This window comes from Euphorbia lathyris, chromosome 8 (genome assembly GCF_963576675.1).
Source record: "Euphorbia lathyris chromosome 8, ddEupLath1.1, whole genome shotgun sequence".
Lineage (NCBI taxonomy): Eukaryota > Viridiplantae > Streptophyta > Magnoliopsida > Malpighiales > Euphorbiaceae > Euphorbia > Euphorbia lathyris.
In genome coordinates, this window is record NC_088917.1 from 5594145 (window position 1) to 5666233 (window position 72089).

General features: G+C 33.9%; 5 non-coding genes across 5 annotated transcripts; all 5 read left to right on the forward strand.

The window, feature by feature from the left end:
• The first annotated feature begins 17265 nt into the window (after nucleotides 1-17265).
• On the forward strand, nucleotides 17266-17339 carry TRNAV-AAC (transfer RNA valine (anticodon AAC)). Its single transcript has one exon. It is a non-coding gene; the product is annotated as a tRNA-Val (tRNA).
• An 8654-nt stretch (nucleotides 17340-25993) lies between these two features.
• TRNAV-AAC (transfer RNA valine (anticodon AAC)) lies at nucleotides 25994-26067 on the forward strand. The gene has a single exon. It is a non-coding gene; the product is annotated as a tRNA-Val (tRNA).
• Nucleotides 26068-27861: 1794 nt separating this feature from the next.
• TRNAV-AAC (transfer RNA valine (anticodon AAC)) lies at nucleotides 27862-27935 on the forward strand. Its single transcript has one exon. It is a non-coding gene; the product is annotated as a tRNA-Val (tRNA).
• Nucleotides 27936-49789: 21854 nt separating this feature from the next.
• On the forward strand, nucleotides 49790-49863 carry TRNAV-AAC (transfer RNA valine (anticodon AAC)). Its single transcript has one exon. It is a non-coding gene; the product is annotated as a tRNA-Val (tRNA).
• Nucleotides 49864-52305: 2442 nt separating this feature from the next.
• Nucleotides 52306-52379, forward strand: TRNAV-AAC (transfer RNA valine (anticodon AAC)). The gene has a single exon. It is a non-coding gene; the product is annotated as a tRNA-Val (tRNA).
• The last annotated feature ends 19710 nt before the right edge of the window (nucleotides 52380-72089 follow it).

Sequence of the window (72089 nt, forward strand, 5' to 3'; positions counted from 1 at the left end):
CAAGTAATCCAGTCACTGACCAGGGTACTCCTTTCCCTCCACTTTCCTCTGGTCATACTGATGTACATCGGGATGCCACTGAGTCCGGAAAAATGCTCATTAACTCAGTGCAAGCACTCATCCATGATCTTCAACATTCCGCTTCGCCTGCTGCTGGATCTTCAATTCCTGAGACAACTCAGCTCTCCCAGGTCACTCTACTTCTCAACGAAGTCAAGGGACTCAAGGATCTGATGAATGTAGTCTTGTCATTCCAAGCCCAGCAAGCTAAGCAGGATTCACTTGCCAAGTTGGCAGAGATACAGCTGTCAACAATTCAACATCTGAACTCTCTCCATCAGCAAGTTCAGAAGTTATCTGATGTGAACACTGACTACGCCACTTCCTCAGAACTCAAGATGCTTTTTGCTCAGCTTCATACTGAGCAACTTAAGACAAATGAGCAAATGGTGTCCTATAGTCAGTGCTCAGTCGAGCAAATTGGTGAGGCCATCAGGCTACTAAACCTCAACAAACAAGAGATGGATACTGACGCGTTGAAACAGAATGAATTGCTATCTCTCGCACAACAATCTTTCAATCACATCCGTCATAATAATATCCAGCGTCATCATTATGACTCAGCTCTCTTGAAAACTTTCCACCAAGTCTTTGATGGCCTCTCTGAAGCTCTCATATGGCAAGCCAAAGCTCAAGCTTTCAGTGTAAATATGCTCAGTGTTGCTGATCTTCATATACCAGTAGAAGTATCAGCTGATGGAGTTTCCATTTTTGATGGCGTAAACGAAAGTGCTGACAAACTAAAAGAGCTTTCCCAAGAACTTTCTCGTGCTGTCTTAACCGATGCGTTCAAGCTCCCTGAAGTTGACAAAACGGGGGAGAAAGCGCAAGCTGCCAGAGCTCAGCATGAGCGAAGTCAGTCACAGGGCAAGAAAAAGAAATAGATAGGCTAGGTCTTAACATTTGTAATCTATGTTGTTTATTTATTTTTCCGTGTAACTGCTGACTTCTTTCAACTTATATATCATACTTACTTTTCCTATTCAAATACTGAGTTATGATATATGCTAATAAGTACTGAGTTATTATGTATCTTCATTTATATCAGCCTTGTTTAACACTTACAATATTTGACTAAAAGATATGCTGATAACATGTTTGACATGAACCTATACACTTATGAAATATTCTGATAAGAACTCATTGAACAACAAATTACTCAGCGCGCTCTATATGTCTAAAAACTTCCGGCTAACACTGAGTAAATAGAATATGTGATATAGCTGACCTATACCTAAAAACTGACCTTAGACTCACTCATTTAAATTCTTAAATGTTTCAATTAAAACTAAGTCAGTAGTGCAACCCTTACGGGGGAGTTTGCTAAATGATATAAGGTCAACTATCATGGGGGAGCTCATACTGAGTTCCTTGCTGAATAGTTTTGCCAACATCAAAATGGGGGAGTTTGTTGAAACACCTTTCCACATAATTTTGATTTGACAAAATTGTTTAAGTATAAATTATAACACATATTCTAAACACACTAAGTTTAAATGCTTTGATTTATTCTACTAATGTGTTTGTTCAATGTTGAGTATAAATGTTATAAGTCATAAGGATTGGAAGGCCCAAGCCCAATACGGAAGCCAAGGCCCAAGTCAAACAACTCAGTACACTCGGCCCGCGTATGTCAAGACGTTGCCGTTTTGTTCAAAACGCAACTCAGCAATCGGAAGGATCTAGAAGACCTTCAGGAACAACTTCAAGATGAAGCTGCTAAGTAGTCTCGACAAAGCGTACAAGACAGCAGCTGGCAAAGGAAAACTTCCAGACAAAGTGTTTCCTCTTTTGGCAAAGTTCAGATGACACAGTATGCTGTCCAGTTGACTTTACCATAAAAGGAGAGACCATCTGCTGTGCTGACCGAGGACAGAAGATACACAATTGTGATTGGCCGAGAGCTCTGTGCAAGTCAGGATGACAACGACACATAGCCGTTTCCCTCTAACGGTTATTTCGAAATTCGAAATGACCGAATGACCAGACGTCTCTATAAATAGTGCCATCACAAGCTTCACAACACACAGAACTTGATTAAGCCATTACGCTGACCAAATCTCTACAAGTTCTGCAAGCAAGAAGCAAAGCAAAATTCTTACACTACATTTTCATATCTGTGTAAAAGTCTAGAGTGATTGTAAATCGTCTAAAGTGTCTTAGCACATCTTTGTATTAGGACAAAAACACTTATCATTTCTAGAGATAGAAAGGAGAGGCTGAGTACTCGGTTTTAAGTACTCAGCGGAGAGATTAGGATTGAGTAGAAGTATAGAGGAAGGTACTCTTGTCATACTCAATTGCTGATATTGTAAAAGGTTTGAGGCTCTACCTTTAAAGATCTCAGTAGAGGATTTGAAATCTCGGACGTGTTCCGGGGACAGGACGTAGGCTTAGAAGAAGCCGAACCTGGATAAATCTGCTGAGTGAAGTATTTCTAAACCTTTGACTCCTTATTTATATTGCTTGCTGAAACAATCAAAACTGACCAAGTCAAGAGGTCAAGTTGAGTTGTGCGCATTAAAACGTAAGAGCTCAGGAATAGACTCTAAGTGCTATCTCCTGACTCAAGCTAAGAAACTGACCTAGTCACCTGTTGACTAAGCCAGTATCTTGCTGTTTACTCAGCGCCGCTGTTCAAACCTTTTCTTTAGTAAAAGAAGTCTGCCTAAGTTTGGAAAAAGTTTAAATAGTTCCTAACCCCCCCCCTTTGGAACTATACTTGCAACTAAATAAGGGACCAACATCCTCAGTATCAAACTGACCACCCAATTCTTGTTCATGTTCAACTGGTGGTTGCTCAATATCAATGCCAAGACTTCTCACATAATGTGAGTCTTCAGAGATTAAGACGTCAAGTGGAGGTGTATTGATAGGACTTGACCCAGAAGAGATCTTCTTCTTCTTCCTTAGTGGTTTCTCAGGGGTGTCCTCTTTTTCTTCTTACTCAGGCTCAGCTTGCCTTTTGAGGTTTTCTGTTGACTTAGGTCCGACCTGACCTTGTTGAACTTGAGGCTTAGTTCCTTTCGACACAAACCAAATCTTTTTCGGTGGAGCGTCAGCGTCTTTGGAAGAGCTTTGAACAACTTTCCTTTTTCTGTCCTGCTTGTCAGCTTGAGCTTTACTTACTTGCTTTCCTTTTCTGTCAGCATCCCCTCTGTTTCCTGAACAGTGGCCCCTTTTCCTTTCTTGGGCACAATTGGTTGATCATAGAATAAGCCAAACAATGCAGCTGCAGTAATTTATGTACCCCAGGTGTGGATTTCCTCCACCAAACTCACTCGGTGATCTTTGAGGATTCTGGTAATGATGGAGCCTAACCTAAGGGTTCCAGTACTTCTTTGAAAACCACTGATTATAAAGACTGGCATGTTGATCGGCTTATAGGTCAGCATGTGCCAGATGAAGCACTGCTCGAAGTTTGACGCTGAGGAAGTAGCGTTCATCTTGGGGAAGAGGAAATTGGTCAGTATGTAGTGGGCCATCTTTTGATGTTGACCCATGGAGGTACTCGAGATTTCCCCGACATGACCGGTAGGTTTACAAAACTTAGCGGGATACTCAGTTTTATCTTGGTCACCTGATTTTCTAAGTTTAGCTCCTTCGGTTTTCAGCTTTAGCAGTGAGGCAAGGTAAGGAGGGTTGATGAAGATATCTTTCCCTTGAACCTTGGTGACCATATAGTCACGGTCATCATCAGCGGCTCTTAAGTTAGCGTAGAACTCCTTTACTAACTCAGGGTAGGTGGCTTCTCGAGTTGAGAATAGCTCGGTCCAGCCATTCTTTGAGATCCACTCACAGAAGGGTTTCTCAGCTTCCACAAAACCCTTCGAGAACCAGCGTGAGTGGTCAACCTTATAACCCCTTACGCTGTTATAAACTAGGGAGTAGGTACGTGGTGTCTTTCCCTTATCCTACTTCTGTTTCCCTTTCGAAGAGGTAGCTTGGTCAGCATTGGTTTTCTTGCTCGGTGTAGTGACCTTAGAGTGGTCACACTGACTGGTTTCTTGAGACTTGGTGGGAGTCTCGCTATATTCCTGCTGAGCAGGAGATGGAGGATTTTCATCGGAGCGGTTGTCGTCGTAACCGGCACCGGAGACATTCTGAGAATCGTTAGACATGATTCTTAGAGAAGTTTGAGAAGTTTGGGAATTTTTAGAGAAGAGAGCACCGGAGACATTCTGAGAATCGTTAGACATGATTCTTAGAGAAGTTTGAGAAGTTTGGGAATTTTTAGAGAAGAGAGTATTTGAATACCAGAAGTTTCTAAGCGTAAAGAGGTAAAAGTGGGAATTCGTCCACTATTTATAGAGGTGTCGAGTTGATCTGAAGCGTTGAGGTGGCCGTTTGACCTCGAGATACTCAATCGACAAAGATTCTGGCATTTATGACACATTCGGCGCATGTATTTTCTAATTATTGCGCATACGTCATCCTAGGTGGCTATTTAATTCGCGTGTTTTAGCATTAATTTGTGCAACGGATCTTTTACTCAGTGTTAAGAATTCTAAACGTTTAATGTTCTGAGTAGTCAGTTCTACGCAAAGGAATAATTCGTGTGATTAGTCACTCAGTTTAAGATAACCACTCAGCGTGTATATCTACTCAGCATGTAGTAGATATTGATTTAGCATAAATCACTCAGCATGGTAATCAACTCAGCATGCATATATCACATATTATACTTGGAATTTTATCGAAGAGGATTAAACATACCAATGGCTTCTCTAAGTATGTTGAATTTCTCACGAGCCAGTGGCTTTGTGAAGATATCAACAAGCTGCTCATCCGTTGGGACATAGGTCAGCTTGATCTCTCCCTTGAGTACATGATCTCAGATGAAGTGATGTCTTATGCTGACGTGCTTCATCCTGTTGTGCTGGATTGGGTTCTTTGATATGTCAATGGCACTTTTGTTGTCACATTTGACTTCAATTGTTTTAGTCTGAACACCATAATCTTCTAGCTGTTGCTTAATCCAGAGGACTTGAGCAACACAGCTTCCAGCAGCAATGTACTCACCTTCAGTGGTTGACAGGGCTACTGACGACTGCTTCTTACTGAACCAAGATACAAGACAGCTCCCAAGAAAATGACATCCTCATGAGGTGATTTTTCGTTCAAGTTTGTCTCGTCCGTAGTCAGCGTCAATGTATCCAATAAGTGTGAAATCATAAGTATTGGGATACCATAAACCTGCATTCACTGAGCCTTGCAAATATTTAAGGATTCTTTTTACAGTTATGTAGTGAGATTCCTTAGGGTTAGATTGATATCTAGCACAATAACATACTGAGAACTGAATGTCCGGCCTACTAGCAGTTAAGTAGAGTAGAGAGCCAATCATACCTCGTTACAATTTGATGTCTACTGACTTACCATTCTCGTCAGCGTAGAGGACAGTGTCAGTGCCCATAGGGGTAGATATTGGCTTGCAATTATCAAGTTCATACTTCTTCAATATCTCCTTAGCATATTTAGTTTGACTGATGAAGATGCCATTTTTCCCTTGTTTGATTTGAAGTCCAAGGAAGAAGTTGAGTTCTTCCATCATTGACATTTCAAACTCAGTCTGCATCTGCTTGCTAAATTCCTTGCACATTGACTTGTTAGTGGCACCAAAAATAATGTCATCCACATATATCTGAGCCAGTAGGGTATCTGTACCCTTCCTCTTAATGAATAAGGTTGTATCAGCTTTACCTCTGACATAATTTCTAGTCAGCAGGAAACTGGTCAGCCTCTCATACCAATCACGTGGTGCTTGCTTGAGACCATACAGAGCCTTTTTGAGTTTATAAACGTGGTTTGGGAACTTGGGATCCTCAAACCCTGGAGGCTGATTAACATAAACTTCCTCGTTTATAACTCCATTAAGGAATTCACTCTTAACATCCATTTGAAATAATTTAAAGTTCATATAACTTGCATATGCACATAAAATTCTTATAGCCTCTAGCCTTGCCACTGGGGCAAAGGTCTCACCGTAGTCAATACCTTCTTGCTGACTATAGCCCTGAGCTACAAGTCTTGCTTTGTTCCTAACCACGTTCCCTTGTTCATCCAGCTTGTTGCGGAAGACCCATCTTGTTCCTATGGTCTTCTGACTTCTTGGATTTGGCACTAAGTCCCATACTTCATTTCTTCTGAATTGATCAAGTTCTTCTTGCATTGCATTCATCCAGAACTCATCGTGCTCAGCTTCAGTGAAGTTCTTTGGTTCCTGAACTGAGACGAATGCTACGTTGCTGAGGTATCTCCTGAGTTGATTTCTTGTCATCAGGGTGTTTTCAGCAGCATCAAGAATGGCACTCTCTGAGTGACCTCTTGGTATTCTGATCTCTTTTGGTAGAGTGATGTCTTGAGCTGGTTGTGTTTCAACAATCTCTGCAGGTATAGATTGGTCAGTGAAAACAATTTAAGTTTCGCTTTTACCTTTGGTCAGCCCTTGAGGTAGTGACTCAGCGGCTGTTTCTTGGTCAGCGGGTGCTGAGTATGGATCATCCTCAGTCAGCTGCTTGTCTTTTCCTGCAGGGTTAGTTTCATCGAACTCAACGTGTACTGACTCTTCTAAGACCTGAGTTCGTTTATTGAAAACTCTATATGCTTTGCTGTTTGTTGAGTAGCCTAAAAAGATAGCTTCATCAGCTTTTGAATCAAACTTAGCAAAGCTGTCTTTAGTATTTAGAATAAAACATTTACAGCCAAAGGCACGAAAGTATCCAATGTTGGGTTTTCGTCCTTTCAAAAGTTCGTAGGGAGTCTTCTTTAATATGGGTCTGACTACAGCCCTATTAAGTATGTAGCAAGCTGTGTTGACAGCTTCCCCCCAAAAGTACTTTGGAAGCCTATGCTCACTCAGCATTGTCCTGGCTATTTCAACCAAGGTTCTGTTTTTCCTTTCAACAACCCCATTCTGTTGAGGCGTTCTAGGAGCAGAAAAATTATGGTCAATGTCGCTGGCTTCACAGAATTCAACAAACTGTTGGTTTTTGAATTCTCCACCATTATCACTTCGGATGTGAGCTAGCTTTAGGTCTTTATCATTTTCAAGTTTTCTTACTAATGTTGAAAATGTCTCAAAGGTCTCATTCTTGCTACTCAGCAAGATGATCCAAGTGTACTGAGAAAAGTCATCTACAATGACCAAGGAAAATCTCCTACCACCCAAGCTCAGCGGTTGGACTGGTCCGAAGAGATCCAAGTGTAGCAACTCGAGTGGACGCTTGGTTGAGACAATGTTTTTACTATGAAAAGATGTTTTAGTTTGTTTTCCAGCCTGATAAGCATTGCATAATTGATCCTTTTCGAACTTAAGTTCTGGCAGTCCCTCAACTAATTGCTTTCTTGCTAATTTGGCCAGGAGGTCCATGCTTACATGACCAAGTCTCCTGTGCCATAGCCAGGAATGTGGTATGCTTTTTTTTACAAAACAAAGTATTTAAAATTATATTCTTAAGTTCTGATTACAATCAAGAGTATTTAAAAAAAATAAATAAATTACATTTATATATTGACAAAACACAAACCCGAAAATCAAATTGCAACTGTATAAAATGAACTTAAATATCAATTTACTTCATAAACTGTCAAATTAGTAAAAAACGTAAAATGTCCACCATATGATTTATTGTGTCGATTTAGAGTGTTATTCTTTAGGGAGTTATATTTTGTTGATATGTAAGAATGATTTTTTAAAGATAAAAATGTTTTCGGTTGTAATTAGAACTTAATTGTGAAATTGAAATACTTTTTTTTGGTAAATAAAACATACCACATATCTCTATTTGCAAACTTTTACATTACGGGCTTCTGTATGTAAATTGTACAAACCACGGACATTTTATTTGTTCTTTTCCCTAAAATAAATATATAACTATTTAAATATTAAAAAAAAATATTCAACATCAAATTTAATTAATAAAACCGCAAAAACATTAAATTATAAGTTATTTTAATCTTTTTAACTATTAAATTAAATATAGTATATTTATATATTGATAATTAACTTTCTATATATAATTTATACTAGTTTTATGTGTATCAATGCATAATCGGTTTATTTTTCGGTTTCGGTTAACCATCGGTTTATAAATAAAAAACCGTCACCTAGTTCATCGGTTACTGTGAACCTATTTTTCGGTTCGGTTTCGGTTTCGGAAAACGGTTTTTCGGTTAGTTTTGTAAGGCCCTAGGCCATGGCAGTACATTTGAAGCTGAACTCTGGGGCATCCTCTCTAGTCCCCGTTTATCTATCAAGAGAAATTTGAAAAGGATTACGGTGGAGTCTGATTGTGTAGAAGGAGTCACTATGATTAATTCGAGTTGTTTAGTTCATCATCATGTCAGATCCTTGATAGGAAATATTCATTTTCTTAGAAGTAAGTTTGAATTTATCACGTTCCTCATATCTATTGGGAAGGTAATAGGTGTGCTGATTATTTAGCATCGAAAGCCCAATCTATCCAACTAGGCTGCCATGTTATTTCCTCCCCTGGTGGTGTTCTTACCGGTCTCCTTGAAGCTGATTTTCTGGGTTCTTCCATGTCTAGCGCAGTTGCTACTTGATGTAGTTTTTTTTTTGTTGTTGTGGTTGTTTTCTGTCACTATTTTCATATCCTACAAAAAAATCTAATTAAAACATCAAATTTCATATAAAATACATTTTATTTCGCTTTAAGTACCAAGTTGCTCATGCAAAATATTATCTACCGGCATTTCCAGATGCAAACGTACACACGGTCCAGTAAGGGTTGAGCTACTGAAAAATAATTTTACTTTGGCAGAAAATAATCGTTAGACATTTTAAAGTTCAATAGTAAGAATTAAGTTCAGAGTCAGAAGCATGTTTGATCAGAGTTAAACATATGAAAGAATGATGCTGATACTTAGATATAATCTACATGAACAATAACTTAAGTCAAAACAATGTTGAGTCTTGTTGTTGACGTCCTTGGATTGATTCAGTATCAGAATTTTATGTAAATGATTCTCATAGACAGTGGACGCTTGGTTGAGACAATGTTTTTACTATGAAAAGATGTTTTAGTTTGTTTTCCAGCCTGACAAGCATTGCATAATTGATCCTTTTCGAACTTAAGTTCTGGCAGTCCCTCAACTAATTGCTTTCTTGCTAATTTGGCCAAGAGGTCCATGCTTACATGACCAAGTCTCCTGTGCCATAGCCAGGAATTTTCTTCCTTTGACACTAAGCATACGTTTTTTGAAAATTTCTTTTCCAAATTCAGCATAAAGACATTATCAATACGAGGGGCAGTTAAAATCAATTCATTTGTTTTTCCCTCGAGTATTTTACATCCAGTGTCATCAAATATAACTTTTCTCCCATTATCACATAGCTGAGCTACGCTGAGTAAGTTATATTTAAGTCCACTGACTAGGGAGACTGACTCAATAGCAGGATTACCACCAACGGTTCCTGCCCCTACTATCTTACCCTTTTTGTTGTCTCCGAAACTTACACTTCCACCTCGTTTACGCACAAGTGTGATGAACTGAGTTTTATCACCAGTCATATGCCTCGAGCATGCGCTGTGAATGTACCACATCTTTGACTTCTCAGCACATCTCAGGCTTACCTGCAATATAGCTAGTTATCTTTAGGTACCCAAGTCTTTTTAGGTCCTTGTTTGTTAGGCTCAGCAGGTAAAGCATCATATTTAATCTTATGACGACACACTTGGGCAGTGTGTCCATTTTTCCCACAAAAGTCACAGCTGACCTTCCGTTTGGGATATCTCACTGACTGGTCAGCACCCCAGTGCTGAGCATGCCAGCACACCTTTGTGGTGTGTCCCTTCTTCCCACAGAAGTCACACTAGACATTCCGCTGAGGATTCCATCTCTGCTGACTAGTACTTCGGTACTGAGTGCTCAGAAGAATATTTCTTTTATTCGGAACCTTGAATTGATTCTGAATAGATGTGACATCCTTTCTCAGTTTCTTAGAATCTGATTGGACCTCAGAGACAAACTTATGCATAGTTTCTACGTTGCTATGCAAAGTTGAGTTGTATTGGAGAAGATATCGAAGGTCACTGAGTTTGACCTCTTCAATCTCGTCACATCGCCTGCTGAGTGCTCTAACCTTCTTGTTACACTTTTTGATAAGTGTGTAGAGGTCACTCAGGGCATTTATCATTTCATTTCTGAGCAGGGGTAGTGATATTACCTCAGTTGAGTGTGCCTCATCGTCAGATGCAATGGATGGGTCAACATGCTCAGAAACACAAGGCTCAGCAAGCTCATCTGCCATGAAGCAGATCTTTGCTGACTCATCACTATCACTCCAGGTTGCCACCATTGCCTTCTTGCTGTTCTTCTTTTCCTTCCTCAAGGTGGGACAACTTGATTTGATATGGCCAGTTTGATGATATTCAAAGCATGTGATGGGCTTTGAGCTGTCCTTCTTGTACTTGCTGTCGCTGGAATCGGCTTTGTACTTGTCAAACTTATTGTAAGGCTTCTTGGAATATTTATCATTCTCTCTGAACATCCTTTTCATTTTTCTAGTGAACATTGCCATTTCTTCATCGTCTGTTGAGCTCCCATCAGTGGAGTCAGCTTTCATGACAAGAGACTTTTGCTTCTTGTCCTCGGACTTCTCCTTCACCTCAAAGTTCTTCATTGAGATCTCATGGGTCAGTAGCGATCCAATGAGTTTATCATACTTGTAGATGGTCAAGTCTTGAGCTTCCTCAACAACAGTTTTCTTGGCTTGCCAGCTTTTAGGAAGACTCCTCAGTATCTTCTTAACTTGCTCTTCCTCAGTAAAGATCTTGCCAAGTCTTTTGAGCTGGTTGATTATGTTTGTGAACCTTGAGTTCATGTCAGAGATTCCTTCATCATCATTCATTTCAAACAGCTCGTACAACCTCATGTGCTAGTTCACCTGGGACTCCTTAACTTTGTTGGTCCCTTCGTAGGTGACCTCCAGTTTCTTCCAGATCTCCTGCGCTGACTCACAACCTGAAATCTTGTTGTACTCTGCAGCATCTAACGCACAGTGAAGCATGTTTATAGCCGAAGCATTATTTTGTAGCTTCTTGAGATCATCCTCTGTCCACTTAGTCTCAGCTTTAACAACCGTTTAGCCGTCAATAGTTTCAACAGGAACAAATGGGCCTTGGACTATAGAAAGCCATGCACTCATATTTGTTGCCTGAATGAAATTTTTCATTCTGTTCTTCCAAAAGGTGTAGTTAGACCCGAAGAACAGAGGAGGCCGAGTAATGGACAGTCCCTCAGGAAGAATCTGAGTTGTCTGATTTCCTGGGAGGAAACGAGTGCTGTTCTCAGCCATCATGGGGATCAGCTCAAGATAGTTATATCTTGCTCAGTGAGCTTTTAAGCTCTGATACCACTTGTTGGTCCCGTATAACGTGACAAGGTTAGTTCCAAGGGGGGGGGATATGAACTATTTAAAATTTTGTCTGTTAAGGCTGACTTCTTTTCTTAAGAAAATGTTTACACAGCGGCGCTAAGTAGTTTTAAGACACAAGCTTAGTTAACTGGTGACTAAGTCTGTTTCTTTCCTTGAGTCATGAAATAGCACTTTGAGTCTATTCCTGAACTCAGCTTCTTAGTGCACTCAACTCAGCGTGAGTTCGTTACTTAGTCAGTTTTATAGCAAGCAATATATAAAGGAGTTTAAGGGTTAGAAATATGTTACTCAGCAGACATATCCTGTCACATCTGTGTCCCTAATTTTAATTATTATACCCTAATATTATGTTACACTATATTTATTTATTGATTGAAGAGTTAATTGGGTATTATGGATATAGTTTATAGGCCAATTTCATGATTTTCGAAGAAATTAAAAGTTTAGGGTAAGTTTTAAAGGAGACTAGAGTTTAGAGTGACTAAAATGGATATTATCCACTATTGGGAACATAAATCCCAATCTTCAATACCTACATTTCGTATATCAAAGATGTAGAAAATCAAAAACTCATTTCATATTTTATTTCCTTCTCCATCTTTTCCTTTGTTCCTTCAAATTCTTAAACATACCCAACAACAATGATTTCTTGATATCTAGAGATTGAACCGTTGGATCGAGCTGATTTTTTTACAGTAGCTTCTAGACATCCTAATACATGTTGTGGTCGGTGTGATTTTGATTTGGAGCTCTCTAGATGTGATTCGTCCTAAGCAGATTTGAGGGGAAGAATTGAGGTTTAATGTGCTAATTTTCACAATTAGTGCTAAAGTAAGTAATTATCAACTACCATTTTGAGTTTTTATGTATATATATGTATATATAACTCTATATTTTTCAGAAAATTTATTGTTTGTGGTGATTTTTGACATGCATTTGATTAATTGGAGTTTATATGGATTAATTTTTAACATGAGCTTAAAGTTAAGTTCAAAGGAATTATATATGTATTTGCATGTTAATTTTAACCTATAATATATATTAATTTATACATGATTTGGGTTTTGTTTTGATGAACTTTGTATATTTGATTAATATTTGTGTAAGATTTGATATTTTGAAGAGTAAATGAGTGGTTTTCTATAAGTTTATCTCTTAAAGTTTATTTTAGTTTTAATTAAAAATTGTTAAAGTAGTAATTTTGATGAATTTGTGATTTATTGAAATAAAGTATTTATATATGATGATTTATGTGTTTATATTTTTAAGAAATTGAAGTTAGTCTTGATAAGTATACTTTTAAATTATTTATTGGTGATTTTAGCTAATAATGATTTATGACTTAATATTTTGGAGAGTGAAATTGAAGGAAAGTACTTGAAAATTTTATGATGTTGATTTATATATTTCTGATTTTAATTATATTAAAAGAGTATTTGATTGTAAATGATTTTGTATTTTGAGCAATTTTTAGAGAATATTTGAATAATTGTGGCTCTTTTGCGGAAGCCAAATAGTTTATGGTTGTGAAAAGAGATTTGAATATATTATAATTTTATGATATAAGATTATGAAATAATTATGAAATTTGATTGTGAAAAGTGATTTGAGTTATAAAATTTTTCCATCAAGAGTAATCCGGATAGGTGGATTTAATTAAAGTCCGTATTTAGTGAGAAATACGGCCTGTGTACACAGTTGAAAGACCTATCGGGTATGGCAAAGAAGTGTTGAGTAAGACCATGCGGGTTAGGCAAAATTATGAGATATCTCGATTCTATTATATTGTGGGGGTTGATACATACGGGGATTATCTCTCGGATGGATACAATGTGCAAAGTATTTATCGAAATACGATTTGCGAAGTATTTATTGATATATGGTTTGCGAAATATTTATTGGGATACAGTTGGTGAATCATTTATTGATATACAGTTTATGAAGTATTTTTTTATTAAGATACAGTTTGTAAAGTATTTATCGAAATACAGTTTATGAGGTATTTATCGAAATAAGATTTATGGAGTATTTATCGAAATACGTGCTGAACACGAGTTTTATATTAAGCGTTTTAATACATTGATTTATGTTTTGACTAAGTGTGGTATTTTGAGAAATGATAGCAAACTTGATATTTTAAATTGCATATTTGGTTAAAGGTACTATTTTAAGTATTTTACTATGGTTTAATCCATAAAGTATTCATTTTTAAGAACATGAATTTCATATGATGCATTTTGAAAATTAAACTATATATATAGTTATTTTGAGTATAAGTACTTTATGTAGTTGATAATTGCTTACTGAGATTTTTGTCTCACCGTTTTAAATGTTTTAATGTTTTTAGGTGAGAAAATACAAGATATATAGAAGGTTATCGGTCGATAGGCGAGGATTGAAAGTTGCGGCTTATGGTTAGAATTATCATTAGAAATTTAGTATTTCAATTGTAATATAATGGAGTTGGAAAATATGTTGGAGTTTCTTGAAGGACTAATGTAATAGGAATATGAGTTATTATTTCAGAATATATCTAAGAGGAAATCTTGAAAATGTGAAACTTATGGTATTTGGATAATTATGGAGACTCTTAAGTGTTGATTGTGATCTTTTTATCTCACGTCCGATGCCGACTGGGGTCGTCTAGGGTCGGGTGTGACATATCCTGGTTCGGCCTCTCCGCCTACGTCCAGTCCCCGGAACGCGTTCCGAGCTTTTTGAATTCTCTACTGAGCTCTTTAAAGGTAGAGGACGAAACCTTTTACAATAGAAGCTGAGTATACAAGAGTACCTCCCTCTATACCTCTACTCACTCCTATAACTACCGCTGAGTACTATAACCGAGTACTCAGCTTCTCCTTTCTATTCTTCTAGAAATGATAAAGTGTTTGTCCTAAACAATAATTGCTAAGACACTTTAGATGAATAAAATCACTCTAGACTTTTACACAATGATTGGAATTGGTGTAAGATTTGCTTTGCTTTTCTCACAGAACTTCAAGTATGAACTTGGTCAGCGTTTCGACTAATTGAAGATTTGCATCGAATGAAGCAAATGAGAGGCCTATTTATAGTGACACTTCAAGCACCGGTAATTTCGAATTTCGAAATAACCGTTGGAGGCTAACGGCTTCCTGTCTTTGTCACTCAGGACGTGCTCAGTGTCGTTGGCCAATGAGATTCTTGCATCTTCTGTCTACGGCAGTGCTCAACAGCTTTTCGTCAGATGAACAGAATGTTTCGACATTTATAGTAAAGTCTTCCAGACAGCTTCCTGCGCCTTCTGAGCTTTACCCAAAGTAGAAATACTTTGTCTCCAAGTTGATTCTGTTCTGCCGCTGACTTGTACTTCTTGTCGTTCAACTCAACAGCTTCATCTTGAAGCAATTGATAGAAGGCTTCTCGATCCTTCTTCACGCTGAGCTTGTGCTTTGCTTAAAACGACTGCGTTTTGTCTTCTTGGGCCATGTGGTGTTGATCTGTTGACTTGGGTTTGACTTCCACTTATGGGCCTTTAGGCTTTTTATCTTAATGTCTTATACATCAATAAACTCAACATTGAACAAACACATTAGTGTGAATAAATCAAACATTTAAATTTAATGTGTTAGAATATTTTTATCATTTACATAAATAATTTTGTCAAATCAAAATCATGTGGAAAGGTGTTTCAACATTCTGTTCCCTGAAGACATGGCCGAAGTTGATGGTGTCGAAGGAAGGACATAATCTTTTGATCCCTTTTACTAAATTTTGGCTGCTCAAACAAGGAGCTTTATTATCAGAGATAAGCTTGACTGCTTCAAGGTTGTCAGATTCCACGAGCAGACTCTTAACACCCAGACTTTTGGCGAGTCTAAGCCCAGAGAAGATTCCCCAGAGCTCAGCGGAAAAGGAGGAACCAACACCTAGGTTCTGAGCAAAGCCAAACACCCAAGCACCACCAGTGTCTCTCAAGACCCCACCAGCTGCAATCCTCCCATCCAACAGACAGGACCCATCAGTGTTCAACTTCACAGTCCCTTCACCAGATCTCTTCCAACCTACTAAATGGACCTCATTTCTCTGGTTAATATTAGATAACCCCTCATCTTTAAAACTCTTAATAAAAGTATTAATTTTTTTGGAGAAAAAAGCAAGTAAATTAGGAGAGATAACCGCCCCTTCCCAAAGATATCAGCATTCATCCACTACCAAAGCTGGTGACAAACAACGGCAAAGAGAATAGCCCCATGCTCAAGCTCAGGCAATAATACACCCTTAACACCATCAATAAACCACTCATGGCTAGGATAGGCCAAGAAATTATGAAGCATATGATCTGGCAGAATTTCCTTCCACACATTCTTGCTCTTAACACAATCCCTAAGAGCATGACAGGTAGTTTCAGACTGGACTCTACACCTACTACAAGTATCAGCCTCCACTAAATGACACATTTTCTTATCTACGTTAGTAAGTAACCTATTCTTAGCCCCAGGCCATAGGAAACTCCTAATGCGAGAGGGAACTTTTAAGGCCCAGATATTCTTCCAATTGATAGAAGGAGGAGAGTCTAAATTAATGTAGAACGCCTCAAACGCAGACTTACAAGAATAGGTCCCGCTATTTGTAAGGGACGAACAGTGAATATCCTCATCTTCCTCCTTACTGCTCACTTTGACTCCCTTAATCTTCAGGAGCGTTTCCAGATTAAGGTAGGTCTCAAATTTCGACCAAATCCAATCTCCCTCCGAGTCCACCACATCAGCAATACTCTAATTACGAATCTCCAGAGGTAGCGTCGAAGTACACTCCTCTAGTAAAGGCTTCATCCCCAGCCATGTGTCATTCCAAAAACTAATAGATTTACCATTGCCCACCGATCAACCAATCCCAGAGCAGAATTCAGAGAACACTGCATTAACTCATTTCCATAAGAAGGAACAATTAAGAGCTCTCTCCTTAAGGCCCCAAAAACTTTGTGCTTTCTATATTTCCCACACAATAACCGAACCAAAGAGCCGATGGGGATTGCCACATTCTCCAAAGGAGCTTCATTAACAGGACTTTATTATTGTCTCTGGCTTGTCTGGTTCCTAAACCTCCCCTATCCTTAGGCTGGCAGACTTCCTTCGAAGGAACCAGATGGACTTTATTTTCCTCTTCCCAGTTTCCCCACAGGAACCGACGATTAATTTTATCAAGGCCATTAAGAACAGGTTACGGTAATTTACAAGCTTGCATTAAGTGATTGGGAGCAGCACAGTTCACCGATTGGATCAAGGTAAGCCGGCCCGCCAGAGAAAGGGTTTTAGCTTTCCAATTAGCACAATTCTTATTAGTTTTATCAAAGATCTCTTTAATAGAAGCTTTCGAGACTCTATCACTATGGAGGGGAATCCCCAAATAGTTTCCAAATGCCTTGGTAAGAGGGATACCGGAAATCTCATTTAAATCCTTACAAACATATGATAAAACGTGAAAAAAATAAAAAATATATATTATATTTTGTATGGGTTGGATAAAAATATTTCGTTGAATTTAAAAATATATCCAATTCTATCATTAAATTACAAAAAATATGATTTTTTTTAAAACCAACTGATATGCAATTGGTGCAGAACAAAAAAAACATTTGTGTTTTATAACTATGTATGAAATTGATCCAATTTGATGACGTTAGGGGTAAAATTGATATTGTTTGTCGATATTAGAGATAAAATTGCACAATTTTAGACGTTAGGGATAATATTGCTCTTAGTTGTAAACATTTGGGTATTTCTACATAAGATATTTTAATAAAGTAAATTATATATTGAGGTTTCGTGGTATAGTTGGTTATCACGTTAGTCTAACACACTAAAGGTCCCCAGTTCGAACCTGGGTGAAGCTAATATTTTACATTATGCCTACTTACTTCTATTTCCCTATTCATATACTTATAGGGTAAATTACATCCATGACCACTGAACTTTACCCAATCATTGAACTTCAATTCTTAACAATATGATCGTTAACTAAGTACTCAAAATGACCGTTAACGACCTCAATTGAAAATATTTAAGAATTAAAGTTGTTGAGAACGACATTTACCATGAAACCACATTTTTTTATTTTCCAAAATCACATTTTTTGGAGCTTTCTCTCTCTAAAAATTCACTTTCTCTCTCCTAACCAAACAACACCTAAATGGCATTAAAACGAAATTTTTCAAGAATTAAAGTTCCTTAAAATATTATTAAATCTTCGAAATTTTTATTTTCAGACCGTCAGTGGTCGTTTTGAGGCGTTGAGTGGCCACCGGTGTTAAAAAGTGTAAAGTTCAGTGGCCATACTGTTAAAAATTGAAGTTTAGTGGTTATAATATTAAATGGGTAAAGATCGGTGACCATGGGTGTAATTTACCCTATACTTATATATTATTCATGTATTTATTTAATATTATATATTTACCCTATGTCATTCTCTCTACAAATGATTTTGTTACAAATAATTTAACTTGCATGCTTAATCACGCTTTTTCACGATTAAATTTAAATGATTTCTAACTTCACATTTTTAATACGCCTTAATCGTTCCAATGGCGATTTAGGTGCGAACATGTAAATAAATGGGGTTTTTGGGAGAGAAATTAGTTTTAGACATCGGTGTATATAGCTTAGCATAGATACATATATTCTCAAATATTGTAATTTATCTTTCCGATTTACATTTTCTCCTTGCCTCTTTTCGTACATATACCGATTCATTTAACTAAAAATGAGTGATTCTTCTAACTTAAATGGCTTTAAATCAAATGCTTAAGATGGTTTTTAAAACGAGAAAGAAAAGGTTTTCAAACGAATTTGGAACTTGAAGAAATATGTGATTAGACCGTTAGCGCTTAGTAGTGTTAAGTAGGAGGCTGGTGGTTCAAACCACGCGATTTTGAGGTGCCTAGTAGCCTTTCTCCGGAAAGGAGCTAGCCTTCTCGACTCGTATCCAATTTTCCAAACCCAATCGGTCTTCGCAAGGAATCTGGTGTTCATTTCCCATTCGTGGGTGGCGACTCTTCCAACTCCGAGCTCCGATCCCACCGAGTAGTTTGATTCCCAGATTGGTTGCTTTCGGCTCCAATCATATCGTTATCGTCAATGGTATCATCCCCTCAGGTTCACCGAGCGAGGCTTGACATCAACAATAGCTTTTTCCAACAGCAAAGCGTAACAAATGAAAATCAATAATATTCATAAGACATTATTCTACAAATAATTTTGTTTGTAGAATGAGAAACTCTTCACTATATCAACTTGCTCATTTTGCACATGAAAAATTGACATTGACTATTATATATGACAAATTAAGGCATTGTTTGATAACTTAAAAGAGCAATTTTTTTGTAAAAGAAAGTAGGATTTATATTAAGTAATAATCTCAGTCATAGAACGTAGAAATGGAGGGGGGTGATAAGCCATTCTCCTCGATGGGCAACATTAGCAACGGCTCGTGCAAGAACATGTGCTTTGTTACTAAAAATCCTATTAATGAAACTAACAGAACAGTTAGAAATAAATATTTTCAACATTGATTAATATTTAAATGTGTTTGATAACTAACCATTTAAAATATTTCTTCTAAAAAAACCGTTTAAAATATCTAATTAGGTTAAAACTCACTTATTATGGTAAATTAAAATACTTAAATTAAAACTTTAAGTTACAATATTAATAATAGGGTAATTAATTTATTAGTCCCCATATTTTGACAAAACACACTGTTTAGTCCCTGTATTTTAAAAAACACATGATAAAGTCCCTAACCTTTTTCTTGATGAACTGTTTAGTCCCTAACTTTTTTATCAGTGAACTGTTTAGTCCCTGCCATTAGACTCTCATGAAGATTTTGTTAGTCAATTTGGATTTGCGTTCTTCTTTTCATTTGCTTTAAACTTTAATGCATCTGAAATCAACTTTGAGTGTTCTTCTTCTTGATTTTCTTCTTAATCGTTCAAATTCGTAAGCATTGTGTATTTTCTTTTTCTTGTTCTCCATACAAATAGCTTCTTCTTTTAAATTGAATTTCCCCTTCTAAAGTTTGAAGGTAAATAGTAAAGGGTAATTTAGTCATTTATGAAGTCATAAACGGTAAAAAATCTAACAAATAGACGGAAGGACTAAACAGTTCACTGAGAAAAAAGTTAGGGACCTTACCATGTGTTTTTGAAAATACAGGGACTAAACAGTGTGTTTTGTCAAAATATAGGGACTAATAAATTAATTACCCTTAATAATAAGAACTTAAAATCAAATTCAATACTTTAATTTTAAGATTTACTAAAATAGTTACAATATTTAATATTAGTTTTAGTATATCGATTGCTGATGCATACTAAGATGAGTTGCTAGCCTCTTGGAAAGAAAACAATCACTTAATCTTATTGAATTAATTCACGTTAATGACAACTTAAACTAGTGTAACCACCAAAATGTTTTATATAATTAATAATGTTGAATTCAATTAATGAGACTTTTATTACGGAGGAAATAGTGGAAAATAGTGAAAAATCTTAGTTATATATACATAGATAGATTAATCTCTTCTTATTGCTATTTCGATCTGAAACTCCAATTGGTATCTGGGAATTCCTTACACTGTGTTATTTTTCACTAATTAAGAACAAAGGTACCTCATTTCCTTCTGTGTTCTCTTACTTCGATTCATCTAGCCTTTTTGCTTGAATTTAAGAGTTTTTTTAGGAATTTTGTTTGTGCCATTAATGAAACTCATGTAGAATAGTTTCTGGATTGTGATGAGATTTTGTGAAATTATTGGCCGTTTTTTATTTTCAGGCATTATTTTTGCTTTTTCCTTATATTTTTGGTTGACGAATTTATTGTTTAGTAAGAAAAGTTGATTTCTTTAAGCTCATTTTTTTTATGTTGAAATTTTGAAATATGAGAGATTATTATCTTCTAAATGCAATAATGTGAGATTATATTGCACGAAAACTACTCTTCAATAGCGTTTTTGCATTTCATGTTTGTTTACTACACGTTCTCCTCTCGTTTCTCTAAATATTGAAAATATAAAATGTGTTTCTGGTTTAGAAAAACATTTGCATTGTGACTATAATTCTTGCTAATTGAAACTTACTATTTAGCAAGATGCTACATGTGCAGGTAATGGATCTTTTAGCAATATGCCATATAGGAGGAAAATTCAAGACTGCCGGTGATGGCACAATGATCTATGAAGGAGGGAAAACTCATCCTATCTTAATCGACAAACGTGGTGATCTAAAGCTTAATGACTTAAAGAAAAAAGTAGCTATAATGTTTGATATTCCTCCTTGGTGCATCTCTAAGGTCAATTTCTTCTTCCCAGCTGATAGGAAGTATCTCATTGATGTCGATAATGACTTCATATACAAGTCGATGGTGATGTTGCATGATAAGTCTATTGATATATATGTTGCTTATAGGATGATTTTGCAGCGATTGATTGTTTAATTTGATTGAGATGTTTAATGATGTAATCAAACATTATGTTATAGAAATGATGAATTTGTGTTCCGATTATTTGGATTTTTTAGATAATACATGTGATTTTAAGAATTAAAATGTCTAGTTTATAATTTGGGAATAATAAGTAACCTCAAAATTAAATAGTCATAGTTATATTCTACCAACGTGAGATTTTTAAGGCCTAAAGCCGAAATAGTAAATCATGGTTATAATAAATAAGTACAATTAAAAAATCAAATAGAAAAATTAATTTTTTTTTTAAATTTGCGCACAATGCGCTTACATTAAAGAAGAAAGAAAAATCCCCACCAAACCCGGATGTGATTCGAACCCATGACCTCCCAAGTCATTGGTAAGCTTTCAACCACTAGGCTAAGAGCTTCACCACCAAATAGAAAAATTAATTAGATAAAAGAAAAATTAGCTAAAATTACACCTTTTTTTTATTATACTTAATAAGCGCCTCTTTTGAAATAGTAAAAGGTGGTTATGATCACAATATAGGCTATGGTAGAGGTGCACATGATCGGTTAACCAGTCCATTTAATTCGGTTAACTATATTTCGGTTAACCTATTATTTCGGTCGATTAACCTATATTTCGGTCGATTAACCATTAGCTACTTTTCGTAGCAAATATCACTTTATATCTATAATTATTCACTTTAAAATAAAGGACAAAGTAAAAATAAAATGCTCGTGGTTTACCCTATTTGTAAATAGAGGTCTGTGGTTTAAAAGTTTACAAATAAAGGCATGTGGTATGCTTTTTTTTTTACAAAACAAAGTATTTGAAATTATATTCTTAAGTTCTGATTACAATCAAGATTATTTAAAAAAAATAAATAAATTACATTTATATATTGACAAAACACAAACCCGAAAATCAAATTGCAACTGTATAAAATGAACTTAAATATCAATTTACTTCATAAACTGTCAAATTAGTAAAAAACGTAAAATGTCCACCATATGATTTATTGTGTCGATTTAGAGTGTTATTCTTTAGGGAGTTATGTTTTGTTGATATGTAAGAATGATTTTTTAAAGATAAAAATGTTTTCGGTTGTAATTAGAACTTAATTGTGAAATTGAAATATTTTTTTTTTGTAAATAAAACATACCACATATCTCTATTTGCAAACTTTTACATTACGGGCTTCTATATGTAAATTGTACAAACCACGGACATTTTATTTGTTCTTTTCCCTAAAATAAATATATAACTTTTTAAATATTAAAAAAAATATTGAACATCAAATTTAATTAATAAAACCGCAAAAACATTAAATTATAAGTTATTTTAATCTTTTTAACTATTAAATTAAATATAGTATATTTATATATTGATAATTAACTTTCTATATATAATTTATACTAGTTTTATGTGTATCAATGCATAATCGGTTTATTTTTCGGTTTCGGTTAACCATCGGTTTTTAAATAAAAAACCGTAACCTAGTTCATCGATTACTGTTAACCTATTTTTCGGTTCGATTTCGGTTTTGGAAAATGGTTTTTCGGTTAGTTTTGTAAGGCCCTAGGCCAAGGCAGTACATTTGAAGCTGAACTCTGGGGCATCCTCTCTAGTCCCCGTTTATCTATCAAAAGAAATTTATAAAGGATTACGGTGGAGTCTGATTGTGTAGAAGGAGTCACTATGATTAATTCGAGTTGTTTAGTTCATCATCATGTCAGATTCTTGATAGCAAATATTCATTTTCTTAGAAGTAAGTTTGAATTTATCACGTTCCTCATATCTATTGGGAAGGTAATAGGTGTGCTGATTGTTTAGCATCGAAAGCCCAATCTATCTAACTAGGCTGCCATGTTATTTCCTCCCCTGGTGGTGTTCTTACCGGTCTCCTTGAAGCTGATTTTCTGGGTTCTTCCATGTCTAGCGTAGTTGCTACTTGATGTAGTTTTTTTTTGTTGTTGTTGTTTTCTGTCACTATTTTCATATCCTACAAAAAAATCTAATTAAAACATCAAATTTCATATAAAATACATTTTATTTCGCTTTAAGTACCAAGTTGCTCATGCAAAATATTATCTACCGGCATTTCTAGATGCAAAATCACTAAAAATAATAGTGGTGGCAAAAGTACACACGGTCCAGTAAGGGTTGAGCTACTGAAAAATAATTTTACTTTGACAGAAAATAATCGTTAGATATTTTAAAGTTCAATAGTAAGAATTAAGTTCAGAGTCAGAAGCATGTTTGATCAGAGTTAAACATATGAAAGAATGATGCTGATACTTAGATATAATCTACGTGAACTAAGTCAAAATAATGTTGAGTCTTGTTGTTGGCGTCCTTGGATTGATTCAGTATCAGAACTTTATGTAAATGATTCTCATAGACAGTGGCGGATCCAGGAATCGACGTCCGGGGGGGGGGGGGGGCTAATTTTAGTCCGAATATTAATTTTTCGAAGTCCAGCCTGTTAGGGATGGACAAATTTTTTTAACTTTCTAGCACACTTAAACTTTATGGTTTTTGTATGTTAGCTAAAAATTGTAACATTTTCACACTTTTTTTTATTTTTAGCTATAATTTTCATAAAATTTAATTTAGAATTAAGATAATCGAATCTCAAAAAGTACGAAATTGATTTTTTTTAATAGAAAATTGATTTGTTTTATAGAAAAGAGATAATAAATTCTAAAAAAAAAGAGATATAATAAAAATAACTTCATATAATAAAACAAAAAATGAGCTTGATGCGGTTTGAACCCATGACCTTTCGCAGGGGCAGAGACAAGGGTGGGCCCGGGGGCGGGCCCCTCCGGCCATCGGAACCACCATGGTAATGAAAAGTTTCGCCCCCCCTAATATTAGTCTATATAGACTCTATGTAGTAATATTTCATTGTTTAAAGGTTGATGAGATTGTTAAAAACACTTGTTTTTTTTAAAAGGTCCTAGGTTCAATTAGGAGTGAGCAGAACCGAACCGAAAACCCAAAGACCAAAAACACCGGTCCGAAAAAACCGGACCAAACCGGATCGAATTATAATTTGGTTTGGTTTGGTCCTAATTTTTAAGCTAGTTTGGTTTGGTCCGGTCCAAAACCGAACAAAACCAAACCAAAATACAATATGTAGTACTTTTAGTTTTAAGGTTTTAAATTAATTAACTAATTATATATAGAAAAGAAAAAACAATTAAATATGTTTTTTCTCTGAACTAATTATATATATACAAAAGAAAAACTAATTATATGATTATTGTCTTTATATAATTGTTTGATTATTCAAGGCACAAATAGTTGTAGGTCGCTAGTGCTTTGTTTGGTCCAAACATGAACCAAACCGGACCGGACCGAAATAATTCGGTTCGGTCTAGACCAAACCAAATTATAATTTGGTTTGGTTTGGTTTTAAAAAATAGAGGTAATTTGATTCGGTCCAATTTGGTTTGGTTTGGTTTTTGGACCGAACCGTGCTCACCCCTAGGTTCAATTTCTCCAAACCTCAATTTATTTTAGAAATCGTTTATTTATTTAAATTTTATTTTTCAAAATTCAAAATTTTAATATTTTGGACCTATTACTCCCTAGATCTAAATTTCTAATATTTTTAGCCCTGTTAGGCCTCTCTAGATTCAAATTTCTTTTTTTTTTTTGCCTTTTAAACCTCTATAAATCCAAATTTCTAATTTTTTTTGGATTGTTAGACATTTCTAAATCAAAATTTCTAAAATTTTTTTGGCCTCTTAGGTCTCCATAAATACAAATTTCTAAGTTTTTTTTGCCTTTTAGGCCTTACTAAATCCAAATTATTAAAAAAATTTTGCCTGGTAGGACATCTGAAATCAATTGTTTTAATTTTTTTACATGTTCAGCCCTCTCTAAATCTAATTTTGTACATGTTAGGACTATTAAATGAAATCTAGTTTAATTTTGAGAAATTGTATATTAATACTTAAAATTGGTTGTTGACCATTCAAATTATAACACGTATATATACAAAAAAAAATTAAGCAAGTTAGCAAAAAAAATCCCAAACGCACATGTAAAATCCCAACCGAGCAATCCTGTATTCACTACTGGCTCAGAGGATCATACTTGAAGTATTTATCTTTGATTTTTTTTAGTTTACGTGTTGATTGATTTGGGTGAATAGCTGATGCTTGGAGGTTCTTTATTTGTTTTCCAAAGACGCAAATAAAATAGGCTTAAAACATTATTTGGTTCGTGACCTATTCAAAATTGTGTCATTTGGCCCTGATCTATTATTTGGTCACATTTGGCCATTCACCTATCCCATTTGGTGAAATTTCACCCAATTTGTATGAATACTTAACGGAATCTTTATCTCATTGATAAGTAACGATATTTTGACACTTAAACTTGAAATATGATATTTTTAAAAGTTTTTTGTTTCATACTATGTGGAAATAATTAATTAGATTAAAAAAACAAAAAAAGAAAACAAAAAACAAATCCTAAACTAAAATCTATTAAGTTCAAGTGTGAAAATATCGTTACTTATCAATGAGATAATGATTCGGTTAAGTTTGAATCGAAATTGGGTGAAAGTTCACCAATTTGGAATAGATCATGGGCCAAATATGATCAAATAATAGATCATGGATCAAATGACATAATTTTTGGATAGATCATGGGCCAAATAGTGCTTTAAACCAATAAAATATTAACTTCTTTTCTAATTTTCATACATTTTGTTTCCTAAAACTTCATGATGTGTTCAAGTAAATGACTTTAATATTCATACATTTCCCTTTAATTTTGGGTGTGTGCTTGATGATAGAGTAGTTCGAGTGTCGTGACTACTCGGGTTTGTCGATTCTGTATTGTGGACGGTCTTTTATATAAACTCTCATAATACTTTGGTTAAGTATATTTATTAATTTATAAATTTATTGATCTCTGAATTCTTTATCAATCTGATTCAATGTTAGGTCTGGTTTTTAAAACATTGGTATAAAGTAAAGAATGGAGATAAAATTGAATTGTGAACATGGTTCTCCGTAGCTGAATGTTATTTAATTTTATTTCAATAAAGTAACTTTCATAGTAAGGTTTTGTGGTGTAGTTGGTTATCACGTTAGTCTAACACATTAAAGGTCCCCATTTCGAGCCTGGGCAAAGCCAAAACTTTTTCAATTTTACTCACTAAATATGGGCCTGGTTTTATTGTAGTTGAATCACAGTGTTTTTTATTGAATTTTTTTCTGACAAATAAAATTATTGGAATGATCATGTGATAACCACATCGAAAATAATTTATTTTTACTAAATGTGGCAAAAGTACATACGATATGAAATCAAGATGCAATTTTAATATATAGATTTAACTTAGTAAGTAATGCATCATTTTTGGATGACACGAAACTGACATGCAGATTTTAGATTGAGTTAGGGGTTGATATGCTAACCCATGGAAATGAATTCACAAAACTAGCAATTGAAATAATAATATATGGAAAAAACGACACCAAACGACATAAATATTTAATATTTATTATTATATTTTCTCGTGTTTCTATATGTCACTTTATTAATAAAGATAATAAAATTATAATGTTTACTTGCAAATATTTTTTATTCTATTAATTTTAATTTATTATCAATTTTATTATTATTACAAAATAAGTTAATTGATTAAAAGAAAAAGAAAAAAAATATTATATGATGTGTGTGATTCATTAAATATTGTTATCGTGACTAACCACTAGAGAAGATTTGTGGTAGAGAGTGTTTTGAAAAGAGAGTCGTTAAAATGGTGATGTGTCCATACCCTCCAACCATTAGAGTTGCTCAAATGAACTCCTATAGCCAAATAACACAGTTTTAGACAACAACAAAAAATACAAGTCTATTTTTGGAATTATATCCCTAAAATGTATGTATTCTTTTTGCAACAAAAAAAACTCGAAGGCATTCATGTGTAAACTCTCAAAATCATAGGGGTTATTTTTAGAATTATCCCTAAAATTTATGTGACCAAATATATGACGGGTACTAGATACACTAGGTTAATCTCATACCCTTCACATGGTAAATCTTTTAGATGTCATTTCCTTTTACACGGGGTTCCGTACTAATTATCCTTCCAAGTTAACTGCATAATCATCTGATGTTCTAATTTGCTTCATACATTTCCCTGTAATTTTGGGTGTGTACTTTATAATAGAGTAATTCAAGTAAGGTGACTATTTAGATCCTCGATTCTGTGTTGTGGGACAGTGGCCCGTATGAACTCTGATAATAAAGTTAATTACAAGTGTGTTGTGTATAAAGTAAAAAAGGAAGATAAAATTGAAACATGAACTTGGTTCACCGTTGCTGAATGAGATAAGAACTAAATTTAACTATACCGTTCAAGCGAATTGCAGATTTAGCCCCAACGTATGAAATGGTGGAAATTTAGCATTAACGTTTCTAATCAAGATCAATGTTAGTCGTGCTTTATTGAAAATTTGAAAGACTGGGTTGACTGTTATTAACTATCACATCGGACATTCTAAACAAGTTTGTTGATAAACTAAAGCAATTTCGTACATTTTTTGTAGCTATATTAATGACGCATAAATTATTTTAGCTAGTTTGACAAAAAAAAAATTGTGATCAACTTATATATAACATATTTAGTTTTTAGTATTTTAACCAAAATTTTGTAATTTTGTTAGTAATTAACTAAATATCTTAGACATAATTGATATTTGGAATGTCTGAAGTGACATTTAAACACCAGTCAAACTAATTTTTTCTAATTTTTAATAATGTATGGCTAAAATCAATCTTTCTTGGAAATATTAGAATTAAATTTGCACAATTTCACATGTTAAGGTTAAGTTTGCATTCCCTTAAAACGGTAGGGTTAAAGTTGACCTCCGTTGTTGAATTTTATTTAAATTTATTTAAATAAAGTGATTTCCATAGTAAGGTTTCGTGGTGTAGTTGGTTATCATGTTAGTCTAACACACTAAAGGTCCCCAGTTCGAGCCTGGGCGAAGCCATAACTTTTTTTTCAATCCTTTTAAAAAGAAAAGGTGTAAAAATACCTTTAAAGTTTACCGTCATGAGCAATTTTACCTTTAACATTGGCAATCAAGAACAATTTTACTCATAATATTGTCAAGTTTGGTCAATTTCAGACATTATTGTAAAACACATATATTTTGTTTTTTTCAGACATTATTGTAAAACACATATATTTTGTTTTTTTTTATTCTGCCTCAATTGCATGAGTTTGTTAAAAAAGATCATATTTTCTGTCATTTAATAATAGAATTGGAGGTTAATATTTATTAATTGGGGGAAATATTTTTAACTTTTTTTGTCCAACTCTTAAAATAGATAGTATTTTTTTCACATCTAATCATATGTTTATGATCTGATGAGTGATAAAAATGACTCACGTGTGAAGAGTAAATGACATGATTCATGACTGAAAAAACAGTTTGATGAATTATTACTAAAATGGATCCAACTTGGCAACATTAGGTGAAAATTGTTCTTGCTGCCAACGTTAGGTAAAGTTGCATCATTTTAGATGTTATGGAGTAAATTTGCTCCTGGCTATAAAATATATATTTATATTAAGTTTTTTGGGCGTTGTGTGCGATTTATGGCTAATTGGGCTCCCTTATGTGTACTAAATTTGGGCTGCTAATTTTGGGCTTTTTGTTTACTTTTTTTAAGTAGACATGGGCCCGGTTTCAAGCAATTGATTGATTCCCCAGGAAAATTGCACAGAAATTCATCTCTTAGAAACTATTTACAATTATGTCAAGTCATAATTTTAGATTATATCAAACTAGTAAAATCAATACTTTTAATATATTTTAAGGATTATAATTTATAAATTAAAAGTCTAGAATATATATTTTAGGATTTATGATTTATGAATTGGACTCTAAAATGTTTAAATTGTGGTGTAAAATCATAATATGTAGAGAATAATGACATATTAAGAATTAAATTTGGTGATATGACTTAATTGTAATTTTGTAGTTAATTATGATATTCATGTAATTGACCCATGATTCACAATGTTAGTTGTTGAACTTCATTTTTTTGGGGGGTTAAGGTACAAAAAATGCCCCCAAACGTTTTAGGTCAGAAGTAATTTTATCCCTAACGTTTAAAATGATGTAATTTTATTCCTAACATTAATATTTTGGGTCAATTTCAGATACTATTATAAAATACAGACATTTTTGTTACTTATTTTGCACCAATTACATATCAATTCGTTCTAAAAGAAGGATTTCATGTTTTTTGTAATTTAATAATAAAATTAAAGATTAATATTTGCTTTGGGCTCTGCCTTCCTTGTAACAAAAAAAAAGAAGATTAATATTTATAAATTCGATGAATTTTTGAACTTTTTTGTGTAATTCGTATAAGACAATATATTTTTTTTTATTTTTTTTCACATCCCAACATATGTTTGTGATTTGTTATTAATAAAATGATGCACGTGTGAAGTGTAGATGACAAGATTCATGACCGAGCAGACAGTTTGATGAATTATTTCTCAAATTGACCCAAATTATCAACGTTAGGGGTAAAATTGCTTTTGGCTACAAATGTTAGGGGTAAAATTGCACCATTTTAGACATTAGGGGATAAAATTGCTCCTGACCCAAAACGTTAGGGGTATTTTTGCACCTTAACCCCTTTTTTTGAAAAAAATTTATAAAAATAAAACTTCATAATTTAACTGATTTGTAAAGATAGTCTTTGTAATTTAAAAGTTTATAAATAAAAGCCTATATTTTGTGAATTTTGCGGTTAAAAAGAATGTGTGAGTAAATTTTTTAAGTCAAACAATACTTGAAGGTTTAATAACTATGTTAGACGGTTTTCGGTCTAGGAAGAGGGTGTTTCAGTTGCATTTTTTTATGACATGTCATTCACGTGGCATCTTCGGCTTTGGTGATTTTCAGGAAAAAATGAACACGGGTGAGACCAAAGTTAAACGGTGATAACTTTCAAGTTAAGAATTCAAAACTTACGGAAATTCTCTTCCCTTAAAGGGAACAAATCAAAACAAAACACAAACGAAGCTCATAACTTTATTTCAACACAGATTTTCAATTGAATAATTTTATACAACAACAATAAAGCCTTAGTCCCGAAATGATTCGGGATCGGTTAACATGAACCATCATACAAAACCGTGAAATTTGTTACCAACAGAATCAAAAGAACATGGAAGACAAAAAAAAAATCTGATTTACATGACAGGTAACTAAGCAGCAAAACACTTTGAACCCTTTCTTGGGTAAACAATAGCACTACTAACACACATTATCACCCTAAACTTCGTTTCGTGACATAAAAGTTCTTAAACTTTACGTTATTGTAACGTTAAAGTCCAAATCAAAGAAAATTCATTTAAAAAATCAATGAAACGATCACATGAAAATAGATATTTAACCATAAGATTAGTAGCGCTACACTTCAGAGGTCATAGATGTATTTTACCCCTTTTCGTCTTCAGTAATCTGTAGTTATGTACCATTTCGGCGTTATTTTCAGAGGGAAATCCGAAGAACGGAAAAGTTTCCTACAAGTGACCGTTTCAAACATGAATTAAAGAAGTATATAATTTTTTTAATGTCTTATGACAATCATATGATACGTAAAAGTGAACACAAAATGACTAATATTAAACAACCATATTATTATTATAAAAAACCATATTATTCGTGTTTTGAAAACCAAATCGGATTGATCGGTTCGACCGCAAATTGATCAAGTGTCCTATCCAGTTAGTGATTGATTTTATATGTTCAACAAATCATATTGATCCACTTAAATCGACCAAGTGAACCACAAACTGGTCCGGTTCAATGCTTCGGTCTGATCAGTTTTGCACACATACACAATTAAAAAAAAAGATTATGGAAGTAGCAAAAATCAAACTTAGATCACTAAATAACAACTATGCACGTCTTACCACTAAGCTACTTCCCACTTATGATTTCTAACTTCACGTTTTTAATGCGCCTTAATCGTTCTAACGACGATTTAAGTGCGAACATGTAAATAAATGGGGTTTTTAGGAGAGGAATTAGTTTTAGACATTAGTGTATATAGCTTAGCATAGATACATATTCTCAAATATTGTAATTTATCTTTCCGATTTACATTTTCTCCTCGCCTCTCTTCGTACATATACACATTCATTTAACTAAAAATGGGCGATTCTTCTAACTTAAATGGCTTTAAATCAAATGCTTAAAACAGTTTTCAAAACGAGAAAGGAAAGGTTTACAAATGAATTTGAAACTTAAAGAAATATGTTATTAGGCCGTTAGCGCTTAGTAGTGTTAAGCAGGAGGCCGGTGGTTCAAACCGGACGATTTTGAGGTGCCTAGTAGTCTTACTCCGGAAAGGAGCTAGCCTTCTCGACTCGTATCCAATTTCCAAAACCCAACCGGTCTCCCGCAAGGAATCCGATGTTCATTTCTAATTCATGGGTGACGACTCTTCCAACTCTGAGTTTCACTCCCACCGAGTTTCTTGATTTCTAAATTGGTTGCTTTCGGCTCCAATAACATCGTTGTCGTCAACAGTATCATTTCATCGGATTCACCGAGCGAGGCTTGATATCTACAATAGTTTTTCCAACAGCAAAACGTAACAAATGAAAATCAATAATATTTATAAGACATTCTACAAATAATTTTATTTGTAGAATGAGAAACTCTTCACTACATCAACATGCTCATTTTGTACATGAAAAATGACATTGACTATTATATATGACAAATTAAGGCATTGTTTGATAACTTAAAAACTCAATTTTTTTAAAAGAAAGTAGGATTTATATTTAGTAATAATCTCAGTCATAGAACATAGAAATGGAGGGGGGCGATAAGCCATTCTCCTTGATGGGCACATTAGCAACGGCTCGTGCAAGAGCGTGTGCTTTGTTATTAAAAATCCTATTAATGAAACTAACAGAACAGCTAGAAATAAATATTTTAAACATTGATTAATATTTAAATGTGTTTGATAACTAACCATTTAAAATATTTCTTCTAAAAAAACCGTTTAAAATATCTAATTAACTCACTTATTATGGTAAATTAAAATACTTAAATTAAAACTTTAAGTTACAATATTAATAATAAGAACTTAAAATCAAATTCAATACTTTAATTTTAAGATTTACTAAAATAGTTACAATATATAATATTAGTTTTAGTATATTGATTGATGATGCATACTAAGATAAGTTGCTAGCCTCTTGGAAAGAAAACAATCACTTAATCTTATTGAATTAATTCACGTTAATGACAACTTAAACTAGTGTAACCACCAAAATGTTTTATATAATTAATAATGTTGAATTCAATTAATGAGACTTTTATTACGGAGGAAATAGTGGAAAATAGTGAAAAATCTTAGTTATATATACATAGATAGATTAATCTCTTATTGCTATTTCGATCTGAAACTCCAATTGGTATCTGGGAATTCCTTACACTGTGTTATTTTTTACTAATTAAGAACAAAAGTACCTCATTTCCTTTTGTGTTCTCTTACTTCGATTCATTTAGGCTTTTTGCTTGAATTTAAGAGTTTTTTTAGGAATTTTGTTTGTGCCATTAATGAAACTCATGTAGAATAGTTTCTAGATTGTGATGAGATTTTATGAAATTATTGGCCGTTTTTTATTTTCAGGCATTATTTTTGCTTTTTCTTTATATTTTTGGTTGACGAAATTATTGTTTAGTGAGAAAAGTTGATTTCTTTAAGCTCGTTTTTTTTTATGTTGAAATTTTGAAATATGAGAGATTATTATCTTCTGAATGCAATAATGTGAGATTATATTGCACGGAAACTACTCTTCAATAGCGTTTTTGCATTTCATGTTTGTTTACTACACGTTCTCCTCTCGTTTCTCTAAATATTGAAAATATAAAATGTGTTTCTGGTTTAGAAAAACATTTGCATTGTGACTATAATTCTTGCTAATTGAAACTTACTATTTAGCAAGATGCTACATGTGCAGGTAATGGATCTTTTAGCAATATGCCATATAGGAGGAAAATTCAAGACTGCCGGTGATGGCACAATGATCTATGAAGGAGGGAAAACTCATCCTATCTTAATCGACAAACGTGGTGATCTAAAGCTTAATGACTTAAAGAAAAAAGTAGCTATAATGTTTGATATTCCTCCTTGGTGCATCTCTAAGGTCAATTTCTTCTTCCCAGCTGATAGGAAGTATCTCATTGATGTCGATAATGACTTCATATACAAGTCGATGGTGATGTTGCATGATAAGTCTATTGATATATATGTTGCTTAGAGGATGATTTTGCAGCGATTGATTGTTTAATTTGATTGAGATTTTTAATGATGTAATCAAACATTATGTTATAGAAATGATGAATTTGTGTTCCGATTATTTGGATTTTTTAGATAATACATGTGATTTTAAGAATTAAAATGTCTAGTTTATAATTTGGGAATAATAAGTAACCTCAAAATTAAATAGTCATAGTTATATTCTACCAACGTGAGATTTTTAAGGCCTAAAGCCGAAATAGTAAATCATGGTTATAATAAATAAGTACAATTAAAAAATCAAATAGAAAAATTAATTTTTTTTTTAAATTTGCGCACAATGCGCTTACATTAAAGAAGAAAGAAAAATCCCCACCAAACCCGGATGTGATTCGAACCCATGACCTCCCAAGTCATTGGTAAGCTTTCAACCACTAGGCTAAGAGCTTCACCACCAAATAGAAAAATTAATTAGATAAAAGAAAAATTAGCTAAAATTACACCTTTTTTTTATTATACTTAATAAGCGCCTCTTCTGAAATAGTAAAAGGTGGTTATGATCACAATATAGGCTATGGTAGAGGTGCACATGATCGGTTAACCAGTCCATTTAATTCGGTTAACTATATTTCGGTTAACCTATTATTTCGGTCGATTAACCTATATTTCGGTCGATTAACCATTAGCTACTTTTCGTAGCAAATATCACTTTAAATCTATAATTATTCACTTTAAAATAAAGGACAAAGTACAAATAAAATGCTCGTGGTTTACCCTATTTGTAGATAGAGGTCTGTGGTTTAAAAGTTTACAAATAAAAGCATGTGGTATGCTTTTTTTTACAAAACAAAGTATTTAAAATTATATTCTTAAGTTCTGATTACAATCAAGAGTATTTAAAAAAAATAAATAAATTACATTTATATATTGACAAAACACAAACCCGAAAATCAAATTGCAACTGTATAAAATGAACTTAAATATCAATTTACTTCATAAACTGTCAAATTAGTAAAAAACGTAAAATGTCCACCATATGATTTATTGTGTCGATTTAGAGTGTTATTCTTTAGGGAGTTATGTTTTGTTGATATGTAAGAATGATTTTTTAAAGATAAAAATATTTTCGGTTGTAATTAGAACTTAATTGTGAAATTGAAATACTTTTTTTTTGTAAATAAAACATACCACATATCTCTATTTGTTTGACATCAACAATAGCTTTTTCCAACAGCAAAGCGTAACAAATGAAAATCAATAATATTCATAAGACATTATTCTACAAATAATTTTGTTTGTAGAATGAGAAACTCTTCACTATATCAACTTGCTCATTTTGCACATGAAAAATTGACATTGACTATTATATATGACAAATTAAGGCATTGTTTGATAACTTAAAAGAGCAATTTTTTTTGTAAAAGAAAGTAGAATTTATATTAAGTAATAATCTCAATCATAGAACGTAGAAATGGAGGGGGGTGATAAGCCATTCTCCTCGATGGGCAACATTAGCAACGGCTCATGCAAGAACATGTGCTTTGTTACTAAAAATCCTATTAATGAAACTAACAGAACAGTTAGAAATAAATATTTTCAACATTGATTAATATTTAAATGTGTTTGATAACTAACCATTTAAAATATTTCTTCTAAAAAAACCGTTTAAAATATCTAATTAGGTTAAAACTCACTTATTATGGTAAATTAAAATACTTAAATTAAAACTTTAAGTTACAATATTAATAATAAGAACTTAAAATCAAATTCAATACTTTAATTTTAAGATTTACTAAAATAGTTACAATATATAATATTAGTTTTAGTATATTGATTGATGATGCATACTAAGATGAGTTGCTAGCCTCTTGGAAAGAAAACAATCACTTAATCTTATTGAATTAATTCACGTTAATGACAACTTAAACTAGTGTAACCACCAAAATGTTTTATATAATTAATAATGTTGAATTCAATTAATGAGACTTTTATTACGGAGGAAATAGTGGAAAATAGTGAAAAATCTTAGTTATATATACATAGATAGATTAATCTCTTCTTATTGCTATTTCGATCTGAAACTCCAATTGGTATCTGGGAATTCCTTACACTGTGTTATTTTTCACTAATTAAGAACAAAGGTACCTCATTTCCTTCTGTGTTCTCTTACTTCGATTCACCTAGCCTTTTTGCTTGAATTTAAGAGTTTTTTTAGGAATTTTGTTTGTGCCATTAATGAAACTCATGTAGAATAGTTTCTGGATTGTGATGAGATTTTGTGAAATTATTGGCCGTTTTTTATTTTCAGGCATTATTTTTGCTTTTTCCTTATATTTTTGGTTGACGAATTTATTGTTTAGTAAGAAAAGTTGATTTCTTTAAGCTCATTTTTTTATGTTGAAATTTTGAAATATGAGAGATTATTATCTTCTAAATGCAATAATGTGAGATTATATTGCACGAAAACTACTCTTCAATAGCGTTTTTGCATTTCATGTTTGTTTACTACACGTTCTCCTCTCGTTTCTCTAAATATTGAAAATATAAAATGTGTTTCTGGTTTAGAAAAACATTTGCATTGTGACTATAATTCTTGCTAATTGAAACTTACTATTTAGCAAGATGCCACATGTGCAGGTAATGGATCTTTTAGCAATATGCCATATAGGAGGAAAATTCAAGACTGCCAGTGATGGCACAATGATCTATGAGGGAGGGAAAACTCATCCTATCTTAATCGACAAACGTGGTGATCTAAAGCTTAATGACTTAAAGAAAAAAGTGGCTACAATGTTTGATATTCCTCCTTGGTGCATCTCTAAGGTTAATTTCTTCTTCCCACCTGATAGGAAGTATCTCATTGATGTCGATAATGACTTCATATACAAGTCGATGATGATGTTGCATGATAAGTCTATTGATATATATGTTGCTTAGAGGATGATTTTGCAGCGATTGATTGTTTAATTTGATTGAGATTTTTAATAATGTAATCAAACATTATGTTATAGAAATGATGAATTTGTGTTCCGATTATTTGGATTTTTTAGATAATATATGTGATTTTAAGAATTAAAATGTCTAGTTTATAATTTGGGAATAATAACTAACCTCAAAATTAAATAGTCATAGTTATATTCTACCAACGTGAGAATTTTAAGTCCTAAAGCCGAAATAGTAAATCATGGTTATAATAAATAAGTACAATTAAAAAAGCAAATAGAAAAATTAATTAGATAAAAGAAAAATTAGCTAAAATTACACCTTTTTTTATTATACTTAATAAGCGCCTCTTCTGAAATAGTAAAAAGTGGTTATGATCACAACATAGGCTATGGTAGAGGTGCACGTGGTCGGTTAACCAGTCCATTTAATTCGGTTAACTATATTTCGGTTAACCTATTATTTTGGTCGATTAACCTATATTTCGGTCGGTTAACCATTAGCTACTTTTCGTAGCAAATATCACTTTATATCTATAATTATTCACTTTAAAATAAAGGACAAAGTAAAAATAAAATGCTCGTGGTTTACCCTATTTGTAAATAGAGGTCTGTGGTTTAAAAGTTTACAAATAAAGGCATGTGGTATGCTTTTTTTTACAAAACAAAGTATTTGAAATTATATTCTTAAGTTCTGATTACAATCAAGATTATTTAAAATAAATAAATAAATTACATTTATATATTGACAAAACACAAACCCGAAAATCAAATTGCAACTGTATAAAATGAACTTAAATATCAATTTACTTCATAAACTATCAAATTAGTAAAAAACGTAAAATGTCCACCATATGATTTATTGTGTCGATTTAGTGTGTTATTCTTTAGGGAGTTATGTTTTGTTGATATGTAAGAATGATTTTTTAAAGATAAAAATGTTTTCGGTTGTAATTAGAACTTAATTGTGAAATTGAAATATTTTTTTGTAAATAAAACATACCACATATCTCTATTTGCAAACTTTTACATTACGGGCTTCTATATGTAAATTGTACAAACCACGGACATTTTATTTGTTCTTTTCCCTAAAATAAATATACAACTTTTTAAATATTAAAAAAAATATTAAACATCAAATTTAATTAATAAAACCGCAAAAACATTAAATTATAAGTTATTTTAATCTTTTTAACTATTAAATTAAATATAGTATATTTATATATTGATAATTAACTTTCTATATATAATTTATACTAGTTTTATGTGTATTAATGCATAATCGGTTTATTTTTCGGTTTCGGTTAACCATCGGTTTTTAAATAAAAAACCATAACCTAGTTCATCAGTTACTGTTAACCTATTTTTCGGTTCGATTTCGGTTTCGGAAAATGGTTTTTCGGTTAGTTTTGTAAGGCCCTAGGCCATGGCAGTACATTTGAAGCTGAACTCTGGGGCATCCTCTCTAGTCCCCGTTTATCTATCAAGAGAAATTTGAAAAGGATTACGGTGGAGTCTGATTGTGTAGAAGGAGTCACTATGATTAATTCGAGTTGTTTAGTTCATCATCATGTCAGATCCTTGATAGGAAATCTTCATTTTCTTAGAAGTAAGTTTGAATTTATCACGTTCCTCATATCTATTGGGAAGGTAATAGGTGTGCTGATTGTTTAGCATCGAAAGCCCAATCTATCCAACTAGGCTGCCATGTTATTTCCTCCCCTGGTGGTGTTCTTACCGGTCTCCTTGAAGCTAATTTTCTGGGTTCTTCCATATCTAGCGCAGTTGCTACTTGATGTAGTTTTTTTTGTTGTTGTTGTTTTCTGTCACTATTTTCATATCCTACAAAAAAATTTAATTAAAACATCAAATTTCATATAAAAAACATTTTATTTCGCTTTAAGTACCAAGTTGCTCATGCAAAATATTATCTACCGGCATTTCTAGATGCAAAATCACTAAAAATAATAGTGGTGCCAAAAGTACTCAGAGTCAGAAGCATGTTTGATCAGAGTTAAACATATGAAAGAATGATGCTGATACTTAGATATAATCTACGTGAACAATAACTTAAGTCAAAACAATGTTGAGTCTTGTTGTTGGCGTCCTTGGATTGATTCAGTATCAGAACTTTATGTAAATGATTCTCATAGACAGTGGCGGATCCAAGAATCGACGTCCGGGGGGGGGGGGGGGGGGGGGGGCGCTAATTTTAGTCCGAATATTAATTTTTCGAAGTCCAGCCTGTTAGGGATGGACAAATTTTTTTAACCTTCTAGCACACTTAAACTTTATGGTTTTTGTATGTTAGCTAAAAATTGTAACATTTTCACACTTTTTTTTTTTATTTTTAGCTATAATTTTCATAAAATTTAATTTAGAATTAAGATAATTGAATCTCAAAAAGTACGAAATTGATTTTTTTAATAGAAAATTGATTTGTTTTATAGAAAAGAGATAATAAATTCTTAAAAAAAAGAGATATAATAAAAATAACTTCATCTAATAAAACAAAAAATGAGCTTGATGCGGTTTGAACCCCATGACCTTTCGTAGGGGCAGAGACAGGGGTGGGCCCGGGGGGCGGGCCCCTCCGGCCATCGAAACCACCATGGTAATGAAAAGTTTCGGCCCCCCCCAATATTAGTCTATATAGACTCTATGTAGTAATATTTCATTGTTTAAAGGTAGATGAGATTGTTAAAAACACTTGTTTTTTTTAAAAGGTCCTAGGTTCAATTAGGAGTGAGCAGAACCGAACCGAAAACCCAAAGACCAAAAACATCGGTCTGAAAAAACCGGACCAAACCGGATCGAATTATAATTTGGTTTGGTCCTAATTTTTAAGCTAGTTTGGTTTGGTCCGGTCCAAAACCGAACAAAACCAAACCAAAATACAATATGTAGTACTTTTAGTTTTAAGGTTTTAAATTAATTAACTAATTATATATAGAAAAGAAAAAACAATTAAATATGTTTTTTCTCTGAACTAATTATATATATACAAAAGAAAAACTAATTATATGATTATTGTCTTTATATAATTGTTTGATTATTCAAGGCACAAATAGTTGTAGGTCGCTAGTGCTTTGTTTGGTCCAAACATGAACCAAACCGGACCGGACCAAAATAATTCGGTTCGGTCTAGACCAAACCAAATTATAATTTGGTTTGGTTTGGTTTTAAAAAATAGAGGTAATTTGATTCGGTCCAATTTGATTTGGTTTGGTTTTTGGACCGAACCGGACCGTGCTCACCCCTAGGTTCAATTCCTCCAAACCTCAATTTATTTTAGAAATCGTTTATCTATTTAAATTTTATTTTTCAAAATTCAAAATTTTAATATTTTGGACCTATTACTCCCTAGATCTAAATTTCTAATATTTTTAGCCCTGTTAGGCCTCTCTAGATTCAAATTTCTTTTTTTTTTGCCTTTTAAACCTCTATAAATCCAAATTTCTAATTTTTTTTGGATTGTTAGACATTTCTAAATCAAAATTTCTAAAATTTTTTTGGCCTGTTAGGCCTCCATAAATACAAATTTCTAAGTTTTTTTTGCCTTTTAGGCCTTCTTAAATCCAAATTATTAAAAAAAAAAATTACCTGGTAGGACATCTGAAATCAATTGTTTTAATTTTTTTACATGTTCAGCCCTCTCTAAATCTAATTTTGTACATGTTAGGACTATTAAATGAAATCTAGTTTAATTTTGAGAAATTGTATATTAATACTTAAAATTGGTTGTTGACCATTCAAATTATAACACGTATATATACAAAAAAAAAATTAAGCAAGTTAGCAAAAAAAATCCCAAACGCACATGTAAAATCCCAACCGAGCAATCCTGTATTCACTACTGGCTCAGAGGATCATACTTGAAGTATTTATCTTTGATTTGTTTTAGTTTACGTGTTGATTGATTTGAGTGAATAGCTGATGCTTGGAGGTTCTTTATTTGTTTTCCAAAGACGCAAATAAAATAGGGGAAATTTCTCAAATATTGTAATTTATCTTTCCGATTTACATTTTCTCCTCGCCTCTCTTCGTACATATACAAATTCATTTAACTAAAAATGGGTGATTCTTTTAACTTAAATGGCTTTAAATCAAATGCTTAAAACGGTTTTCAAAACGAGAAAGGAAAGGTTTACAAATGAATTTGAAACTTAAAGAAATATGTTATTAGGCCGTTAGCGCTTAGTAGTGTTAAGCAGGAGGCCGGTGGTTCAAACCGGACGATTTTGAGGTGCCTAGTAGTCTTACTCCGGAAAGGAGCTAGCCTTCTCGACTCGTATCCAATTTCCCAAACCCAACCGGTCTCCCGCAAGGAATCCGATGTTCATTTCCCATTCATGGGTGACGACTCTTCCAACTCTGAGTTTCGGTCCCACCGAGTAACTTGATTTCCAGATTGGTTGCTATCGGCTCTAATAACATCGTTGTCGTCAACAGTATCATCTCATCAGATTCACCGAGTGAGGCTTGATATCTACAATAGTTTTTCCAACAGCAAAACGTAACAAATGAAAATCAATAATATTTATAAGACATTCTACAAATAATTTTATTTGTAGAATGAGAAACTCTTCACTACATCAACATGCTCATTTTGTACATGAAAAATGACATTGACTATTATATATGACAAATTAAGGCATTGTTTGATAACTTAAAAAAGCAATTTTTTTAAAAGAAAGTAGGATTTATATTTAGTAATAATCTCAGTCATAGAACATAGAAATGGAGGGGGGCGATAAGCCATTCTCCTTGATGGGCACATTAGCAACGGCTCGTGCAAGACCGTGTGCTTTGTTATTAAAAATCCTATTAATGAAACTAACAGAACAGCTAGAAATAAATATTTTAAACATTGATTAATATTTAAATGTGTTTGATAACTAACCATTTAAAATATTTCTTCTAAAAAAACCCGTTTAAAATATCTAATTAACTCACTTATTATGGTAAATTAAAATACTTAAATTAAAACTTTAAGTTACAATATTAATAATAAGAACTTAAAATCAAATTCAATACTTTAATTTTAAGATTTACTAAAATAGTTACAATATATAATATTAGTTTTAGTATATTGATTGATGATGCATACTAAGATGAGTTGCTAGCCTCTTGGAAAGAAAACAATCACTTAATCTTATTGAATTAATTCACGTTAATGACAACTTAAACTAGTGTAACCACCAAAATGTTTTATATAATTAATAATGTTGAATTCAATTAATGAGACTTTTATTACGGAGGAAATAGTGGAAAATAGTGAAAAATCTTAGTTATATATACATAGATAGATTAATCTCTTCTTATTGCTATTTCGATCTGAAACTCCAATTGGTATCTGAGAATTCCTTACACTGTGTTATTTTTTACTAATTAAGAACAAAGGTACCTCATTGCCTTTTGTGTTCTCTTACTTCGATTCATTTAGGCTTTTTGCTTGAATTTAAGAGTTTTTTTAGGAATTTTGTTTGTGCCATTAATGAAACTCATGTAGAATAGTTTCTGGATCGTGATGAGATTTTGTGAAATTATTGGCCGTTTTTTATTTTTAGGCATTATTTTTGCTTTTTCTTTATATTTTTGGTTGACGAATTTATTGTTTAGTGAGAAAAGTTGATTTCTTTAAGCTCATTTTTTTTATGTTGAAATTTTGAAATATGAGAGATTATTATCTTCTGAATGCAATAATGTGAGATTATATTGCACGGAAACTACTCTTCAATAGCGTTTTTGCATTTCATGTTTGTTTACTACACGTTCTCCTCTCGTTTCTCTAAATATTGAAAATATAAAATGTGTTTCTGGTTTAGAAAAACATTTGCATTGTGACTATAATTCTTGCTAATTGAAACTTACTATTTAGCAAGATGCTACATGTGCAGGTAATGGATCTTTTAGCAATATGCCATATAGGAGGAAAATTCAAGACTGCCAGTGATGGCACAATGATCTATGAAGGAGGGAAAACTCATCCTATCTTAATCGACAAACGTGGTGATCTAAAGCTTAATGACTTAAAGAAAAAAGTGGCTACAATGTTTGATATTCCTCCTTGATGCATCTCTAAGGTCAATTTCTTCTTCCCAGCTGATAGGAAGTATCTCATTGATGTCGATAATGACTTCATATATAAGTCGATGGTGATGTTGCATGATAAGTCTATTGATATATATGTTGCTTAGAGGATGATTTTGCAGCGGTTGATTGTTTAATTTGATTGAGATTTTTAATGATGTAATCAAACATTATGTTATAGAAATGATGAATTTGTGTTCCGATTATTTGGATTTTTTAGATAATATATGTGATTTTAAGAATTAAAATGTCTAGTTTATAATTTGGGAATAATAAGTAACCTTAAAATTAAATAGTCATAGTTATATTCTACCAACGTGAGATTTTTAAGGCCTAAAGCCGAAATAGTAAATCATGGTTATAATAAATAAGTACAATTAAAAAATCAAATAGAAAAATTAATTTTTTTTTAAATTTGCGCACTATGCGCTTATATTAAAGAAAGAAAAATCCGCACCAAACCCGGATGTGATTCAAACCCATGACCTCCCAAGTCATAGGTAAGCTTTCAGCCACTAGGCTAATAGCTTCACCACCAAATAGAAAAATTAATTAGATAAAAGAAAAATTAGCTAAAATTACACCTTTTTTTATTATACTTAATAAGCGCCTCTTCTGAAATAGTAAAAGGTGGTTATGATCACAATATAGGCTATGGTAGAGGTGCACATGATCGGTTAACCAGTCCATTTAATTCGGTTAACTATATTTCGGTTAACCTATTATTTCGGTCGATTAACCTATATTTCGGTCGATTAACCATTAGCTACTTTTCGTAGAAAATATCACTTTAAATCTATAATTATTCACTTTAAAATAAAGGACAAAGTACAAATAAAATGCTCGTGGTTTACCCTATTTGTAGATAGAGATCTGTGGTTTAAAAGTTTACAAATAAAAGCATGTGGTATGCTTTTTTTTACAAAATAAAGTATTTAAAATTATATTCTTAAGTTCTGATTACAATCAAAAGTATTTAAAAAAAATAAATAAATTACATTTATATATTGACAAAACACAAACCCGAAAATCAAATTGCAACTGTATAAAATGAACTTAAATATCAATTTACTTCATAAACTGTCAAATTAGTAAAAAACGTAAAATGTCCACCATATGATTTATTGTGTCGATTTAGAGTGTTATTCTTTAGGGAGTTATGTTTTGTTGATATGTAAGAATGATTTTTTAAAGATAAAAATGTTTTCGGTTGTAATTAGAACTTAATTGTGAAATTGAAATATTTTTTTTTGGTAAATAAAACATACCACATATCTCTATTTGCAAACTTTTACATTACGGGCTTCTGTATGTAAATTGTACAAACCACGGACATTTTATTTGTTCTTTTCCCTAAAATAAATACATAACTATTTAAATATTAAAAAAAAATATTCAACATCAAATTTAATTAATAAAATCGCAAAAACATTAAATTATAAGTTATTTTAATCTTTTTAACTATTAAATTAAATATAGTATATTTATATATTGATAATTAACTTTCTATATATAATTTATACTAGTTTTATGTGTATCAATGCATAATCGGTTTATTTTTCGGTTTCGGTTAACCATCGGTTTATAAATAAAAAACCGTAACCTAGTTCATCGGTTACTGTGAACCTATTTTTCGGTTCGGTTTCGGTTTCGGAAAACGATTTTTCGGTTAGTTTTGTAAGACCCTAGGCCATGGCAGTACATTTGAAGCTGAACTCTGGGGCATCCTCTCTAGTCCCCGTTTATCTATCAAGAGAAATTTGAAAAGGATTACGGTGGAGTCTGATTGTGTAGAAGGAGTCACTATGATTAATTCGAGTTGTTTAGTTCATCATCATGTCAGATCCTTGATAGGAAATATTCATTTTCTTAGAAGTAAGTTTGAATTTATCACGTTCCTCATATCTATTGGGAAGGTAATAGGTGTGCTGATTGTTTAGCATCGAAAGCCCAATCTATCCAACTAGGCTGCCATGTTATTTCCTCCCCTAGTGGTGTTCTTACCGGTCTCCTTGAAGCTGATTTTCTGGGTTCTATCATGTCTAACGCAGTTGCTACTTGATGTAGTTTTTTTTTGTTGTTGTTGTTTTCTGTCACTATTTTCATATCCTACAAAAAAATCTAATTAAAACATCAAATTTCATATAAAAAACATTTTATTTCGCTTTAAGTACCAAGTTGCTCATGCAAAATATTATCTACCGGCATTTCTAGATGCAAACGTACACACGGTCCAATAAGGGTTGAGCTACTGAAAAATAATTTTACTTTGGCAGAAAATAATCGTTAGACATTTTAAAGTTCAATAGTAAGAATTAAGTTCAGAGTCAGAAGCATGTTTGATCAGAGTTAAACATATGAAAGAATGATGCTATACTTAGATATAGTCTTGTTGTTGACGTCCTTGGATTGATTCAGTATCAGAATTTTATGTAAATGATTCTCATAGACAGTGGCAGATCCAGGAATAGACGTCCGGAGGGGCTAATTTTAGTCCGAATATTAATTTTTCGAAGTTCAGCCTGTAAGGGCTGGACAAATTTTTTTAACCTTCTAGCACACTTAAACTTTATGGTTTTTGTATGTTAGCTAAAAATTGTAACATTTTCACACATTTTTTTTTTATTTTTAGCTATAATTTTCATAAAATTTAATTTAGAATTAAGATAATTGAATCTCAAAAAGTACGAAATTGATTTTTTTAATAGAATATTGATTTGTTTTATAGAAAAGAGATAATAAATTCTTAAAAAAAGAGATATAATAAAAATAACTTCATATAATAAAACAAAAAATGAGCTTGATGCGGTTTGAACCCATGACCTTTCGCAGGGGCAGAGACAGGGGTGGGCCCGGGGGGCGGGCCCCTCCGGCCATCGGAACCACCATGGTAACGAAAAGTTTCGGCCCCCCTAATATTAGTTTATATAGACTCTATGTAGTAATTTTTCATTGTTTAAAGGTAGATGAGATTGTTAAAAACACTTGTTTTTTTAAAAGGTCATAGGTTCAATTAGGAGTGAGCAGAACCGAACCAAAAACCCAAAGACCAAAAACACCGGTCCGAAAAAACCGGACCAAATCGGATCGAATTATAATTTGGTTTGGTTTGGTCCTAATTTTTAAGCTAGTTTGGTTTGGTCCGGTCCAAAACCGAACAAAACCAAACCAAAATACAATATGTAGTACTTTTAGTTTTAAGGTTTTAAATTAATTAACTAATTATATATAGAAAGGAAAAAACAATTAAATATGTTTTTTCTCTGAAATAATTATATATATACAAAAGAAAAACTAATTATATGATTATTATCTTTATATAATTGTTTGATTATTCAAGGCACAAATAGTTGTAGGTCGCTAGTGCTTTGTTTGGTCCAAACATGAACCAAACCGGACCGGACCGAAATAATTCGGTTCGGTCTAGACCAAACCAAATTATAATTTGGTTTGGTTTGGTTTTAAAAAATAGAGGTAATTTGATTCGGTCCAATTCGGTTTGGTTTGGTTTTTGGACCGAACCGGACCGTGCTCACCCCTAGGTTCAATTCCTCCAAACCTCAATTTATTTTAGAAATCGTTTATTTATTTAAATTTTATTTTTTAAAATTCAAAATTTTAATATTTTGGACCTATTACTCCCTAAATCTAAATTTCTAATATTTTTAGCCCTGTTAGACCTCTCTAGATTCAAATTTCTTTTTTTTGTTTGCCTTTTAAACCTTTATAAATCCAAATTTCTTTTTTTTTTTTGGATTGTTAGACATTTCTAAATCAAAATTTCTAATTTTTTTTGGCGTGTTAGGCCTCCATAAATACAAATTTCTGAGTTTTTTTTTGCCTTTTAGACCTTCTTAAATCCAAATTATTAAAAAAAAAATTGCGTGGTAGGACATCTGAAATCAATTGTTTTAATTTTTTTACATTTTCAGCCCTCTCTAAATCTAATTTTGTACATGTTAGGACTATTAAATGAAATCTAGTTTAATTTTGAGAAATTGTATATTAATACTTAAAATTGGTTGTTGACCATTCAAATTATAACACGTATATATACAAAAAAAAAGCAAGTTAGCAAAAAAAATCTCGAACGCACATGTAAAATCCCAACCGAGCAATCCTGTATTCACTACTGGCTCAGAGGATCATACTTGAAGTATTTATCTTTGATTTGTTTTAGTTTACGTGTTGATTGATTTGAGTGAATAGCTTATTCTTCGAGGTTCTTTATTTGTTTTCCAAAGACGCAAATAAAATAGGGGAAATTACACAAAAAATCATCTTTTAACAACTATTTACAACTATGTCAAGTCATAATTTTTTCTTAAATCAAACTAGTAAAATCAGTACTTTTAATATATTTTAAGGATTAGAATTTATAAATTAGAAGTCTAGAATATATTTTCTAGAGTTTATGATTTATGAATTGGAGTCTAGAATTTTTAAACTATGGTATAAAATCATAATATATAGAGAATAATGACATATTAACAATTAAGTTTGGTGATATGATTTAGTTGTAATATTTTACTTAATTATGATATTCATGTATTTGACCCAATAAAATAGGCTTAAAACATTATTTGGTTCGTGACCTGTTCAAAATTGTGTCATTTGGCCCTGATATATTATTTGGTCACATTTGGCCATTCACATATCCCATTTGGTGAAATTTCACCCAATTTGTATGGATACTTAACGGAATCTTTATCTCATTGATAAGTAACGATATTTTGACACTTAAACTTGAAATATGATATTTTTTAAAGTTTTTTGTTTCATACTATGTGGAAATAATTAATTAAAACAAAAAAACAAAAAACAAATCCTAAACTAAAATCTATTAAGTTCAAGTGTCAAAATACCGTTACTTATCAGTGAGATAATGATTCGGTTAAGTTTGAATCGAAATTGGGTGAAAGTTCACCAATTTGGAATAGATCATGGGCCAAATATGATCAAATAATAGATCATGGATCAAATGACATAATTTTTGGATAGATCATGGGCCAAACAGTGCTTTAAACCAATAAAATATTAACTTCTTTTCTAATTTTCATACATTTTGTTTCCCAAAACTTCATGATGTGTTCAAGTAAATGACTTTAATATTCATACATTTCCCTGTAATTTTGGGTGTGTGCTTGATGATAGAGTAGTTCGAGTGTCGTGACTACTCGGGTTTGTCGATTCTGTATTGTGGAAGGTCTTTTATATAAACTCTCATAATACTTTGGTTAAGTATATTTATTAATTTATAAATTTATTGATCTCTGAATTCTTTATCAATCTGATTCAATGTTAGGTCCGGTTTTTAAAACATTGGTATAAAGTAAAGAATGGAGATAGAATTGAATTGTGAACATGGTTCTCCGTAGCTGAATGTTATTTAATTTTATTTCAATAAAGTGACTTTCACAGTTGGGAATCATCTGGCTGGTTTAATTGGAATTCGTCGAGGGGAGATTCCTTTTCGTTATCTTGGTATCCCGTTATTTTTTGGCCAGCCAAAAACTTCACATTTAAATTGTTTGATGGATAGGGTCCTTGCCCATTTTACTAAATGGAAGGGCAACTGTTTATCAATGGCTGGTAGAGTTGCCCTGGTAAATTCTGTTATCACTGGGAGCTTTATTCATTCTTTTTTTATTTACAAGTGGCCTGTTGCGTTGCTTCGCCGTATGACTAAATGTATGCGGAATTTTGTATGGTCCGGTTCAATTCACTGTAGGAAGCTGGTAACGGTTCCTTGGAAAGTCTGTTGTCAAAGTCTCAAAGATGGAGGGCTTGGTATCAAGGATTTGTTTCTTTTAAACAAAGCTCTGACTGGGAAGATGGCTTGGGGCTTAATTCAGGACAGCTCGCTCTGTTTTAACTTACTGAGAACCCGATTCTTAAACAAAGTGGGACAGCCGCGTCAATTGGTTTTAAACTCGTCTGTTTGGGCTTCGGTTAAGGGCATTTATTTGGAAATTTCGCAACATTGTATCTGGTGGATTGGTCAGAACTCGGTCTTAAACTTTTGGAACGGGGGTTGGATGTGTCCCTCTCTGGCTGCTCAAGTTGGGTTAACTGCTCGACAACAACATTCTTGTTCAGATTCAGTCGAAATTTATTTGGATGGAGATAGTTGGAATAACCTACCTATGCTTCCTTCTGAAGTTGAGGGTAGGGTTCGACGCATTAAGCATGGAAAGGATGTAGATGATAAATGCGTGTGGAAGCCTGCTATGAATGGGGTTCTTACTGTTAATTTGTTGTATGCTTGGCTTAGGGATCCGATTGATCAGCAGCAATGGTGTCATTTCCTTCGACATCCGTGCGTTCCTCCTGCACATTCCTTAGTCGCATGGCGTGCCTATCTCGGTTATTTGCCTACTCACGACAAGCTAAGATTTCGTGGTTGTTTTATTGTCTCGCGTTGTAGCTTATGTTTGTCTGATGTGGAATCAATTGATCATCTTTTCGTCACTTGTCCGTTTGCTAGAATTATCTGGCAAGGTATTAGCTCGTTGTTTGGACGTCGGATCAACACAAGCTCGACACTTAAAGATCTCATAAGTGATGCCATAGTTCAACGTTTTAGCTCTCAAATTTCTGAATTATGGGCATCTGCAATTGGAAATTCTATTTGGGCATTGTGGATTACTCGGAATAGATGCATTTTTGAGGATGAAAAACCGGAAACAGTAATGGTTTTAAGACGCATTTGGAGAGTTTTAAGAGAATCTTCTCACATGGGCCGGGGTACTACTTGGAATTCGTTAGTGGAATCACAAATTTTGGGAGAGCTCGGGATTCCTAAAAGGTATGCTAAAGGGCCGCGAATTATCCCGGTTGTTTGGCAGCTTCCTCTGAGGGATTGGACGAAGATTAACACTGATGCCTCTGTTTTGGGTTCCCCTGGACCGGCCGGGTGCGGAGGAATTTTTCGATCAAGTACTGGTTTGTGTTTGGGAGCATTTGCTTTTCCAATCACCAGTTCGTTTGCCTTCCTTGCTGAGCTGTCTGCGGCTGTTCATGCTATTGATTTGGCTTACAACAAAGGTTGGCGGAAGATTTGGATTGAAAGCGACTCTATGTATGTTGTGCAGATGCTGAAATCCAAATCCACATCGGTTCCTTGGGTAATTAGACAAAATTGGTTAAATTGTTTGACACAGGTTGAAGCTATGAACTGTGTTGTTTCTCATATTTTCCGCGAAGGTAATCAGGTTGCAGACTCGCTTGCAAACTTTGGACGGACAGCTTCTAGTTTTACGTGGTGGGATGATATTCCGAGCTTCTGTGAATCGGCTTTTCTTCATAATAGGGGAGGACGGTGCTCTTACCGTTTCTCTTGATCTTGTTCTGTAATTTTTTTTTCTTTCATTCTTTTGTTTTCGGTCTTTTTATTTTCTCTTTTAATAATATTGGTTCGGGGGTCATGGGGTTGAGGTCGGGGGTGCCAGCTTTGCTGGGATGTCCGTCTTCGGCCCCTCCTCGATAACCAGCCTTTAATTAAAAAAAAGTGACTTTCACAGTAAGGTTTCGTGGTGTAGTTGGTTATCACGTTAGTCTAACACACTAAAGGTCCCTAGTTCAAGCCTGGGCAAAGCCAAAACTTTTTCAATTTTACTCACTAAATATGGGCCTGGTTTTATTGTAGTTGAATCACAATGTTTTTTATTGAATTTTTTTCTGACAAATAAAATTATGGGTAAGTTACATATTATACATGATTAGGTTAATTATTTACAATTATCCAAGATTTATAAAAAAAAAAATTAAAATGTCAAATACTTGAAAATTAAAAGTGGTTTTAGCATATTTTAAAAGAAAAAAACGTGGCTTTAGTATCCAATATCAAAGGGTGGAACTGTTTTTTCATTTCTTTTTTTATACCCAAAAAAATAACTGTAATATTTGACATAAGTATAATAAAAATCTCAAAACTGAGTTTCTATGTAATTTCCTCTAAAATTATCAGAATGATCATGTGATAACCACATTGAAAATAATTTATTTTTACTAAATGTGGCAAAAGTACATACGATATGAAATCAAGATGCAATTTTAATATATAGATTTAACTTAGTAAGTAATGTATCATTTTTGGATATATTTTTACTAAATGTGGCAAAAGTACATACGATATGAAATCAAGATGCAATTTTAATATATAGATTTAACTTAGTAAGTAATGTATCATTTTTGGATGACACGAAACTGACATGCAGATTTTAGATTGAGTTAGGGGTTGATATGCTAACCCATGAAAATGAATTCACAAAACTAGCAATTGAAATAATAATATATGGAAAAAACGATACCAAACGACATAAATATTTAATATTTATTATTATATTTTCTCGTGTTTCTATATGTCACTTTATTAATAAAGATAATAAAATTATAATGTTTACTTGCAAATATTTTTTATTCAATTAATTTTAATTTATTATCAATTTTATTATTATTACAAAATAAGTTAATTGATTAAAAGAAAAAGAAAAAAATATTATATGATGTGTGTGATTCGTTAAATATTGTTATCGTGACTAACCACTAGAGAAGATTTGTGGTAGAGAGTGTTTTGAAAAGAGAGTCGTTAAAATGGTGATGTGTCCATACCCTCCAACCATTAGAGTTGCTCAAATGAACTCCTACAGCCAAATAACACAGTTTTAGACAACAGTAAAAAACACAAGTCTATTTTTGGAATTATATCCCTAAAATTTATGTATTCTTTTTGCAACAAAAAAAAACTCGAAGGCATTCATGTGTAAACTCTCAAAATCATAGGGGTTATTTTTGGAATTATCCCTAAAATTTATGTGACCAAATATATGGTGGGTACCAGATACACTAGGTTAATCTCATACCCTTCACATGGTAAATCTTTTAGATGTCATTTCCTTTTACACGAGGTTCCGTACTAATTATCCTTCCAAGTTAACTGCATAATCATCTGATGTTCTAATTTGCTTCATACATTTCCCTGTAATTTTGGGTGTGTACTTTATAATAGAGTAATTCAAGTAAGGTGACTATTTAGATCCTCGATTTTGTGTTGTGGGACAGTGGCCCGTATGAACTCCGATAATAAAGTTAATTACAAGTGTGTTGTATATAAAGTAAAAAAGGGAGATAAAATTGAAACATGAACTTGGTTCACCGTTGCTGCTGAATGAGATAAGAACTAAATTTAACTATACCGTTCAAGCGAATTGCAGATTTAGCCCCAACATATGAAATGGTGGAAATTTAACATTAACGTTTCTAATCAAGATCAATGTTAGTCGTGCTTTATTGAAAATTTGAAAGACTGGTTTGACTATTATTAACTATCACATCGGACATTCCAAACAAGTTTGTTGATAAACTAAAATAATTTCGTACATTTTTTGTTGGTTTTTTGTAGCTATATTAATGACGCATAAATTATTTTAGCTAGTTTGACAAAAAAAAATTGTGATTAACTTATATATAGCATATTTAGTTTTTAGCATTTTAACCAAATTTTTGTAATTTTGTTAGTAATTAACTAAATATCTTAGACATAATTGATATTTGGAATGTCTGAAGTGACATTTAAACACCAGTCAAACTAATCACATCGGACATTCCAAACAAGTTTGTTGATAAACTAAAGCAATTTCGTACATTTTTTGTTGGTTTTTTGTAGCTATATTAATGACGCATAAATTATTTTAGCTAGTTTGACAAAAAAAAAAAATTGTGATTAACTTATATATAGCATATTTAGTTTTTAGCATTTTAACCAAATTTTTGTAATTTTGTTAGTAATTAACTAAATATCTTAGACATAATTGATATTTGGAATGTCTGAAGTGACATTTAAACACCAGTCAAACTAATTTTTTCTAATTTTTAATAACGTATGGCTAAAATCAATCTTTCTTGGAAATATTAGAATTAAATTTGCACAATTTCACATGTTAAGGTTAAGTTTGCATTCCCTTAAAACGGTAGGGTTAAAGTTGACCTCCGTTGTTTAATTTTATTTAAATCTATTTAAGTAAAGTGATTTCCATAGTAAGGTTTCGTGGTGTAGTTGGTTATCACGTTAGTCTAACACACTAAAGGTCCCCAGTTCGAGCCTGGGCGAAGCCATAACTTTTTTTTCAATCCTTTTAAAAAGAAAAGGTGTAAAAATACCTTTAAAGTTTACCGTCATGAGCAATTTTACCTTTAACATTGGCAACCAAGAACAATTTTACTCATAATATTGTCAAGTTGGGTCAATTTCAGACATTATTGTAAAACACATATTTTGTTTTTTTATTCTGCCTCAATTGTATGAGTTTGTTAAAAAAAATTATATTTTCTGTCATTTAATAATAGAATTGGAGGTTAATATTTATTAATTGGGCGAAATATTTTTAACTTTTTTGTCCAACTCTTAAAATAGATAGTATTTTTTTCACGTTTAATCATATGTTTATGATCTGATGAGTGATAAAATGACTCACGTGTGAAGAGTAAATGACATGATTCATGACTGAAAAAACAGTTTGATGAATTATTACTAAAATTGATCCAACTTGGCAACGTTAGGATAAAATTGCTCTTGCTGCCAACGTTAGGTAAAATTGCATCATTTTAGATGTTATGAGGTAAATTTGCTCCTGGCTGTAATATATATATATATATATATATATATATATATATATATATATATATATTAAGTTTTTTGGGCGTTGTGTGCGATTTATGGCTAATTGGGCTCCCTTATGTGTACTAAATTTGGGCTGCTAAATTCGGACTGATCGGTTCGACCGTAAATCGATCAAGTGTCCGATCCAGTTAGTGATTGGTTTTATATGTTCAACAAATCATATTGATCTGCTTAAATCGACCAAATGAACCACAAACTGGTCCGGTTCAACGCTTCGGTCTGATCAGTTTTGCACCCATACACAATTAAAAAAAAAGATTATGGAAGTAGCAAAAATCAAACTTAGATCACTAAATAACAACTATGCACGTCTTACCACTAAGCTACTTCCCACTTATGATTTCTAACTTCACGTTTTTAATGCGCCTTAATCGTTCTAACGACGATTTAAGTGCGAACATGTAAATAAATGGGGTTTTTAGGAGATGAATTAGTTTTAGTGTATATAGCTTAGCATAGATACATATTCTCAAATATTGTAATTTATCTTTCCGATTTACATTTTTTCCTCGCCTCTCTTCGTACATATACAAATTCATTTAACTAAAAATGGGTGATTCTTCTAACTTGAATGGCTTTAAATCAAATGCTTAAAATGGTTTTCAAAACGAGAAAGGAAAGGTTTACAAATGAATTTGAAACTTAAAGAAATATGTGATTAGGCCGTTAGCGCTTAGTAGTGTTAAGTAGGAGGCCGGTGGTTCAAACCGGACGATTTTGAGGTTCCTAGTAGCCTTACTCCGGAAAGGAGCTAGCCTTCTCGACTCGTATCCAATTTCCCAAACCCAACCGGTCTTGAAGGAAAATAGACAAGCCTAGGCGTAGCGGAATAATAAAATTTTATCTATTTTATCTATTTCCCTTTTCCAAGATCTGTTAATTGTTATTTCATATAAAGAGGGATAGAAAGTAATACCTTTGGTGAAGAACTATCTACCGTTGCAAACGAAGTGCCCACAACTTCTTATTATCAACTCGTGAGCAACGAATGTTTTTATTCAACACAGAAAAACAAAACTAATCAGTAATCAACCTTTAAAGTATAGAAATCGCAATGATTGCCTCTAACGGAAATCGATACGAGATCAAAGAGGGAGTAAGAAATAAAGTAAATTAGCCGAGACGAAAGACGGAACGATTCCTCTCCACATGTTCTGTGTGTATCGAAATTTATGGGGTTAGGGAGTCTAATTATAGACTTCTCTAAACCCTAATCCCAGTTGTGTTAGGTAATTAAATAATTGGAATCTTATTCGGAATAGGATTCCTAATTAGATAATTAAATAAACACTTTACTATTATCTAAATAATAACTAATTATATCTAGATAATTATTATTAATCAAATTAATAATTAATTAATGTTAGGGATAATTAATTAGAGTTTCAATCACATAAAAACTTCTAATTAATATTATCAGATAATCTTTTAATTTAATTGATAACCATAATCAAATTATAATTATTAATCAAATTAATTTATCCCTAAATTAATACAAATTTCGGTCCATATATGTATGTCCCACTAATTATATTTTCGTCCTCCGATTCCAAGTCCCATATGTGACCCATTAGGTTCTTTATTGCCACTAGCCGTATATATCCTTTGAAATTATTCATCATGATTAATTCCAACATATATATAACGGAATACCGTCGCGAGCTGTTACTAGCAGAACCTATGATATTCCCCCAGAGCAATTAAGAAGTCAGGTTGATAACTGACGTTAACCTTTCTGCATTAGGTACAGTATAATACGATCCTTCATCAACTATATCCTGTCGGTCAATTCCTTATAACCATGGAACGTGTCAAGGTTACATATAACGAAGAGTCCAGTTTTACTAGTACAGGTTGAATTCACTCTGAAAAGATAAGTTAAGTGAAATGTTCATTTCTACTCTGAACTGTATCACCTTGCAAGGATTTCAGTCAATTCACCACAAACGGCCATTTGGATATATCTCCCACTTATCGGGAGTGACGAATGCTCAATCTGACATTAACTATTCTGCAATTACTTTGTGTGATACCCAACCCTGCTCTCACACGCCCCAGGCTCTCACCTGTTGGATCATGCTCGCACAGAATCAAAGTATCAGACTCCATAATCCAGAATCACTAATTAACGAATGTTTGAGTCTGAGGATTAGTTATACCTACTAATACCAATGAGATGAACAGTTGACACATTAGATAAATCAATCCATTCTGTTATCTCAAGTCGGGTCCCAATCCTAATGAACTCCTTCACCGGATCCATGTAACTGTCTAGATATCTGAATATCTAAAGCTTGTGAGATCAGCTTTCTGTCTCGACAGAAAACACTGTTACATGCAAGTCTCAACAGTAATATGCCAACCCCTATAACATATTACTTGACTTGGGTTTACTTTAAGTCTATTGGTCTATTATAAAGTACAGTCTCACTTCATGCTTGTATGAATACTTTATAACTACTTAAATAAACTTAGGGTTACTTTCTTTATGAAAGATTTGTGCCTTTATATATAGTTACATTTTAATGCTATATATCTGATTAAACAAATGATCAAATAAACAATTTATTCATTAATATTAATATCCTAAAACAATTGTCTTTAGGACACTAAACTCCAACATTCTCCCACTTGGACTAAAGCCAATTGTTTCTGAAACTAATACCAGAAGAACTAAGATGTTTATCGTGAGCTCTTTTTGGTAATGGCTTGGTCAACGGATCTGCAACGTTGTCCTGAGTAGGCACCTTTTCTATTCTCACATCTCCCCTGTCTATGATCTCCCTAATGAGATGATATCGCTTGAGATAATGTTTGGATGCATTATGAGATCGTGGTTCCTTTGCTTATGCAATGGCTCCATTGTTATCATAGTACAAAGTAATGGGATTCACAATGTCAGGCACCACTCCTAGTTCTGTTATGAACTTCCTAATCCAAACAGCCTCCTTTGCCGCTTCTGCAGCTGCGATGTACTCTGATTCAGTCAACGAGAAAGCAACACTTCCTTGCTTGGAACTCTTCCAACTAACTGAACCTCCATTCATGATAAACTGGTATCCTGATTGGGATCTATAATCATTTTCATCAGTCAGATGACTAGCATCTGAATATCCTTCAATTTTCAATTCTCAATGTCCATATATGAGGAACATGTCTTTAGTTCTTCTAAGATACTTAAGAATGTTCTTGACAGCAATCTAGTGATCAAATCCTAGATTCCTTTGATATCGGCTCTTCATACTCAATGCGAACGCCACATCAGGTCTAGTGCACAGCATGGCATACATGATCGAACCAACCGCACTAGAGTAAGGAATTACAGCCATGCGATTCTTATCGTTGTTCGTTTTAGGACATTGATCATTTGATAACTTGACACCATGGACCATTGGTAAGTTACCTCTTTTCGATTCATGCATGTCAAAACGCTTTAGGACTTTGTCAATATATGTAGACTGGGATAGTCTGAACAGTCTCTTCGATCTATCCCGATAGATCTTAATGCCTAAGATATAGGCTGCTTCTCCCAAGTCTTTCATGGAGAAATTACCCGATAACCAAACTTTTACTGTTTGCAACATTGCAACATCGTTTCCCATAAGTAGTATATCATCAAAATATAGTACTAAGAAAACGACTGAGCTCCCACTTGTCTTCTTGTAAACACAAGCCTCTTCAGAGTTTTGCTCGAAACCAAATTGTTTTATGGTTTCATCAAAACGCTTGTTCCAACTTCTAGATGCTTGCTTGAGTCCATAAATGGACCTTTGAAGTTTGCAAACCATGGTTGCATCCTTCGACGTGAAACCTTCAGGTTGCATCATGTATACATCCTCAAGCAGGTTTTCATTTAGGAAAGCTGTTTTCACATCCATTTGCCAAATCTCATAGTTAAAATGAGCGGCAATTGCAAGTAATATTCTGATGGATTTGAACATGGCTACTGGAGAGAAAGTCTCGTCATAGTCAACTCCTTGCTTTTGACGATATCCTTTCGCTACTAACCTAGCTTTATAGGTACTAACCTTTCCATCCATGTCCGTCTTCTTCTTGAAGATCCACCTGCACCCAATGGGTTTTATCCCTTCGGGTGGATCAACCAAAGTCCACACTTGGTTAGTATACATGGAGTCCATTTCAGAATTCATGGCTTCAAGCCATGCTTTAGATTCTGGACTAGCAAGAGCTTCTTCGTAGGTTTCGGGTTCATCATCTAACACGGGAACCAGTTCATTATCTCCCACTAGAAAACCATATCTAGCTGGGAGTTCATGAATTCTTTGAGACCTGCGAGTGGGATATGACACTTGTGTTTCATCTAGTGAAACGGGTTCGGGTTCAACTTCTTCCGTGTTTTCAATATGTGATTCCCCTTGAACTTCCTCAAGTTCAATTACTCTTCCATTTTATGTCTCTTCCAAAAACTCTTTCTCTAGAAACACTGCATGTTTGGATACTATTACTTTCTGGTCATCTGGATGATAAAAGTAATATCCCACAGTTTCCTTTGGATATCCAATGAAGAAACACTTGTCAGATTTGGGGTCTAATTTGTCTGACACAATACATTTGACGTATGCTGAACATCCCCATATCTCATGAAAGAGAAGATGGGTTTTCTACCAACGAACAGTTCGAATGGTGTGGAACTAGCGGATTTGGTTGGAACTCGGTTTAAGGTAAATAGGGCAGTTTCTAAGGCATAGCCCTAGAATAATTTTGGAAGAGAAGTGGTGCTCATCATGGATCGTACCATATCTAGTAAGGTGTGATTTCTCCTTTCTGATACACCATTGTGTTGTGGTGTATAAGGAGGCGTCCATTGTGAGCATATTCCACATTCATTTAGATAATTCATAAATTCTTTAGAAAGATATTCTCCACCTCGATCAGATCGAAGTATCTTAATAGTCTTTCTGGTTTGATTCTCAACTTCATTCTTAAAGCATTTGAATTTATCAAAAGCTTCTGACTTGTGCTTCATCAAATAGATATAACCATATCTAGTATGATAATCTATGAAGCTAATGAAGTATCTGAATCCTCCCCTTGCTTGGACTGACATAGGACCACATACATCTGAATGTATTAATCCTAGAGTGTTTGATACACGTTGACCTTTATTGCTAAATGGTGTCTTTGTCATTTTTCCTTTTAAACATGACTCACATGTTCTCATTGATTCACAATCAATTGAGTCTATAAGCCCATCTTGATTAGCTTAAGCATGCGTCTCTGGTTTATATGGCCTAAACGACAATGCCACAAGTCAGTTGAATTATCTAATCTAAGTCTTTTGGTATCAATTGTGAAAGCAGAAACTTTATCATTCAAAATATAAATCCCATTTAATGATATTCCTGAAAAGTAGAAAATATTATTTCTATAAAATTCACAACCATTGTTCTTAATTGAAACATGAAAGCCATCATCAACTAGACAGCTAATAGAAATAATGTTACGAGACATCTCTGGAACATACAAACAATTCCTTAATTCTATTACAAGCCCAGAGGGCAAACTAAAAACATAATCTCCAATCGCGAGGGCGGCAACTCTTGCTCCATTTCCTACTCGCAAGTTTATGTCTCCTTTCTTTAATTCCCTAGTCTGCTTTATTTTCTGCATATTCATACAAATGTGAGATCCATATCCGGTATCCAATACCCAAGATTCAGACTGCGAGATTGAGTTTATTTCAATATAGAACATACCAGAAGTTGAAGCACCGTTCTTTCCCTTCTTGAGAGAAGCTAGATACTCCTTGCAATTTCTCCTCCAATGCCCATCTTTACCACAGAAGTGGCATTCCCCTTTGGGCTTCTTGACTTGCTTTCCTTTGGCCTGGGCTGGCTTGCCTCCCTTGTTCTTCTTGGGATATTGCGGATTGGGAAAATTTCCTTTCCTCTTCTTTGATCCCTCAATCACAAGAGCAGGTACCACCTTATCTTTCTTCAGGTTGGGCTCAACAGTCTTGAGCATATTGGCAAGCTCTTCAAGAGAGGTATGTAAGTCATTCATTTGGTAGTTCATGGTGAACTGTGAATAACTTTCTGGGAGGGATGTAAGAAGTAAGTCGACACTTAGTTCATGATCCATTGCGAAGCCAATACTAGAAAGTTTGGTGATATAGCCAATCATCTTGACACAATGTGTCATAACAGATGTGCCCTATTGCATCCTGCAGCGAAACAACAGTTTTGATATCTCAAAACGTTCACAATGAGTCTGTTTCCCAAACAGCTCTTTCAAGTGCATGACAATAGAATAGGACTCCATCTCCTCATGTTGCCTTTGCAGATCTGGTGTCATCGATGCAAGTATGATGCACCCAGCGTGTTCATCATCGGATTTATGCTTCTGATAGGCATCAATCTCTTCAATGGGTGGATCATCGGTCGGAAGAGCGGGTATCGATGTATACAGTTGTTAGACGAGGTCCCACGGCCTAATCTCCCGGGCGGACCGGGGGGTGGACACCTCATGGCGATGTAAGCGGTGATTGGCGCCGAAAGTAACCAATCGTGGAATCAAGCTGCTCGGCAGGACCGGAGCTCGGAGTATGGAAGAGTCGCCACCCACGAATGGGAAAATGAACATCGATCCCTTGCGGGAGATCGGTGAGGGTTCGGGAAACTTAGGTACGAGCCGAGAAGGCTAGCTCCTTTCCGGAGAAAGGCTACTAGGCACCCCGACATCGCCCGGTTATGAACCACCGGCCTCCTACTCAGCGTGTTAGGCGATAACGGACTAATCGCATATTTCTTTAAGTTTAAAATTCATTTGAAACCTTTTCTTTCTCGTTTTGAAAAACCGTTTTGAGCATATATTATTGAAAGCCATTTTGGTAAAGAATCACCCATTTACATCAATTCAAAATACATAGGAGAGAGAGGGGGGAGAAGAAAGAATTGATTTGTTTACAATGTGATTTATGCTTCGTATTACACACTAACTCTAAACTAAACTCACTTCCCAAAAATGAGTTTATTTACATGGTTCGTACCTTAATCGCCATTGGAACGATTTAGGTACGTTTCAAAACCCCGTTTAATGACGTTCACTCGAATCGCCGTTGGAACGACTCGAGCGTTGGAAAATATTGAGATAAAAGTTTTAACAAGAAAACGTGATTAAGCATACAAGTCAATTTATTTTGTTCAAACAAACCATTTAGTTAAGAAAACAATTCAAAAACTCTATTATTTACAATTAAAAGCAATTTTAATTACAAGGTTCGCTTAATCCTTCATTGGAACGAATTAAGGTTTTAAAACGTGATGTTTTAAGAAATGATTTAAAAATGTCAAGAAAACATTATTTACACTTTAGGAATATCTAGAAAACTTTAAATTTAAATAAGCAAATTAAACTCTTTTTTATGATTTTACTTTCCCCTTTTCACTCAATTAACCTTTAACATTATCATAATTGCAACCATAAACCAACTAAACCAAAATTCCTCAATTGAAAACCAATTTAAAACCATGTCCCCAAATGCCAAAAAGAATAAGGAAGAACATGTACATATATACATATATATATTTTTAGATAAAAATAATGATATACATATAACTTTGAAAACCAAGCAAAGAATACCTTATAGTATAGCTAAGTATATGTATAATAATGAAAATAACACTAAGTATGATATATTATAATCAAAACATGTAAAAATGATGAGGCAAGTTCACAAATAAGAAAATAACCTTTGATTCAAAAACGATATTTACATCATAACCCAAAAAACCAATTAATCATCCCAAAAGTCACAAAAACTATACATATATACTTATATAATTTACAAAACCAAATCAATATAAGTTAAATTTCTAACATAACATAAATAAACATATAATATGTTGATAATAATTATATAAACCAAAAATATATTTATCAAGTATTTTACATAATTAAATAGAGATATACTTAAGAAGAAATGTCAAAAAGATAAGAAAATGACTCAAAAATGGGTATTTAAGGTTCCAGCAGCTTTACCGACGGAAAATCCGTCGGTAAACAGCTATTAGTGACAGAAAATGTAGAATTACATAAACAGTCCACAACTTTCCAGATTTATTCAAAAGCTTTAGATTAGATCTATTCTATCGTTTTGGACTTCCGAACTACCAAAAATGGATCATAGTCTATAACGGAGGTTCCTAAAACGACGTTTTTATTTTAAAACGTTATTTTGAAATATTTTTAAAACTTATAATTACAACGTTTTTAATACCCGAACTACCTTTGAATCGGATCACGGTTCGTATTGGGATATTAAAACGAGGTTTTTATTTTAAAACAAAACCGAACGTTTATCTAATACGAGACGAAAATTAAATAAATACGAAAAATTAAGTAAAACGTGATAAATAAATAAATAACTAAATAAATAAAATTATAACATAAAAATAAATAAATAAAGGAAATAAATTAAATAAAATAAAACGAGTCTAGTCCTCGGATAATACATCAAGATCGGTATCTGAGAGTCGAAGTCGGTCGATTCCACGAGTTGTGATTTTCTGGTTTTTTGTGTTTTTCGTCTTTTTAGTAAAAATTTTAACTTTTGGGAAATTCAGACTTTTTGAGAAAAAAAATATTTTTCTCAAAAAAAAATTGGGCGTCGCCCAAAGCCGGTTGGGCGAACGCCCAACCTAGTTGGGCGGACGCCCAACTTATGTTGGGCGAACGCCCAACATTAGTTGGGCGATCGCCCAACATGGTTGGGCAAACGCCCAACTATCGTTGGGCGTACGCCCAACTTCAGTTGGGCGTATGCCCAACCAGCGTTGGGCGCGCGCGCCCAATTGACGTTGGGCGTTCGCCCAACGAGCGTTGGGCGTCCGTCCAACGTCGCTGGGCGCTCGCCCAGCGGCTGCCGGGCGCGCTCGCCCAGCGGCTGCCGGGCGCGCTCGCCCAGCGGCCGCCGGGCGTGCGTCCTGCGCTGTCAGGCGCGCGCGCCCAGCGGACATCGAGCGGGCGCCCCGCGCTGCCGGGCGTGCGTCCAACTGTCGTCGGACACGCGTCGGCTGCCGCTAGGCGCTCGCACCACGTCGCTGAGCACTTGCGAGCCGTTCACTTGACGACTGTGACTCCCATTAACTTCTTCCATTTTTATTATATATTTTTGCTTTAAAACCTCCGGAACCAATCGCTTCGACCGTCTTGTTACAGGTTTTCGTCACAGGTCCTCCGACTCGGTGTCTACACCAGTACATACCCTATCTTTTCGAACTTCAAAACAATTTTGAGGTTACGAAACCAGTCGGTGAAGTTTGAACCATTCAACTTGTTATCGGTAAGGATATTTCTTAGATCAGTTTTCGACATGATTGTTTTTAGAGTATGATTTGTTAATAACCTGAGAGTGAGAAAAGTGACGGATGTTATTCATTTGTTTAATTCATTCACAATTTAAATACGTTGGACTTTTATGTTTTTAAATTGCTCCAACTATTTTACCAAATTAATAACCCTCTATATTAATTCGAAGGATATTCACAAATCCCTTAGTGAGCTAGAATCCTAACTCCTGAAATTTCACCTTGAGTTTGCTCAATAAGCTAGTTTCATTCATTAGGTAGATTCATGTAATCAATCACATCAAGCATGTGACTTCTAGGTTGTTGGGTTACTAACCACATTAGTAACTGATATGTGCCGTCTATCAATCCCAACCATATTGCCCATTAGGTTAGAACAACATGAGTTTGCTCATCCAATTATTCTAGCCTAATTTAAGCATTACCCCATATTCGTGAAAAAAAACTATTTTTCAACAATTCAGGTGTTACCATAAGACCCCGAGCTTGAGTTTGCACAACAACCCAAAGGCCCCCAGTACTGCCGGCTAAACTATAATATTAGGGAGGGGCAACCGATTTTAATAACTTGCTTATTTACTTAACTTTTGATTAGTGAGGGATTTTATTTAAGTCTCATAATCTAACCTAGTCTTGATTTGCTTTAGCATATATCAGACATTCATACATTCAACATTGACAATTATGGACATATCTCTAAGTTTATTCCGTTGAGCCAGAAACGGAATAAAGGGTCACCCTAGGGAAATACTAACTATTACATATTTCTCTTTGGGTCCTCTGTCTTCTCCTTGGCGCCTCGAATGACAACAATATTCAATTTCTAAGAAACTTCAATTTTCTTGAAGGGATTTGGATGAGAAGAGAAATACAATAGAGAGTAATAGAAGGCAGGACACGCAGGTCCTATTTAAAATACCAAAAGACTGAATAACTATTATAGAGGGTCTAATATGTCCATAACGCCAAACATGCAGACTCAATTAAATTAAATTTAATTGGTTGATCACACAAACTATTTGTGTAATATTTTTAGTTAATCAAATTAACAACTTAATTAATTTTACATTCAATTTTATTCTTGTCAATTTTGTATCCTTTATATTTAATCAAATTGTAGCAAGTACATATTAGATTAATATAACATGTACAAAATCAGTATTATGCATACCCTAATTAATTCGTATATTTCATTTAATGCTTTGAATTACTTATATCAAATATTTAGGTAAAACAAACTTTTAAATAAATTGATTTTGATAATCAAAACAAATTATTATATTCTGAAACATATATATATATATATTTGAAACCGGGTCCTTTTAAAACCGGTACCACTTATCAGGCTGACCCCTTCCTAGCAACAGCTGCTGCCGTAGGACAGCAGCAAGCAGCAAGGCGCTGCTGCCTCAGCGGCAGCAGCGTCCCGCCGATGCTGGTTGCTGCTGCAAGGCAGCAACCAGCCGCAATAGCGGTTCGGGGTTGCTGCCTCGCGGCAGCGACCCCGAACAGCTATTCTTATATATTTTTTTATTTAAATTAAATATATATATATAATTGTTTTAAAACAGTTTCAAAACAATTTTCAGAATATTAGAAAACAGTTTTATCTTTTAGATTTAATAAAACCAAAACGTTTTAATTATCTAACTATAAAACCTTTAGATTTTGTTTAAACGATTATCAACCAAAATAATCAGGAACTATGCATAATCAGTTTTAATTAACAAGTAATCAAAACTTATTTATCTTTAGATTAATTAAACTAACCTATTAATTAATTAACCTAACTATAAATTTATTCAATCTGATTGAAAAACTCTTTTATTTACATATATGAAATAACAGATTAACATAGGCTCCGATACCAATGAAGGAAAATAGACAAGCCTAGGCGTAGCGGAATAATAAAATTTTATCTATTTTATCTATTTCCCTTTTCCAAGATCTGTTAATTGTTATTTCATATAAAAAGGGATAGAAAGTAATACCTTTGGTGAAGAACTATCTACCGTTGCAAACGAAGTGCCCACAACTTCTTATTATCAACTCGTGAGCAACGAACGTTTTTATTCAACACAGAAAAACAAAACTAATTAGTAATCAACCTTTAAAGTATAGCAATCGCAATGATTGCCTCTAACGGAAATCGATACGAGATCAAAGAGGGAGTAAGAAATAAAGTAAATTAGCCGAGACGAAAGACGGAACGATTCCTCTCCACATGTTCTGTGTGTATGGAAATTTATGGGGTTAGGGAGTCTATTTATAGACTTTTCTAAACCCTAATCCCAGTTGTGTTAGGTAATTAAATAATTGGAATCTTATTCGGAATAGGATTCCTAATTAGATAATTAAATAAACACTTTACTATTATCTAAATAATAAGTAATTATATCTAGATAATTATTATTAATCAAATTAATAATTAATTAATGTTAGGGATAATTAATTAGAGTTTCAATCACATAAAAACTTCTAATTAATATTATCAGATAATCTTTTAATTTAATTGATAACCATAATCAAATTATAATTATTAATCAAATTAATTTATCCCTAAATTAATACAAATTTCGCTCCATATATGTATGTCCCACTAATTACATTTTCGTCCTCCGATTCCAAGTCCCATATGTGACCCATTAGGTTCTTTATTGCCACTAGCCGTATATATCCTTTGAAATTATTCATCATGATTAATTCCAACATATATATAACGGAATACCGTCGCGAGCTGTTACTAGCAGAACCTATGATATTCCCCCAGAGCAATTAAGAAGTCAGGTTGATAACTGACGTTAACCTTTCTGCATTAGGTACAGTATAATACGATCCTTCATCAACTATATCCTGTCGGTCAATTCCTTATAACCATGGAACGTGTCAAGGTTACATATAACAAAGAGTCAGGTTTTACTTGTACAGGTTGAATTCACTCTGAAAAGATAAGTTAAGTGAAATGTTCATTTCTACTCTTAATTGTATCACCTTGTAAGGATTTCAGTCAATTCACCACAAGCGGCCATTTGGATATATCTCCCACTTATCGGGAGTGATGAATGCTCAATCTGACATTAACTATTCTGCAATTACTTTGTGTGATACCCAACCCTGCTCTCACACACCCCAGGCTCTCACCTGTTGGATCGTGCTCGCACAGAATCAAAGTATCAGACTCCATAATCCAGAATCACTAATTAACGAATGTTTGAGTCTAAGGATTAGTTATACCTACTAATACCAATGAGATGAACAGTTGACACATTAGATAAATCAATCCATTCTGTTATCTCAAGTCGGGTCCCAATCCTAATGAACTCCTTCACCGGATCCATGTAACTGTCTAGATATCTGAATATCTAAAGCTTGTGAGATCAGCTTTCTGTCTCGACAGAAAACACTGTTAAATGCAAGTCTCAACAGTAATATGCCAACCCCTATAATATATTACTTGACTTGGGTTTACTTTAAGTCTATTGGTCTATTATAAAGTACAGTCTCACTTCATGCTTGTATGGACACTTTATAACTACTTAAATAAACGTAGGGTTACTTTCTTTATGAAAGATTTGTGCCTTTATATATAGTTACATTTTAATGCTATATATCTGATTAAACAAATGATCAAATAAACAATTTATTCATTAATATTAATATCCTAAAACAATTGTCTTTAGGACACTAAACTCCAACAGGTCTCCCGTAAGGAATCCGGTGTTCATTTCCCATTCATGGGTGGCGACTCTTCCAACTCTGAGTTTTGGCCCCACCGAGTAGCTTGATTCCCAGATTGGTTGCTTTCGGCTCCAATCACATCGTTGCTGTCAACAGTATCATCTCATCGGATTCACCGAGCGAGGCTTGGTATCTACAATATCTTTTTCCAACAGCAAAACGTAACAAATGAAAATCAATAATATTTATAAGACATTCTACAAATAATTTTATTTGTAGAATAAGAAACTCTTCACTACATCAACATGCTCATTCTGTACATGAAAAATGACATTGACTATTATATATGACAAATTAAGGCATTGTTTGATAACTTTTAATCGCAAACGGCTGTGGGAGATCCTCTTTTCGATGAGTGGCAGCATCTCTGAGCCCTGGTTTATTGCGGGAGACTTTAATGATATCGGCCTTATGAGTGACCAGAGAGGAGGTTCCAATCATTATGTTAATCGCTGTCTTCACCACAAAAATAATATGGATTTATGTGGGCTTTCTGACTTGGGGGCTTCGGGTCATAGATTCACTTGGAAACGCAATAGTACCTTTGTTCGTTTGGACAAGGTATATGCTAATGTGGCTGCCCTGACTTCTTTCCCTGAGTGTTCTGTTTTAAATCTTCCGTTCCATCATTCGGACCATTGCCCTATTTTGTTTAGACTTTTGAGAGGCAACCGGCCTAGGGGGAAGAGACCGTTCCGGTACCAGCTGGCGTGGGAGTCCCATCCTAAGTTTAAGGAGTTCGTCCAAGATAATTGGAAACCTCATTCGAATGTCCTGCAAGCTTCTAAAGGGTTCAGGAAGAAGGTGCTTGGTTGGAATAAGAATGTCTTTGGGCACATTATTAGAAGAAAGAATAAGTTGTTAAAAAGGATGGAGGGCGTTCAGCGTATGTTGGATGTGAGGTTTTATCACAGTTTAGATAGCCTCATTAGAACCCTTCAGAAGGAGCTGGAAGCTGTGCTTAGGCAGGAGGAGCTTCTCTGGTTCCAGAAGTCTAGGAAATCCTGGATTAGGGATGGGGATCGTAATACCAGGTACTTCCATCTGTCTACTATGATCAGGCGGCAGAGGAATAGAATTAAGGCTATCAAAGATTCTGATGGGGAGTGGGTGTATGAAGATGAGGTGATTCGGAATTTGGCTCTGGAGTTCTATAAGGAGCTTTTCAAAGAGGATCCTGTTCAGTTGGAGAGGGCTCACTCTATTGCTACCTTTCCTTTGATCAGTGAGGATATCAATCAGAGTGCCTTTCTTCCTATTTCCCGAAAAGAGATTGACCATGCCATCTTCAGCATTGGGGCGTCTAAAGCGCCTGGTATTGATGGTCTTCCAGCTGGCTTCTACCACAAGCACTGGGGTGTTGTGAAGGAGGTTATCTATGAGTTTATCATAGGTGTGTTCAATGGGTCTAAGGATATTGAGCTGGTTAATAGAACTCTCCTGGTCCTTATTCCTAAAATTGATAAGCCTTCTTCCTTTTTGCATATGACACCCATCAGTCTTTGTAATGTTCTTTACAAGACGATTACAAAAATTGTGGCTAATAGAATCTGTGACATTCTTCCGGAGATCATTTGTCAGAATCAGGGTAGTTTTGTACCCGGTAGACAAATGATGGATAATGTGGTGATTGCCCAAGAATGGTGCACACTATGAAGATTAAGAAAGGGAAGAAAGGCATTGTGGCTCTTAAGCTGGATTTGGAGAAGGCCTATGATCGCATCAACTGGAACTTCCTGATGGAGAGTCTGGAGAGAGCTAGGATCCCAGACAGTTGGAGAAATCTTATTAAGGTTTGTATTACTTCTCCTGTGTTTCAGGTTATGGTGAATGGGGATATGTCGGAGGAGTTCTCTCCGGGTCGGGGCATCCGTCAGGGTGATCCTATGAGTCCCTTCCTTTTCGTTATTGCTATGGAGAGGCTGTCCCACCTTATTCAAGATGCCATTGATATTGGGAGTTTCCACCCGGTGGCCATCAACAGTTTCTGTCCCTAGGTGACCCACTTATTCTTTGCGGATGATGTCCTTATCTTTCTTGAAGGTAATGAGGAGCAGTTGAGTGTCATTATGGATATTCTGGATTGTTTTTGTTCGGTCTCTGGTCAGAGACTTAATATCCAGAAATCTAGGATGATGTGCTCTAAGAATATGAATCCGAGAATTTGTAAAAGATTAAGTGATTTGTCTGGTATTCCTCTTACTAATTCTCTTGGGAAGTATCTGGGGATTCCTCTCCATAGTGAGAGAGTGTCTAAAGTTTCTTTTAAAGATACTTTGGACAAAGCCAATACGAGGTGTGCCACGTGGAAAGCCAAGACTCTCTCCCTCGCTGGCCGTCTGACTTTAATTCAATCTGTGAATTCCGCTGCTCCCAACCACATCATGCAGGCTTGTCAGCTTCCGAATCCTGTGCTTAATGATCTTGATAAGATTAACCGAAGGTTCCTATGGGGGGAAGCTGCGGAGGGAAGAAAGATCCACCTGGTGCCTTGGAGTGAGGTTTGTCAGCCCAAAGATTCAGGGGGTTTGGGCATTAGGAGAGCTAAGGATAATAATAAATTTTTATTAATGAAACTCCTTTGGCGTATGTGGCAATGCCCCTCCTCTCTCTGGGTTCATCTTCTTTGTGGTAAGTATCGAAAAGATAAGATCTTTGGGGGCCCGAAAGAGAGAGTTATCAATTGTTCCTTCCTCTGGAAAGGGCTTAGCGCCGTTTTTGCTGAGTTTTGTTCGGGGGTTGGTCTGGATGTGGGTAATGGTAAGTCCATAAGCTTCTAGTTTGATACCTGGATTGGGGATAAACCTTTAGTGGATGTGTGCACTTCCCCCCCGCCTAGTAATATCCAAAACTGGAGGTTAGCCGATGTGGTGGACTCTGAAGGGGACTGGGTTTGGCCTAAATTTGATTCTTTCTTTAGCCTTGAGACTCTCCTTAGAATTAGAGGAGTGAAGGTGAGTAATCAAGAGGAAGACATGGATAAGCATTGCTGGGCGCTGACTAACAATGGAGTCTATTCTTGCAAATCTGCCTTTGAAGCTTTTTCCCTTAACAGGACTGATAATCCCTCGGATATTTGGAAGACCATTTGGTCCCTTAAAATCCCCTACCGCATGAGGAGCTTCCTGCGGCTGGGCGTTAAAGACAGATTACTTACTAACTCAGATAGATACAGAAGGCATTTGGCGACCTCTAGAGCTTGCAGTAGATGTAGAGGCCATGTTGAATCGTTGTGCCACGCTCTTAGGGATTGCTCTAAGAGTGAAGAGGTTTGGAAGAAAATTCTCCCTCATCATACTTTCTCTTCCTTCATGTCCCATTCTGTGAACGACTGGTTCTCAGATGGTATTAGGGGAAAGTTATTGTCTTATATGGAGCATGGGGACATTTTCTTTGCCATTATTTGTCATCAAGTGTGGAATTGGAGGAACGAGGAGATTTTTGATAATAAAGCTGTGCTTTTGCCTAACTTAGCTGAGTTCTTCTTGAAGAAACTCTCCTCTATTATTGATAGTTTCAAAGGTGAGTCCCTTGCCAGATCTTCCCCGAGTAGTGATGTCCACCTCGTGAGCTGGAGCAGGCCAAGAGAGGGGGTTGTAAAGCTGAATACTGATGGTTCCTGCCTCAGTAATGGTAAGATTGCTGCCGGAGGTGTTTTTAGGGATGCGGGAGGCGCCTGGCTTTCTGGGTTTACCCAGAATTTGGGTTTGGGTTCTTCCTTCTCTGCGGAGCTCTAGGGCATTCTCTCTGGGATCCAGCTGGCGATTAGGCTGGGTGTTAAGAGGCTTTCTGTGGAGTCAGATAACTTGGAGGCCATCAATATGATTTTGGGTAGTCATGTCATGGGTCTTCATAGCCGCAACCTTATTAAAGCTATTAAGAGGCTTAGCCCCTCATTTGATATCCTTGAGTTCAGCCACATTTTCCGGGAGCAGAACCGTGTTGCAGATCACTTGGCAGCGGCAGGCCATGAGGGGGTGTTAGGTGTTTCTACCCTTACCATTCCCCCTATCGCTCTTTCTCCTCTTCTTTTAGAGGATAGGATTGGGGTTAGCTTTCCTAGGCTAATCCCGGTGTAGTTGCTTGTTTTGCTTTGCTTTCCTTTCCTTTTCTACCAAAAAAAAAGCAATTTTTTTAAAGAAAGTAGGATTTATATTAAGTAATAATCTCAGTCATAAAACATAGAAATGGAGGGGAGCGACAAGCCATTCTCCTCGATGGGCAACATTAGCAACGACTCGTGCAAGAGCGTATGCTTTGTTATTAAAAATCATAGTAATGAAACTAACAGAACAATTAGAAATAAATATTTTCAACATTTATTATATTTAAATGTGTTTGATAACTAACCATTTAAAATATTTCTTCTAAAAAACCATTTAAAATATCTAATTAGGTTAAAACTCACTTATTATGGTAAATTAAAATACTTAACTTAAAACTTTAAGTTACAATACTAATAATAAAAACTTAAAATCAAATTCAGTACTTTAATTTAAACTTTATTAAAATGGTTACAATATTTAATATTAGATTTAGTATATCGATTGCTAATGCATACTAAGATGAGTTATTAGCCTCTTGGAAAGAAAACAATCACTTAATCTTATTGAATTAATTCACGTTAATGACAACTTAAACTAGTGTAACCACCAAAATGTTTTATATAATTAATAATGTTGAATTCATTTAATGAGACTTTTATTACGGAGGAAATAGTGGAAAAATAGTGAAAAATCTTAGTTATATATACATAGATAGATTAATCTCTTCTTATTGCTATTTCGATCTGAAACTCGTATCTAGGAATTCCTTGCACTGTGTTATTTTTTACTAATTAAGAACAAAGGTATCTCCTTTCCTTCTGTGTTCTCTTACTTCGATTCATCTAGGGTTTTTTCTTGAATTTAAGAGTTTTTTAGGAATTTTGTTTGTGCCATAGATGAAACTCATGTAGAATGGTTTCTAGATTGGGATGAGATTTTACGAAACTTTTTTTATTTTCAGGCATTATTTTTGCTTTTTCTTTATATTTTCGGTTGACGAATTTATTGTTTAGTGAGAAAAGTTGATTTCTTTAAGCTCTTTTTTTGTGTTGATATTTTGAAATATGAGAGATTATTATCTTCTGAATGCAATAATGTGAGATTATATTGCACGGTTCAGTAGCATTTTTTGCATTTCATGTTTGTTTACTACACGTTCTCCTCTCGTTTCTCTAAATATTGAAAATATAAAATGTGTTTCTGGTTTAGAAAAACATTTACGTTGTGACTATAATTCTTGTTAATTGAAACTTACTATTTAGCAAGATGCCACATTTACAGGTGATGGATCTTTTAGCAATATGCCATATAGGAGGAAAATTCAAGACTACCAGTGATGGCACAATGATCTATGAAGGAGGGAAAGCTCATCCTATCTTAATCGACAAATCTGGTGATCTAAAGCTTAATGACTTAAAGAAAAAAGTGGCTACAATGTTTGATATTCCTGCTTGGTGCATCTCTAAAGTCAATTTCTTCTTCCCATGTGATAGAAAGTATCTCATTGATGTCTATGATGACAACACATACAAGTCGATGATGATGTTGCATGATAAGTTGAGGACTATCAATATATATGTTCGTTAGAGGATGATTTTGTAGCGATTGATTGTTTAATTTGATTGAGATTTTTAATGATGTAATCAAACATTATGTTATAGAAATGATGAATTTGTGTTCCGATTATTTGGATTTTTTAGATAATATATGTGATTTTAAGAATTAAAATGTCTAGTTTATAATTTGGGAATAATAAGTAACCTCAAAATTAAACAGTCATAGTTATATTTTACCATCGTGAGAGTTTTAAGGCCTAAAGCCGAAGTAGTAAATCATGGTTATAATAAATAAGTACAATTAAAAAATCAAATAGAAAAATTAATTAGATAAAAGAAAAATTAGCTAAAATTACACCTTTTTTTATTATACTTAATAAGCGTCGTTTCTAAAAGAGTAAAAGGTGGTTATGATCACAATATAGGCTATGGTAGCGGTGCACATGATCGGTTAACCAGTCCATTTAATTCGGTTA